Here is a 72,089-nt window from a genome sequence, read left to right as displayed (position 1 = left end):
TGAAGCACCTGTCTGCCTCCAGGAAATAACGACCTCTAAAGATCGACGGTGGCTCCTCCGGCAGGATCGTTAACGGAGGGAGGAGTGGCTCTTGTCTGCTATTTTGATTGCAAAAGAACACCGCGAAAACGAAAAGGCTTAGATATGTCTTTTAACGTAAAAAAAAAAAAAAAAGAATTGCAGCTACACTGAACCGCTAGCAGACACCGTATAAGACATGTTTGCGATTGCTTTTTGTAATTATTTGTTTCTGCAGGCATTACGATCCTAATATTATTGAGAGCTTAAGAAAACGGGGCCAGGAGAGTGCCTCGCACATTAATATAGCTGCGCAGCCAAATGTGGACAGAAACGTCACCTGCTCGCCTTTTCTATGCCATTATGTCTATAGTATAAAACAAGTGAAGGTACAGTGCTAATCACACTTGTCTATAACGCGCGAGCGTGCGGCTTTCTCCGGGGAGCGCTAGACTGGTGGCATTCGCGGAAACTAAGCTAGTCTCGTAGTGCAACATGAAACGGCCTGTTCGAGAGGTGTCCTGCCCATCCTATCAGCTTGATAAGTAATAAAAGTAAAGTGCTTTAGGATATATTTTTGTTTGTTGATGACGACATCGTTGATACGCCTTCATGCTTTAGTTTGTTCAATTTTCGAGCAATGATATTTGTAAAAAGCGCGCGGGCAGCCTTCCGCGTTCGCCGCCAGCTGATAGAGTGGGCAGGACACCCCTCGAGCGGGCCGTTCCATGTTGCACCATGTGACTAGCTCAGTTTACGCGAATGCCACCAGTCTAGCGCTCCCCTAAGAAAGCCGCGCGCTCGCGCGTTATAGACAAGTGTGATTAGCATTGTACTTATAAACTTTCTTATGACGAAGTGTCAAGTGGCTTAGCAAGACTTGTTATTGGGTCGTTGGTTGATGGTACTGAGTAGATTTCTGTGTGCAAACACTCTAGACGAACACATCTTCGTTCTTTGTGTTTGCATATACAATTAAGTGTACTCAGTGACAAGTAGCCGTGCTCCCCGGGAGGATTTATATAGCAGGGGGGCCATAGGCGCCAGACATCGCCTTCGCATGGTTCTCCAGCGATTCCTGGACGGTGATTGTGTTGTCGCTCCAGCGCTCCTTCTAGGTGTGAACAAACCTCGTCAAACAGCTAAAATTCTAAAACTCTAAAACAGCTCAGTTTTAGAGTCGACGAGGCATAATAAATGAATTATTTGCATTTGAAAGCCCACATGTGGCACACAATGACCATTTCGGACGTTTTCGTGTTTTGAGTTGTTCTCCAAAAGCATACTCCGCCCCTGGAGAGAAACGCGAGATTACAAGTGGGGAGATCACTTTATCAGGTTCTTTTTCCATTTGCTTCAGATCTCATCGCTTTGACGCATTCTTTTTCAAACGTGCTGTCGCACTGCCCATATTATTGACTTTTCCATGGTGTTCTACATTTATAGAATGGCATACAAGAAGTGACATTACGATCCCCTAGATCAGAATAGTGCTTTGGCCATAACACGAGGGGTGGCTTTTCGCAAGGCACCAGCTAAGCAGGCTCCCGGTCAACGAGTTGGACTGCAAGATAATAGATTTTCTGCTCACCCTCTGCTATATTTCGCAACAAACTTGTCTACGTTCCTACGGGTAGTTGCTGAAATGTTGACACCCATTCACTGAAAAAGGAAGGTTCCAGTTTGACAGACGTTTCAGTCCGCCGTTCGTTGTCCCTTTAGTGTGAATCCAAAGAAACAATCAAAGACGTAACAGCTTTAGAACACTGTACAAACCTCTTCCTTTAAAAAGATAAGTCACGTTTTTGTATATTCTGTGCATTAATTTCTAATTTTTTAATAAAAAGTATAGAGGTTTGTTTAACCAGAATATATATCATATTGTACTACAAGTTAATACTGTTAAAAATATATTTTGTCACTGGCGGCCTAAAAAACAGAGGATGTGCACAGTAGCGAGGATCTTATTTTCCTCTAACCCCTTTGCAACCAAAAAAATTCCGACGGAAGCTGCTAAATTTGTTGAAGAGTGTATGACGAAGCATAAAGCTTGGACAAGATATGCCGTGCCCTAAATTTTTTTAGCTGCCCCAGGCTATAGTGCACCGTATCAAAGACTTAGTTGAAACAAAGTTATTTGAATTGAGAATGCCTCAGTCGTGTCAAACAAAAGTGCGCCTTTGCAACTTATTTGCAATAAAACGCGTGAAACAAAATTAAATTAGTCGTTAGTTCCCAGGTAGCACGCCAGAGAAACGCCCAACTAGGGCGCAATTGTGGCAAAAGGGCCTAACTTAGGGTAAGTTACGTTTTGCTCCATGGCGCTTGTCAGTGCCAAACCACGTTGGGTAATACTAAGACACGCCAAAATTTGGCTTTTCTCTGGTCCGCCTAAGGAGTGCCGAAGTAAGTGCCATACTTGAGTCATAACTGCCAAAGCAACGCCCAATTCAAGTATTTCGGACATGCCAAAGTTTGGCTTTTGTTTGGTACGCCACAGTTTATTTATTTATTTATTTATTTACCCTCATGGTACAGAGTAAATTTTAGAGGGGAGTGAGCAAACAATAAATAAACGTAATTAATCAACCAAGGGTGCTGTTAATAAGTGATTGCTTAAAGAGTGAAATATCATTAATATCTGCAATAGAAGCGGGAAGGTGGTTCCAGTCAGTCGATGTGCGAGGTATGAACGAGGTGCTGAATTTGAAGGTGTTAAAATTAGGTATGCCTACCTTGTGAATATGGTCGAGACGGGATGAACGGTAAGAGGGCTCGAGCATTAGTTTAAACGGAGAGATGGGATGTGATGATAAATTTTGTGAAACAGGCATAAACGAGCTGTTTTGCGCCGAGACGACAAACTGGGAAGTGACAAAGTTAATTTCATTGATGTTGCACTGGCTGTACGATGATAGTTAGATAAGATGAAACGAACGGCTCGGTTTTGTGTAGCTTCTAATCTGCTGATAAGACCTTGGTGACCAGGGTCCCATATGGATGACGCATATTCTAATTTAGGACGGACTAAGGACTTGTATAAGGTTAGTTTAAGCCGAGGGAAGTGCCAGACTTGTTCCGTAACTGCCGAAATAAATCCTACTTTGGGGATTCGGAGCCTGCCGAAGTATGGCTTTTCTCCGGCTGGCCACTGGAGCGCCAAATAAGTGCCTAAGAAAGCTCAGAGGCCTCCCGAAGTTTGGAATTTCTCCGGTGTGCCACAAAAGTGCTTTGGCCAGAAGAAAATAAATTAAACAAGTGTTGGAAACACCATAGCCAAATATCATCATCTCCGTTCTCAAGCATCACGGCAATGTTTGGCAGTGCGGTGCCAGTACCGTCCGAAAGTCGGTTCTATTAATATCGCAAAAATTTCCAGTTTTGCACCACTGTTTGATATCCGGCACGTATTGCCGTAGAGTCGCTTTATATTGGACCAATGTTCGCGCAATATCGTGCGAATACTCTACGATAAGTCTGCTTTATATTGGTCAGACGGCGCGCTTGTCTGTTGTATATAGTACGTTGCATGTCAATCACGTACACGGACAAACAAAATGTTTTCGATCGCTCCCAGAAGTTTATTAAACCGCTATCACTGCACTCAGCTTACTCTCGGGATATTTACAAAGGTCATACTTTTCTGTAAAACGAAAAGCAAATGATAAAATAAAATTAACACGGTTTTCATGCCAAGAAAAACTCAGAAATAAAAAAAAAAAACGTGGAGATTCAGAGGAAAGCAGGGCTACTATCAGAAGCATGCTTGCAGTGTACTTTCTAATAAAACAGCGACGTCATTTAATTAATTCATGATAGATACCTAATTCGACTCGGGCAGACCAAAATACAAAACCGAGAAAGAAGATTGCGCACATTCAACTGACGTCTCGTCGTAGGCGAACAGTAGGTTTAGTCGATGCGCGTCCAACAAACAGAGCACAAGAATTCCCCAGACTCCGACAAAACAAATGGCCATTAAAAAAAAAAAATTGGTATGGACGTATACTAGCCGTTTTCGACGAAAAACAACGGCCGCGTCTGCAACGCACGAGAGCAACGGAACACCGAAAGGTGTTCCGTTGCTTGAAACTTGAAACTTCCTCTTTTCCTGCCTCAGTCTCAGGCTAACATCAGAATGGTTAATTTCCACCAGCTCGCCTGCGCACTCACTACAATACCGAAAGGCGCATTTCAGACACAGGACCTACGTGGTCCATCTATTTCTATAACTTGGCCATCGGCGAAAACAACAGCCCCAAATATCCCATCAGCGCGACAGATATAATCACGTGACAAATTTTGTCCAAGCGTTTTTGTCCTACGTGCTCTACGGAGAGAGGTCACGCGTTTCGCTCCACCCTTCTGATCTCCTTAAAGCGGCCGTCGCACAAAGATACAAAAGCAGGTGGGGAGGCTTAGCAAAAGGTGAGGTCGAAAGGGCATGAACAATTCATCTAAGCGCCCTCTGCATTTTTGACAAAAACTGAAAACATTCCATGCCTTCTACCCGAGACTTAAAATATCACCTTTGGGTAGGGTGGGGAGGGGGTGGTGGTGAAAGGCTGAGGAAGAGGAGTGTTTGGATTGATGCCATCAAATGCTTCAAATGAACTTTGAAAAAAAAAAAAGTCCCTCCAGCATTTTATTTTAGTTCCCCCGAGTGTGAAGTGGGCACAATACCACAGAGCCATGGTCGCTTCCGCTTCTTGTTAGCAGTAAGATTTGCCAGCGCTCAATCACAGTGCAAGACACGCACAAAGCTACGCTCGCTTTTGCTGTGCGCCGCCTAATAATGGTACCTGTTGAGGAGACGTGCCCACATCAGTCTCGCGCACGCTTGCTCGATGGCAGCAGCGTCTGCAACGTCGATCCAGTCTCACGGCCCTTGCCAATGTCGGTGTCTGTACCTATGCGCGAGTACAACAAATCGACACAATCTGCGTTTGCAATGCGTTGTCCAGTCGCGGCAGAATTTTCGACCCACCTTTGGCCTGGAGAAATCAAGAGACACCAAAAATAAAATCAAAAGTTTTGAGCAGAATAAAATTGATTTCTATTTAATGAAGTTCCTGACCACCCGCGTCATGCAATACCTCATCAGCCGCGAAAGGCAGTAAGCCTAGTTCTGACGCTTGTTTGGTGAATTTGGCTCATAGCTACCAGATGACAGACGAACTATCAGGAAGCGAAGCGGAACTTTGTGACTTGTTTGGCGACTTGGGCCCAAAGATGCCTGATGGCAGCTCAATTACCAGCCAGTAAGCCTCTCTGGTGCTCGTTTGGGAATTTTGACCCAAAAGAGGACAGATAACAGCCGAACACCAAGATAGTGAAGCCTAACTTTGGCACTTATTTGGCAAATTGGGGCCAAAATACCCTAACTCTTGCCAAAGAAAGTCACAATTGGCTCTTTTTGGCTTCTTCAGGTTTTTCATGTCCCTAAACTCCCAAGCATTTGCCAAATTTTGGCCCGGAGCTCTGTGCTACCTGGATCGCCTTTACAGCAGTAGTTTATTCTGCCAGAACATTGCGACAATGTTACCTACCGTAGATTAGCCATTTAGCCACTGCAGCATGACTGGTAACCTCGGGTCTTTAACGTGAACCACACAGTAGTGATACACGACAGCACGCCGGTATGAAGGTCATTTAGATCGAAAGGGGCAGGGCGGGGATTCAGATTCAGAAGGCGTTTTATTGCCACAAAATCGAGAAAAAGGTGGGGGTGTTATGCCGTGTGGCATCTTCGTCTGGGTACGCGGCACTAGGAAAGAAAATAAGGTAGTAAAGATTCTACACATACACGTCCAGCTTCGCTTTTAGCACGAAGTTATTGAAACTAAGCTGGCCCTATTTTTTCTGATGGTTTTTTGGGGCGAAGGAATTCATTTAGCTTAGGGTCAAGGAAGTCATTAGGAGTTCCTCTGTTGCATTCCGGGTATTATGAGTCAACTCTGTAGGGAAAGCTCGGTTGAAAGAACACTTGATCATTGTGTCCGAGCGTGACTGACGTGATCACAAAGCCGTTGAGTGGCGTGGGGTTTTAAGCATTTACCTCTCCCTTCATCCACGAAGTGCAAGGCTGGGAATCGTCCTGGTCTGCTGCCATTGCGAAAGCAAATGTGGTGCTTTGTTTGCACTAACTAAACAGGCCTCGCGTTGGGGCGCCAGATGTGGGGTTCCTCCTTGATGGTAGATGCCACGCAGAAGCACAGTACCACTACGTTTGCCCGAAGGCCAACAAGGTCCTAGATGACGGTGCTGCCTCTGTTGACAGCATTACCACTCGGAGTCCGTGCTGCCTCTACTGGCAGGATCTCGGAAGGGAGAAGGTTATGACAAGAGAGCAGGGCCCCGTCGAGCAGAGCCTTCTCCTCCGAGGGTCGAGCTTGACCGTTGGTTTTCGCTCCCAGAAGAGGCGAACGCGTCCAAGTATGGAAGTGCCAAAGGAGTTCCTGTGGAAAATTACCCGAGGGGCGAGGGAGAGCCGTCCACGGAGGAACACGACCTCGCATCGAATACGGGACGCGCTCCGACATGGCGACGCCCCACGGCCTACCTGAGCTGAGCATAGAAAGGAATGCGGAGATCCACGTGGTTTCTTCACCACCTCTGGAGTATATATATATAATCAATTACAACGACCTGATATCAGGATGTTTCACGCCATCATTTAACCTGCAGCTTTCTTCAGAAATGCAGATAAAAAAGTAAAATTGGGAGAAACGAGAGAGCGAGTGTGTTTTTTTTTATGTGATTGCTCACCATTTCACGCTCACATTTTAGCTATAATATGCATATCAGGGACTTTTATTCAAACTTGTGCACTATTTTGGAGTAAATATTTTTATTTTTTCCAAGAAAATTAAATATTTCGGAACATCTTTTAGATAAAAGACTGCGCAAACGGCAATCTTAGTGGATAGTTGGTTTTCAAATTATTTACCATTGAAACGGTTGAGGTGTTTTTATATGTCTGAATTTCGCACTAAGTGATGAACGATAAATGAGGTTGAAACGTAAGTTGTTTGGAAGAGAGGTGTCATTATTTTTACGTTTTGACAAATATAAATCCTCCAAACCATACTAAATGCTGGTATTCAATGCATTCCAAGATCCCTTGGAACCCCAAAACTAGATATGTCAAAGATGTTTTGCAATGCAAGTTTATAATGATTAAGCTTGATTTTATTTTGTAAAATACATAAAGAAAATGGTGCATACCTCGGTTTCGCAAATTGTAACATTTTGTTTGCATTAAACTGGTGAACTCATTTAAGGTTCCCAGTGTGCTGCATGCGATCGCTGCTTCACCTAAACCCCGGCTGGCCAGACGGACAGGTGAAAAAGCTATAAAAATCAACATTTTAACACAGGAACTGCACTAAAAGGGGGTCTAGTAGTTACTTTTATATCATTGTGCTCTCTTTGATAATGTCTGCTTTCCCCTGTACCACTCCTGTTACGACCTACACACAAACTGTATCGGCTTATGTGGTAATGAATTTCCAAAATATAAAAGAAACGCACTAAATTGTACTGCATTGTATTGTATTTTATTAATCTCAGTTAGTGGCCACAGTGAATTCCACTCATAAATTATTTGCTGATTATATCACCGAAACTGATGACCTTTATTTGGTTAGTTCAATTTCCTGATGGTAGAATATAGCCGCCAAAACGCAAGCTATTGTTTAATTAAACACATTTCCTTCTTACCGAGGGGGGTGATGGAGAAGGAAGAGAGAGGAAAGAAAAGGTATTCTCACAAGAGAGCCGTGAGCCGCACTAAAACACGCGATCTGACTCGCCAACTGTAGTTTGGCCACCATGCTCTATACTGTAACAAACATATCACTTGAATCATGCATCCTAGAAAGAGGGCACGATAGAATATTTAGTTTCTAGTATGTGTAACTGCCCGACATTTGCAAAGAAACATTGTGCGTGCTAGTTAGTTTTAGCTGTTGGTGCCTTGACCTTCCATTCCTTGTGTTTCATTGCATATTTTTCGGTCGTACACGGTCCATTCTGGATATCCACAGGATGACAAGAAGGCAAAGCGGCAGCCGGCGGGAAGCTGTCGGAATATGGCGTCTATAACCCTCCTTTCGAAAGACCCTGCTAAGCGTTTTAACCTGTTTGTTTCTTCTTCTGCTTCCCTATCTGTTGTTGAAATACATTCTGTAGTTGCGCCTCCTTCTGCCGTGTTCTCTCCCTTCAACTCCCGTTTTGTGATGGTTTCTTCTGTTGTTGTGATGCTCTCTTTGGCTGCTAGTTTCTTCACAGCGTCTTCCTCCTCTTCTGGTGCATTTGTTTCAGCCTCTCGTACTGCGGCCTCCAGTATTACTTGTAACTCATTACTTCTCAGCCATAAGTCGCACTCTTTAAAAGAAATGATGAGGTATCAATTAATTACAATGTCTTCATTCATATTTTGGGCGACTTTACACCGTGGGGCTTACAATATACTACTCGAGCCCGTAAAAAAAGAGTGTAAATAAAATAAAAAAAGTATATTAAATTAAGAGCTTGTTTCATCGTGTGTGTGTCAGAAATGGGTCAATAGTGGAGACGAATTAGATAAGAATCCTCAAAAGCGCGCATGTAATGCACTCTTTTGGTACACTCATTTGTACCTAAGCCTTTCGTGCTTTCAACCAGAATTATGAGGTATTCTTTACAAGTAATGAACATCCAATTAACATTTTTGTTGCAATAAAGCCATATTCATTCATTCAATCAACATATTATAACGTATACTATAGAAACTGTGTACATTGAATGACATCACGTGCAATCCCCCCCCCCCCCCCCCCCACTGCGCTCTAGAAAACCAAACAAAATAGCAGTACGCAATGTGAGCAATATGTTAAAGAAAGCATAAGTACTCGAACTGAAAAAGTCTGCGATCAGGTAAACATTCTTGGTGCTTTAATTACATAGTAATAATGAACGCGCTTAACACACAAAAAATCACTACACTCACTGTCACCTAAAGGAAAGCAGGTTTTGAGCCTAGCTCATATGCTGCGCTAAACAGCTCCTACAAAATGCGGCTGTCGGAGGAGAAAAGGCTGTATTTTGCGGTTTTAAACAAGCACGTTTTTCTAAACAAAAAAAAATTATAGCTGGCTTAGAGAAGAATTACTGAATACCCCGGAGGCTAAATAAGCCGCGTCTGGCAGCCTGCTATAACGTCAGTCGGTGTATTGTCGCCAACACAGGATACCCACTTTCTCTGCGTGTATTTGCACAGGTTCTCACAAAAAAGCAAATAACTTGTGTCTCAGCGAAGACTTTAGAAGAACATTAATAATAGGTCGGCTTAGAAAAAAGATATACTTTCAGAGACAAACTCGAGCCATGGCGGTGATCAAAGACTGCAAAAACATGTTTTCAGCTAACTTATGGACTACAATCTGCTAATCAATGTTTTAATTAGTAAAAAAAAACATACGATTACCATAAGAAGCGTGTTGAGCATCATCTAAACCATTAAATCAATTAATTTTAGAAAGCCATAACGATGGCGCATCATTTTCCGGCGTTCCGACAGGATGCTCAATTTTGACGCCTTTCCAGGTTTCAGTCTCCTAGATTAAACGGGAGCCTCCCGTTTCATCTTTAACAAATATCGCCGCATGGATTCTCCTACTAAACTATGTGAGCTTGCCAAACTTCCATCACTTTAATCTAGAACTAAGGTTAATAACATAAAATTTATTTTCGCCATTATTTATAATCACGGTAAAAATCTGACTACCATGAAATCCGCAAAAGAGAATCATAAAGGCAAAGCAATATCATGTTTATTCCAAACCCATCTGTTTTTAATGACTGTTTTAGTTTTAAACCCAGTTTCTTCCCTAGAGCAACCGAAGGTTAGAATGCTTCACCCCGTAAATGCTGTGTTATGTGAATTTCTCAGTGTATTCTTTAAATGCATTGAAAACAATAGTTTGATGGCCACTACATATCACGATCGGGAGATGAAATTTTTGTATTGTTCTTGAAAACGAACATGTGTGATCTTTTTTTAATCCTAGGATATTTTTTTCTTTTTCATGTATATTTTGATTACTCATGGCATGATGTTGGCGTTTGTTACTGGGCGACGGTTTCGTTGTATATTTATTTAGGGTAATGTGTATATTTTGTCGTTTGCATTATGATTTCCACCAGCCCTCACGGGTAAACAGTAACAATAAGTGAATAGATTAAATGAAATGAAATTGCAGTTAGTACTTGGGGCCATGTTTGACGAAATGAGCTTTACGTTCAAGGTGGACACATCTGTACCCTTCAGAAGCCGAGGATATTACTAACCGAGGGATTTAGTGTTACCTAAGTGTATTGAGCAAGACTCCTAGAAGTGAACCTTCAGAAGTAGACTTACTTGGCCTTAACGAAACATTGCAATGCGTACGATGAAAATAAATAAGAGCACCGAACACAAACGCTCCCTAATTCACCACACAGCTTCCTTCATTTGACAGTCCCGTATGTTCGGAATCTTGATTAACCTTAAAATTATTTCGCTATTCCATAAAAAGGTATAGCGTCTTTACAAGTGCAAACAATGCAAGTATGTCAAATCGTGAAATTGATTTTGGTTTATGGTTATTTAGCTTACCTTTGTCTATTCTAAGGACGTTACATTCCGGTTCGTTGTATACTACATAGAAGTCAATATCAGTCCGCACTTGTCCTCCGAACAATACAAGTTGAGGCTCCCAGAGCTCAAGATAATCTTCATCTTCATAGTCTTCACCATTCGCTGCGTGAAAAAATACTTGGCACAATATATTCTGTGGTGGCATTATATGGGCAGGTTGGATAAGCGTAAAAGATTAACTTACCCTCCTGAAAAGGTATGCTTGAAGGATCGCAATCGTCGTCATTATACCTGATATAATTGTTGCTTCCCTGAGGAATTGTATGTGCTTTTGGAGGCTCTATTAGAAGGCAAAAGAAAACAACTCGTAATTTTTTGTACTCTTCAAGGTGTTAGGCAACAGCTAACTAAAACTACAGGACAATATACACAGAATGTTTCAGGGATTTATATACCCTGTTTGAAAAAAAGCCGTGATTATAGGGATAATTGTCACGATATGTCAGTTAACACAAATAGTTTATTGACATTTCTAATGTTGACAATACAAATGTGGCAAAAACTTGCTGAGCCGCATCAAAACAACGAAATAAGTAAATTTTAGAAATATTTGGGGCGCGTGTGAGGCATGGTTGTACACTACAGTTTCAACTCGTGCAACAGGCGCAAGCCGAGTGGTGCCAAAACGTGCTAGCGCGATTTTCCGTTTCCAAAAATTAATGTTTTCTCATCGAAAACATTGCGCCCGTTGCACAAGTCGCAAATTTCGCCCGTCACTGCGCTTCGCATATGCCCCAAGTGTTTCTAAAATGTACTTGCATTGTGGTTTGTATGACACTAAGCTATTTCCTAGCGAACAATATGTTTATGTTTGACTAATTATAAAATAATTTCCGAATTTTAGGGAATTATTCCACGTATCTTTGCAAATATCCCCCTACGTTATGAACACCTATAGAGCCGTGTAATACACCAGCGCAGACAGCATCAACTTAGCTTTCACGGCATTTTTAAAAAAATCTGTCAAGCCGAATGAAAATATATCTGTATTTTCTTCAAATGTGCGAATTGGAAGTTCCCTTTAAACATCAGTACAATATATGCCTCGGAATTACGAGGAGCATAGTGTCTATAATATATACTGTGGCCATCAATTCGCGATGTCAGTTTTGTTTTAGAAGCCTTAATCGAGGCTTATGTGCTCCACAATAATTGAAACGCAATACTTTTTAAGGATATACTGCGTAGACGTGCGCTTTGTTATTTTATTTTTCACTACACACATAATAAAAAGCATCGTTCCCTTAGATATTCCAATATGTTTGGAAAATGTGTTATACAGCTTTCTGTCTTTGTGGTCTGAAATTTATTAAAGACAATGCATTACTTCTAAAACCAATGACTTGAAATCACCAATCGTGCGTTACATACCGTTAAAGCTTCCACGAATAACATTTTCAATGGTATAGTCGTTTTGAACAAAAAATCTCATCCACATCGTTGCATTCCAGCTGAAAGTAAAATAATCTGTCACAAGATTAATCCTTATATTTATTTGGCTACAACAGGCACCAGCGGCCGTGACCCAACACTTAGTATTGCCCGGGACTAAAGTCCGCTAACCCGGTCATTGTTTTGCAATTACGGTTTAATCTCCGAATGTTCAAGGGGTCTTCCTCTTCTCATGACTAAATGGTCGCCTTTCTCTTTTTCCTTTGCCATTCTTCCACTTTTTCTTTTGATTAAATGCACTATAATACAAAATAAATTCAACAGTTAACATTAACCATGTTGAATATACCTGAGACTGGGGTAGAAAAAAATATTACTTTTTGCTAGGCTTCTATCCAATGTTTTTTTTTTAATTATTCATTGGGCGTTTCTTTGGTTGATATGTATTAGATTGAATTATCAAATGAATGGGAACCACCTGTATGAATATATTTGGTATTTGTATTTTGAATAATTCACTGTGTTATTTAGTGTTTTAAAACAAAATAGGCATACAAAAAATAAAAAGTTTATGATTCATTGTATTCTCAGACTTTGTTGTTTTTGAGCCATTGAGCCTAAATCAACAAAAATGCCAGTTACTTTCTAGAGTTCTTTATTTGTTACCTTATGACCATCCGATCAAGAGCAAGATATGTACTGCATAGATAGCAGCTAAAATGGTTTCGAGAGTAAATATCGGGTTATATCGAACTTCTGATAATATACTCGGAGCCAAGAAAGGTGCACAGAATTACATTTGGTGTTCAAAATCACGAGCAACAAAATTCGAACCTTGTGTAGATATTTTATTTCTCGGGTGACAAAATCTTCGTTTCATAAATACTGGTTCAAAGTAACATTTCAAGGGCTTCTGGTAGGTTCAGCAGAGTCACCATTACGTCAAAGTGTTTCAGTGAGCTCTTTATCACCCTCTAGCTCCCATTATTACACGTTTATTTTATCAGTCAGACACTGACCTAGTTTCAGAAAACAATAATTGACGAACCTAAATCGATTTCCGCGGGGGCCAAACGGCTCAGCCTAGACCAAATAGAACTTCATTGAAACCGTCCTCAAAATTCCAAACAAATTGTAAATAAGTCATGCTTTATCTTTTGAAGTACTTACAACGTTTTCGAAGTATCATTGTAATAATTCATTGCGCAAGTAGCGGTTTTGTTCTCTGGGTCTGTTATTTTAGCTCTTAAGGACACACATTTTATATAGTGGTCGTGAAGTTGTTTTGTGCGGAACATCAGGTGGTATGTTTCATCGGAAGACATTCCTAAGCTCTGAAAAATATAAAAAAATAAACTTTTTTTATATTATAAAATATTTCTAATGATGAAGCAAAATTATTTTTGTCAACACACAATGTTCCGCTTAAGCTCACTTTGTATTAATAGTGATATCTCTATGACATTGTGGAGCTACACATCGGCCGCGTCGAGAGTCGTGATGAGGCATTTCAGCTCATCAAACCGCGGTGTAATCGTTTTTTTCTTTTCTAATAAGTATTGATAGTGACGCCTCCTTAGAATTAAAGCGCACATATGTACGCGGCGAATGATTTCAGTATTGGCTGAGTAAAAATTAGTACGGAAAAATTGTTTCAGTAAAAACGCATTCGGTTCCACAGATATATTAAAATAAACGTTTATTAAATGAAAATCAAAAAGTTACACATTGAGTGATTACGGTTTCAACCCAGGATATTAAGTATATATCGGATGCAATCAAGGCAAACGGTCGGTCTACTTAACCAGAAGAAAAAAACTCGCGCGTAAACTCTCCAGGGTAAAAACGTTGTCATATGATAAAATCACTTAATAAAATTGAATATTTATTCTCCTGAAACACTCCATTCATACGTATAGAAGCAAATGAAGATTTGGTTCTTGATGCGAATTCTTTGCCTCGCTCGTACACCTGCTCTGGTCACATGATCCTACAGGTGCACAACAGATTGAAAATTGTGACCCCAAGATGCCTTCCCAAAGGACATTCACCTAAAATTAGTTTTTCTTTATATATAATTGCGCTCACATCACGCTTATGGTCAGCGTGATCGAAACAGCAAAGAACATACAGGCGAGCTGGGAAACTTTTAGCATCATCAAACCCCGAGGCCAAGGAACAAAACATGACGATTCACAAAGAGGCCTAAGTTATTGGCGATGAGCAGGAACGTGAAAATTTAACAAAATAAAACTATAGAATGAAACTTTCTAATACTGATGAACGCTATCACGAGTTTGTGGACACAGTTTAAATAAAAAATTACTAAAAGGCGTATGCCGCCCTCCACTCTCTCTCTCTCTTTTTAACGACATACCTTCCACAGATACTGAAGAGGCCCAAGCGCCGCATCGTTGAGGAACGGGTTGTTTTCCGGGTTCTTTATGATCATTTCTGTGGTCCAACGGAACCGGCCGCAATGAGCCGTGGAAATGCATGCCAACAAAACTGCGTACAGGAGCCCCATAGCAAGTGGTACGACTCTGACTCCCCTCCGTTTGGAAATCCGCGGAGCACACATGTTATAAAGAATATGCGTCTTATTCTTGTTGTTATTTCGAAATCCGCTTCTTTTACATTTATTTTTTTGTATTGGAGAGTGTGGGTGTGATCAGGCTTCTTTAATGCACTGTAAAAAATAACTGTGTAAAAAATAGAAAAAAAAAGGTTGACAGATTTCTTGCCAGAAATTTTCTGTTTTCGTCTGTTTCTCTATGTCCGTAATTGATGTCAAAAACTTAACTTTTCTGTTCTTGTCCTTTCTGTAAAATGGCTGAATTTCTGTTCCCCAGCCTTTTAGAAAAGCAGTTTCGGTTCATCCGAAACTGCTTTTCTACAAAACCACACAACTTCAACGGGTTTTTAAGTTTCGGTTTCAAAGAGGAGCGCTTCTCGGCACCGACGGCACCGCGCCCCATGGAGAAATTGTGCAGCCTGTCCCTGCTGTGTTATGTTACCATTGCTGTGTTGCGGGGGGACAACGAAGCAGAAGTTGGTGGCACTATTTCTCATGGGGCCCGGTGCGCCGGCGCCGAGAAGTAGGGAGGCTCTCGTGAGGGTGAGCGCAACTCAAATCCTGGAGAGCGTTTGCAATTTAATGGTGGCGTCTGAGGAGGAGGATTGGGTAAAGATGTGCGCCTATGTTGCCTGCACGAGAGCAGACGCTTGCTCTGTTGCAATTGTGTTCCCCCGTGCGCCTTTCCTCCACTCGCTTCCCCCTGCAAGCAACGAACGCCTTGGCGTAGCCTTTCTTGTTTCCGTCTCGCTTCGGGAATCGCAAACGTCGAGAGGAGAAAGCAGGGTTGCCAGACAAGCAGCAGCGTCTAAGATGGCGGATCGGAACAAAACGGGGGCCATAGAAAATTAATCATTCACACATTACGTAAATTATTCAAGCATATTAATGGGCTCTTAAGGCCTGAGTTAGGAAATAAAACGACCCTTTGCACCGTAGACTCGCAGAAAATTTAGCAATTAAATGGCGTCCATATCTTGTGATCCCCGATCTAGCAGTTGCGCCCACTCTCCCTAGAACCTCCCTACCGAGAAGCGCTCCGATTGCAATCCGAAACTTAAAAACCCATCGAAGTTGTGTTGTTTTTCATAAAGCTGTAAAATGCATCGCGGGCATTTTATCGCACTCCATTTTTTGTGTGTGTGTTTTTATGACGCTTAGCAAATTTCCAAATGAAACAATGCCCTTAAACTAAATATTCAAAAATTAATTATGCAAAAATAATTAACAACTGAACTATTTTTTGGTGCGATCCGTAGTTTTCGCAATATCAAATTCATCCGCCTTTCTTGAAACACCCCGTATAAGTATAATATATATTGTATTCTTAATGAAGAAACTGAACTTCATTCCTCATGAGTAAATTCAAAAGAATATATATTAAATTCTTAATGACAAAACTCTAACGCATTCCTAATGAGTAAATTCATTCGAACCTATACTGAGCTTCCTATGACCAATTTCAATTCATTACTAATGCGTGTATTCGATAGAATCGATATTGAGTTTTTATGGCAAAACCCAACTGGGCAGTCCTAATGACTTGATGCAATGGGAATGATGTGGGGTTTCTTATGATCAAACTAATTAGACGTTGAGTTTATATTGAGTTTCAATTGTCACTAAAGGAATCCATTAGAAATTCAATTTAAACTGATTGATCATATTTGTAAGGGCCGAGTTCCAGACCCAAACGAGCGCTCGCTATTTGCCATAATAATGGTCTATAGACTCAAGCATTGTTTAGCAAGCTCACGGCATGAGTGGAACATTTCGCAGTGAGCAAAGAAAATGGTTCTGTCCACCTCCCGTTGAAGTTTCCGTAGCCGTCCCGCTGCCAACCTACGGCCAATGACTAGACGTGGCGTCGCGGCGTCTCCCAGAGACCGCTTGACACTCTTGAACAAAGTGCTAATAATTGAAACACCCATCAAGAAAGTTATTAAAAGCTTAGTTAAAGCGAACGTCGGAGAAAGAATAATTACCACAACGAGGTAGGGCAACCATATCGGTGGGCCACCATGAGGAAAACAACCAGCTCTCTATGGACGGCCATCAAAAAAAGAAGTAAACCGGCAGATTTCGGTTGGTATACCAACCGAAATCTGCCGGTTTAATTCTTTGTTTAATTCCTGTTTTGGTTTCGGTAGATTTTGGTTGGTATACCAACCGAAATCTACCGAAACCAAAACAGGGTGTCGGGCATTTGGCGCTAGCTATAGCAGCGCCACCCGCCAAACACCCTGTTTTGGTTTCGGTTTTGAGAGATTAAGATTAAGTGATCGCTTTATCGGATACACATAATACTTAGAAGCACTAAAATTGTCGGAACCTTCAGTTGAAAGATAGATTGGAGAGATTACTGTCTCTCGCCTTGGTACAAAATCTGCCGTCATTTGCTTTGTGTGTGTGAGTTTTTGTAGCAAAATTTGTCGTATTTTTAACATAATTATTTTTAGTCTTGATTAAATGTAAGGATGGGCTACTTTAATTCACAGTATCACTGAAGTTGTTTGTGTGCCTAAATTCTGTCCCCTTACATATCGATACTTGGCTCAGATCTTGAGCGATATCAAAATAAAAGTCCACGGCGAGATTGATGCGTTTTCCACGCATTGGAGGTAACACGCCAAACGGTTGCCTTTCTTAGTACCTTACAAATGACAGCGGCACTCCTCAAACACATGCAGCATGCTCACGATGGTACCTTTTGCAGGCGTTTAGTCGTTCGGTGGTTGGGAAGTAAGCACAAGTGATTGCAAGCCTGCCATAGATACCCTCGCGTGGATGATGCCCGTGTTTAAGCAAAGCCTCCTTTATTCTACAAAACCTGTCAAATCGCGAAAGACTTTGGTTTTAGGCTTGTCGCTGTCGTTTGTTTCTGTTGGTCGCTCTAGTGGGACTCGGGCATGAACATTTCACGGCGATGCGGAACGCGAACAGTTCGAATGCAGTCTGCTTTACCAACACGCCCCGACGAGCTGCCTCCCTCTGCGTATGCGCGTTTTTGTGGCAACCACATTGCCTCTCGATGCACAATATATTGGCTTTCTTGTCGGTACCTTTTCCTTGCCGTGGTTTTGTCACGGATCAGAATAACGATTCGGGACAGTGGTTAGCCGTTCGAAAACAAACAAATGTTCGGGGATAACGAGTGCAGAACAGAATTTATTTTGTCAAAAATCCAGCACCAATGTCGACAAAAAAAAATATCGTGTCTGTCCAAGATAGCTGCTTGGCAGATTATCCGGAATCGTGCAAAGCGACTCTGGTGATTCCGCTGGAATGCTTCGATGAAATCGCTATTCCACGGCGGCCTCTTTCTGACAGATGTTCGGTCTGTTATAATCATAGACATTCAGGCTGACTCAAGAAACTGACACCAAAACGAGCGGATGATGCCTAGTTACGCAATGTACGCGGTTGAAATTGTAGCGCACTTTACAGAATCCTTGCAAACAATGCAGCATTCAGCTCCACTTTCATCGCGTACCGCTACCATCGTTTACCTAGTCAAGGCACCGCAGTTTAAAAATTTTGACCTGCTAATGGTTCAAAATTTTTCCCTGCGTCCGCCGTTCCCGTACATTTGACGGCGCTTGTTGTTACGATCGGGAACGTCTGCCAGTGCATACGACTAGCACATGATAATATACACCACACACATTAGGTCATCCTTGGTTCTAATTACTTCTACCCTTGGTGCGTCATGGAGATTTCACCGCCGAGGTTGTGTGACGATGCTGACCAAGCACTCTGGGTTGCCAGGGGAAACACTTTTTTTTTTTTTTTTTTTAATAAGGTTTCGTTTCCTCCGTTGCGTTCGGTCTGAGCTCAAAAATGAAATTGTGTTATAGGGGTTGCACCGACTAAATCCAATAAAAATATTAATAAAAAATATCATTACGTGAAGTGACGAGGCAAGTTTATCAGATTGATGCCGGCTCACAACCGATGCAAAGCCAGACATTAGGTGCGCAATCGGGCAGCGTAGAGAGCCGTTGGAAATGCGTAGAATAGACACTTGCGTATTCGCTGCACCCGTCGGTGACCAGAATCTTTGGTGTTTTTGTGTGTGAGAATGTGAGGATCAATGCTTTATATGTGTTTTGTGCCGTGCTGTCGAAAAACTTATGCCTGAGAATAGAAGGTTCACATATTCCCCTTCCCAAGCGACGAGCAACGGCGTATTCAATGGACTAAGGCAATTCCAGAGGAAGTAGTGCAAGGTGCGAGCCCTTCGAAGGTATGTTGGTTTGGCAGATTTTTGTTTTAGCCTGGCACTCTTTTACTTCCGAATTGTCAGTGTGCCCAAAATAACAATAGTATAGTAAACACCTCAGCTATTTTTTTTCCCAAGGAGGAATAGTAGTCATTTTTGGAACGTGTTACTACTTCGAAAGTATTTTGAAATATTATGTTGGTTTTAGCATGCGAATCAGCTGGGCAGAGCATTTTGCTTTCTGCCCTAGCTTTTGCATTTGACATCGCGGACTATGATTCAGCACCGCTGTCGTCGAAGACTCCGATTCTGACCTACGTGGCTGGGTACTTCGCCTCTAAGACTGTGAAACGATTCAAGTGCGAATACCGCAGGGAACATATGGCTCTGGAGAAGGCACTTCTTCACGATGCATGCAGTGGTCTATCATCTGACAGATGTTTTAAATTGAGCGCGACTGCCCCTTTGAACACAACATGTCGTCAGTCTGATAATTCATGCTGAAGTTGATGTGAACAAGCTTATGTCGTCACAGCACATCGCTTAGTTCTCAAGGTTGCGTTATTAACGAAATGATGTAATGGGCGTTTGGGTGGCTACGGAGGTAGAGTTCGAAGAGTTGTAACTTGTGTAAGTGAGTCAACAAATAATCTCCTCAACAATGTTTGCAAATAGAAAAATGTTGCCTTAGGCAGGATGCAAGGTCAGCTTAAACCAGGAAGCAACTATCTGTTTTCCCCAAAACTTTAGCGCTTTTCTCAAAATAGACTGTGAGGAACCACGACATCTCCGTAAACCGGCATGCTAAAAGCCAAAACGGAGGCAAAAAGTAAGCTGACGCATGAAACAAACTATGCATTTTGTCACTTTTTTTCCTTACATCACAGCCTTCTAACACGCAGTCAATAAATCACAATTTGTGTACCATGTGCTTGTTTTGCTCTATTAAAACAAACTTTTCTTTTTAATAATACAATTGACTCCTTGATGGCCAAGCAGCCACTTACATTTGTAGATTTCAGATACAAAAGTGGCCGTCCAATCTGTTGTGTAAGGTTGAGAGCGTCCTGCTACTCTTATTTTACCTTTCAGGAAACCCCCTGGAAGGTGCTAGGCCTGATATACTACTTCACATATTTTTTAGTTGTCGGAGAAGCATGGACGACGCTCAGTACACACATAGTACTCCCAAGTTGTAGCACATTTTGTTTTTTTGTGATCGACCTTTTTACGCGTAAAGTTTAAAATGCTGAAAGTGAAATAATAAAATATTATTTTCACTCCCACGCACCTTTTTTTATCACTCTGAGCAATGATAACGATTGCAATCAGCTTTAATTTTACCTAAAATTTTAGGTAAAATTAATTTGTTTGCAGAACAAAACTTTCATCTGAACTGTCCGCATGGCTGCTTATTTTTTTTCAAAATCTCGTTTCACTCGCTTCTCAATACTGCGCCGTTCTCTTTGGTGTTTTTTTTTCGCTTTTCGTGTGCATTTTGGAATTTAGAAAATTCAATTCCCGCGTCCTGTTTTTTTTTTTTTTTCAAAATATATCCAGAGAAACAAAGATATTCTTTTCTGCCGCCATACACTTATATAAAAAAACGTCGAATTCGCGGGAGGAAGAGAAACCCCGATATAACACATTCAAATTAATTTTTATCACGTTTAAATGGTCTCAGCCGTTGAAGCTGCATTTGTGCGGAAACTGAGCATTCGGCAATGCGTGGTTTAATTTATAGCTCGGAAAAACACGATTTGTTTCCCCGAACATATGGTAGATGCATACGTTTCGGATATATGGCAGTCGTTAGATGTCTCCAGAGATTGCTTCATCTTATATTAAACTCACCTTTATTCTGCCATCCACAAATAAAACTAAATATTCCTACATCCTCCCGGGTGTCGGTCATCAAGGTTTTATATTCCAATAAGCTGTGATCACACATTTTATGAGCCAGACCATTGTGTTTACAAGAAGCTCACATAAAAAAAAAGCAAACTATTATCGCTCTTCTCCTTTCACGTTTATTTTTGTACATAATTTATATGCACAATATTTTGGCACATAAGGCATGCAAGTTCGTCTTTTCTTTACAGAGGCGTCCTAGATTCTGCACACTTGCACCGCTGCCACAGTGGCTATGGAACCGAAGACGGCTGAAACCGGCGGCAGGCTTACTACCTGGATGAGGTACCCTTCACCACTCAAGTGGAGTTCCGGACTTTTGTTGGAATCAATGAGATTCTTACAGACTCCCAAATGATGACCGCGCAAACAAACAAGATTACACTGACCTACACTGAAAGCTCCACAGCCATCTGCGCACTACTCAGCCCACCACTCAGTACACGATCAAGAGCGGGTGTCGCATGATCAAAGACAAGAACGACATTGTAGTCCGAATAAAGTGGGTGCGTGGACACTCCGGTCAGGCGGACAACGAGGCCACTCACGACCTGGCGAGCGATGCTTCACTTCTCGTGACTTGCAGGGAGTGCCGATCTCCCGTGCGGCCCTCGACCAACGCCCGGAGGAAGGGAGGAGAAGACCAAAGCAACATTGCGAAAGGAGACTCCACGATCATGTGATTCCCCTCGAGAATCCAATACCCAGATGACTACCTCGAAGGGCCCAAGTGCATGTCACCAAAGCACAAACGAACTTCGCCTTTGATGAAGACGGGGGGGGCGAAGTACGTTGCGGCAGCTGATGTGATTATCAAGACCCCACCATCAAATATCTCGTCTGGGCGTGTGAAGGACTCAGACACCGGACAAAAACACCACACAACGGGTACGTCTTCGTGGGAAGAGTCGTCAATCCGTCAGAGAACCAAAGGAAGACTTTGCTCGTACTGTGGAGCCCGGCATGTGAAGTCTTGATCATGCGATGGAACTAATTCCCAATACCCTTTCGCTCCCTTTCCCAAAAAGGCAAAATCGCCGACCCCTTCGAAATAAATTAATTCATCCTCCTTGTTATTTTAAGCATTTTGCAAACTGATTTATACATTTTAGTTGTTAGCCCTTCATATATTCTTTAATTTGTTAAAATCTTTTGAGTTTTCTTAAACGAACACCATGTTCCTTTTAGGTTTATGATGGCAATATACATTTTTTACCATTTGTTTCACACGCATGTTTATTGATTTGGATTTCGAAGAAATCGCACGAGGCAGCTTTCCGCCGTATTCTCCGGATTCTCCCAAAATTATTCGCAATGTATAAGATGATGGCGGGCTCTAAGTCTTCACCTACACCTAAACGTAGATATGTAGAGTTCTGAACTCGACGAACAAGCTACAGTGCACAACAGTGAGGCTGTAATTATATTGCTTCCATACGTGGTGTTAGTCATCTCCCTCTTTTTATGGCTTACTTCAAGTCTCTATTTCATGACCTTTTCACTCTTAATCTTATCATAGATTTGCGTTTCCGGGTCTCCACAGCTCAATAGAAATGCTACACGGCAGTTTCTGGGAAGTTTCCTAAATAATTTAAGATCCAATTGGTCTTCACCAGGTATGCTGTCCTTAGTGTTTTCGTTTTTGTCACACTCTTCTTGTTGTGGTTCCGCCTGTAGCTCTGTTAAAGTTTTATTCAACAATATTTCACTCAGCCAGAACTCGCAAACTGCAAAGAAATTGAGCAATACTTTCAAAACGAAAGGTATGGTAGGCGCTTTGATAGCATTCAGTCAGAGAAGAATTTCAAAGTTGAAGCAAATATGTGCCCTTATGGGGAGAACATAGTGGCTAACATGAAGGGAGCGAGACGGAACGTAGGCGCCCACGAGTTCATTTCGGGGTTTTCTCAGAGGAAAAATAAAAATACGGCAATGTGCTTGCTTCATCAAATACCGTGTAAATGTTAAATTAATATTTATAGCATGCAAGACTTCTCTCCCCAATATACTATTTTCCGCTAACTTGAATTTAATGGTGATCCAAAGTTGAGTACACTAGGGGTTTGCGCAGCCTTGAACAAGCATTTCCGTCTCAAATATGACAGTTTCTACGGGGCCGAAAGCGTGAAATCAAATCCTAAAATATTATGCGAATAATTCGGCGGGCAATACAAAGTAAATCAAAAGTAAGAATTAAGCGCTTGTCTCTAAACGAAAGCTTTCTGGGCCAATATGCGTTTGTGCCAACAGGCAATTTAGCATCGCTGCAACGCCATTCAAATACGTTTCCTTGAAGAACGCTTCTAACGTTTGGCGAATTCCGTAGTGAGATAAAAATATGTTTATTTTTTCAATTCCTGCCTAATTGTCGTGGTAAGCTCATGCACTACTAGATGCAAAGGAGTAAACATAATATCCTCGAACACACAGTGTCATGAAAGCCTATATTAAATTTTAGCGAAACCTGCTCAACACATCAATAGCGTTCTTCCAAAACCGACGCGCCCCATCGCGGCAATATACCACTCAGTGCAATCTGGGAACTAGTTCGCCACTCAGTTTCGGCTTCGACTCGGCAGCTTCATCTTATGCTATCACGCCGCGAACGAACGCGCTGCTCGCTTTTTCGATGATCTGACCTTTTACGAATGTAGAATACACTCATTCTCGAGCGATACAAAATGAAGACCGGGGCACTCTCCTTGGTTACCGAAACACCGGATATTGTGCGTGCGTATGCAAACGTAGTAAGACGTGACTCAGTCACCTCACCCCACGAGTGCATCTTTGAGCTCAATTTTAATAATCTCGTCTAGTAGCAGTGGGCTACAACTGAAATTTGGTCACCTTGAGCCTTACACGTATTTTCTTTGCCAAACGGTTGCTTCTTGTTACTTCATTGCGCGAAAAGTAAGCCACATCCTCACAGGAGTATCAAAGTTTAGCCCAGCGTTGACACGTGAGCTTTTAAGGAAACGCAATAAATTCAACCTCACCACTGCACAAAAGTTACTATGATGTCTTCCTCGTGTCATCATATATCTCCCACTCAAATTTTATGCGGATAGAAGACTAAGTTTTCGCAAACGCTGAGATCGGGTAGTTACGACAGAGATAACAAGCATCCCCTACTCCTCGGTAAGCCTTTTTGGACGAGCTTTTACTGACACCCAAGACCTGTGCCTGAACGGTGCGTCTGAAATTATCTCGGCGTACTTAGCAAGGAAGAAAGCAAACAAATTACAAATACTATGGCCACTAGCGACCGTCAAATTCGCTTTGAATAATTTTGTTCGTTTGGCGCACCGCACAGGGGTTCATTCCATCCGGCGAACTTCCGGCGAACAGTGCGACATTCTTCACAGAAGTGCTCGAGTTTTGCTTTCTTAAAACGGTTTTATGTGCGAATGTGCCTATATGATTGCAGGACAACTTTATGCGCATACGCAATGTTGAATATTAGTTGAATGCAAGTGGGTGCGGACTTCGCTTCGTGCAGTGCTGCGGGTCAATACAGATGAGAGATAAGATGTGTGTTCAAATGGAGTTTTTGAATGGCGCCTCCGAGTTTTACCTCGCGTACTCAGGCGTATTAAGAAAAACAGTAATTGCAAAAAATTATATTTTGTCTATGGACGCACGAAACAAACAAACTTCCTGATCAACAACACTAATGTAAAGGCGCGAGCTCGATGTAGGCATACTTATTGGTTGCCACAGCTTGTTCATTCGTACACAAGCAAGATCCCCGAGCTTCGCAGCTTCAAAGTTCCCAGCACTGTACTAAGGTTGAAAGCTGGGCTAGTTGGTGATCATTGTACATAATGGAATAAAACAGCGCGAAGATAGAAATAGGAAGAGACACACCAGACAGGACAGAGCGCTGACTCGCAACTACGGCTTCTTTACTCAACGAAAAAGTGAAAGACAAAGAGAAAGAAAAAAGATAAAAATATACAGGAAAAGAAGAAGAAAAGAAAAACATTACTGTACGCAATCACACGCGCACCTTTCACCCATGGTAGCTGACTACGGCACGTGCTGGACACTCATTGTCAACTTCAGGAATTCCAGCTCCTTGCCTGACAACGCCACTGATGCTGCGCTCATACACATTTTTCCTCTACTCTGGATGTGGAAGGCCTCCAGCACCTCGCGTGTCACTTTGTCCGTGTGCCGTCCCAAGATGGTGGTGGAACTAAAAAACGGCTAGCACAGGCAACTCTTTGCAGTGCCTCCACACTCTGGAGGAAAGCTTTAGGCTACAGACGGACAGACTGAGGAAAGCTGGCTATCCGACGACCCTACTTTCAGACGTCGCAAGCAAACTGCTGAAGAAAGTAAAGGGTAGCCAGTCTACACAACGGGATGTGGAACGCAAGCGACCTGTAGTTATCCCGTACTTACACAGGATCTCTCACAATTTAAAAAAATGTTGGAAAACGATATGGAATCGCAGTGGTTTTCTCCGCACCACAAAAAATGAGCCAGATATGCCCCAGAGTTCAAGCGAAGGCAGAGGGAATCGCCAAAAACAAGTGTAGCAAGAAGCACGCCAGGCCGTTCGTCCCATGTGCCACGGGAGTAGTCTACAGTATCCCCCTCTCGTGCGGCTCCACCTACGTGGGACAAACGGGACGGTGCCTGAATGAAAGGCTCCGCGAGCACAGGTACTCCCTCGGAGCGACAGTGGGAGGACACCTATCGGTTCACTGCAAAGAGTGCCTGTGCGAGCCGTTTTTTAGTTCCACCACCATCTTGGGACGACACAGGGACAAAGTGACACGCGAGGTGCTGGAGGCCTTCCACTTCCAGAGTAGACGAAAAAAGTGTATCAGCGCAGCATCAGTGGCGTTGTCAGGCAAGGAGCTGGAATTCCTGAAGTTGACAATGAGGGTCCAGCACGTGCCGTAGTCAGCTACCATGGGTGAAAGGTGCGCGTGTGATTGCGTACAGTAATGTTTTTTTTTCTTCTTCTTTTCCTGTATATTTTTATCTTTTTTATTTCTCTTTGTCTTTCTCTTTTTTGTTGAGTAAAGAAGCCGTAGTTGCGAGTCAGCGCTCTGTCGTGTCGGGTGTGTCTCTTCCTATTTCTATTTTCGCGCTGTTTTATTCCATTATGTTCCCACCACTGGCTCGTCCACATACCTTGAAACGCGAACAAAAAGGCCCAAGTACAAAAATACAACAAGCATGTGTCAACACAAGCTATACGGCTCGGGCTTGTGCAAAAGCTTCGAGGTCTGGCCGTCTAGGCATGGCCAGAAATTTGTGACAAGCTGTTCTAGTTCACTCATTTACCGACACGTGGCGTATTCACCTTTAACTTTTACGTCGTGTGCAAATTCCCGCCAAACCGAAATGCGTTCCGCGTGCAATGAATAAAATTGTGAAAAATAGAAAATAGAGCTACGTTATCAGAGCTTCTCAAACAGTACTACAGAAAGGGGGAAGATCAATTGATGGACAGCACAAAGAACACGCAGAGAGCGTGCTGACGCGGCAGTAAAACCCGCACCAGTGTTGGTGGTTAATTCGACGAGACGGGTTGTTTGTGTGTGTCAGTGTGTGCGTGCGTCCGTGCGTGCGCGTGTGCGTGTGAACGCGCGCGCGTGTGTGTGTGCGTGTGGTGGGGGAGAGTGTAAAAGCAGCCTGTGAGCGCATTTTGAGGCAAACAAACGCAAGACGGGCGCAAAGAGCAGACGAGCACGGTGTATCAGCGCCTCCCGGTTGCAAGAAGTCGATAACACTATTATTCCGCGTTTTCATATCTAGCGATATGGAAGCAAAAAAGTCAGATCTGCGGAAGAATTCCGAACAAGTATTCGAAAAACTACCCGACAATACATATGCGATATTTTTGGAAAGTTGTTTGCAGATTGGCGAGTGTGTCGAGTAAACTACAACAAAAAGGATCCATATTTTGTGTTGCCTAAATTAGGCTTTCATGAACTCCACAACCATCGTATCGCTACACTGCCTCCGCTGAAGTCATCAGGAGCGAAATATTCTCTTTGGTATGACCACTCGCTGTGCTGATGTCTGGCTTCCTTTTTTCTTGGGATTTTTCTTGAAATTGGTAAAACTGAAAAACTCCGAACTGAAATTTTTGAATTAAATGAAACCCCAGGGTAACTGGAAAAATTGCTTTATTTCTGTTGACCCCGAAAACAAACCGCCCTTTTCCGCGAGGCTGCTTCCTTCTGCTGCAATTATTGTTTCTGCATGGGCCACTTAGTGATAACTGGCGCGAATAGCATTGTGTGCTGTAAAAACGCGATAGATGTGCAATAGCTTTTACGACGTAAGCCCTCATAAACCCTGATTTCTGGTCGACACCAGAAATAGATACCGAAAACAGAGAACTTTGAAAAAATGAACACCCAAAGACACCCTTAAATTTAAAAAAAGTATACACAAAAATACGGAACCCTACCTATAAGTTATAACGAAATCTAAAAGCTGCACCAACATATACGAAATCCAGCTTATAATTAGGATTTTGCGTTTTCGGAGTTTATTTTTGCTTAAAATCGCGGAGTGTTGTTTAGTGCTTATTTTTTACCATAAATTCGGAGTTCTTTGGAGCTTTCTTTCATCGTACAGAGTTTTTCGGCTTTTTCGGTGAAGTGAACGAAAGGTTGAAAACAGCAGTTTGTGAATTTAGTAAAAGTATCCTTTTCAATGAGAAACGTGTTCGACGATTCCCCTTTTTTAAAATAGAAGCTAAACGGAAGTTCTTTGTGATCATACAAACGAAAGTTGATACTGCGAGGGCCTGAAAAGGCCTGCAGTTTTTCAAATAAATAAATAAATATTAGATATAGAGAAGTAGAGCAAAACTTGTTCGAAGATCCCTGGAAAATATTAAGACCAGTAGGATTCATAGCAGTTGGCGGTCCTGAAAAATTTGAGTTTTTTGGGTAAATATAAATATTAAAATATTTTACCGGAAGTATTTTTTCGATTTTATCGAATTTGTCCGAAAACACAGAAGCATACTTATACTACTCATGTCCGCCCCAGGAACCGGAATACGCCTAATATATTTAGAAGCCTTTATTAAGTAAATGGAGGAAGGATCTCCACGGTGACGATAAAAATAAAAAGCCGGTTTAATTATGCGAACTGTGTTAAAATAGAAGGAAATAATGAATTATTTATTTTGGAGGTATCGTTGAACTGTACCCGACCGTCATCTCGATCCTTTCAGTGCGAGCGCCCTCTCCTTCCTCTTTCTTAGTTTCTTCCGTGTCTATTTAGTCTCCGGAAGCTTGCACCTTCTTTTTCTTAGTCTACAATACTTAATGATATCACCAAACGTACAGAATTACGCATTCAGAACCCGTCTAAAACTGTACCGCGCTATTCATATAGTCTCATTCTCGATTTATTAGCGTGTCAGTTCTTAGGCAATGTAAGTTCATTCATCCTCTCCGGACTCGTCGACTAATCTCGCTCTTTTGCTTACTTCATCGGTTCCTTCAAAACTTCGGTCAGTCCAGTTCACCTCTTTTGGAACCACTGCCAAGCGGGGCAATGCCAGCTCCAACGGCAAGGCTAAGTCCGTCCTGATATTTTTTATAGCGTTGCTCCCCCCCCCCCCTCTCTCTGTCTGTCTCTCTCTCTCTCTGCCTCTCTTTCTTTCTATTTTATTAAAAACCACCGGATTCTTTTCGTAAAAAGCAGCGAAAGCTTCCAGCGAATATTTCGTTCAGCATCCATCCTTTTAAAACCTCAGCACTTCCTCGTGCCATCCAGAACTCAAACGATCTTTCCGACAATAATTGACACCATATCAGATCGCAAAAAGTTGCGCGGTGCACTGGTTAACAGTTTCTTTCCACCAGGCTGGCACTCAACAAACTGAGTTTTTTCTTCTGTTGTTGAGCTATTGTAACCCTTAAATTGTGTTCTTGCTCCCAAGGGCTTACTTATCAAAGCACGTTTATTCCGATTATCACAAAACGTTCGTCTGCCGTCGAAGGAATATTCTAAACTGTGTCTTTGTTTTTTGTGTGTCACTATTGGGCTTATTCACATGTCATCACTTTTTACATTAGTGCTACATACCTCTTCCGCGGCAGACATTTTCAGCGCTCAAGAATAAATAAAGTTGTGGCTACGCTTTCCGTGAGAAAGTCAGGAAATGCATGAAATACATTTGTTTATTGCTCATTTTTGTTTATTTATTACCTACAGTTCGCCCTTGGGGCATTATTATTTTTGTTTATTTATTACCTACAGTTCGCCTTGGGGTATTAATATTTAAATGGCGGGGAGAAGTTCGCACAAATATGTGGCCGAGGACTCGAGATTGCCTTTTCGAGTAACCAGACACTTCGTTTGTTTTGACGTTCGCTCGCTATGTAATACCTCACCTCAGCTTTCAGGCCCACGTGACAAACTCCCACAATTCTGCTCAAAACGGCGTTATGACCATATCAGGAGTTCTTAGTACTTATCAGAAATTTGCACACTCCACCACGTTTTTGGAGCATGACATAAGAGCAGTAGTGAGGACTGCTGCACCGAGATTGTGAAGATTATTCACATTTCAAGAAACAGGCTGCTGCGCATGTGCGTTGTATATAATCAAAAACACGTACGTGTGGAAAAATACAAATGTTGTTCTGTCAACAACATGACTGATATTGCCTTTTTCACTTCCGCATAATTCCAGCGTAACTTTCTGATACTCCTATCAGAAAGGTAGTTCCAAAAGTGCAACGCAACGCCGTTCTTATTCTAATGCGTGAGTACTACTCCGCTGACACAGCGGCCACCGAGCGAGATTGGTTCCTGCTAGTAAGAAGAGGAAATCGGAGGATTTAGGAACGACTTTATAACTCCACAGTAAATTCAGCTGAAACGAGCGGAACTCCCGAATCTTTGATTTTGTCCAAACGCCAAGGTCTAGTATAAAAACTAATTCGAGTAAATATGCGATATATTCCTGAAGTATGCAATTCTTTGGTCCTATTCCGTTAATTGCTTTAAACAGACACAGTCGTTGAAATTTGATCATATAGCATGACCTCTCTACAATGATTAGAGCCTGTGTTCCTCAAGGCCTTCAAATACTTTAACAAAAACGTCGTGAGCTTATGTTAATGTCTGCCCTCACACATCATAAAGTTAAAAAACCTTTCTCAGTTTTCACGTCGGTTGGTCTGTCGAGGGGATGGTGGTTGCAACCACATAAGATATCGCACCTTCGGTGGTCGCACGGACACGTGATCATGATCATAAGGGATCACCTGTCCATCGTCACTGAGGTCACGTGACCATAGCCCGTGGGGTCCCGTCCACCACGTGACCACATAAGAAATAGCGCACCTTTGATGGCCACACATGGTCGCGTGACTGAGTCGGAAGCAACCTGACAATACTGATAATAGCGCACTTTTGCTGGCCACATGTTCATGCGTAAGCGTCGTTTGTTTGTGGGTGGGGGTCACGTGACCATGGCCCATCGGTTTTCGTCCACCACGTAGCCACACTAGAAATAACGAACCTACTGGTCGCACGGTCAAGTGCCCATGATCCGTGGGGTCACGCGTGACCGTCGACCACTACGTGATCCCCCGCAGTACCCTTCCGGAGCATCTTCAGAATTCCAAAAAAGCACTCACGGAAGAAGCCATATAAAGGGCCTCACGGAAGTCGACAAAGATTCATGGAGGTTTCATAACAGTTCCAGACCCCTTTAACGAAGAAGCGTTTACGCCATAAAAGACGGTGCAAAATGCTGCGAGTTCCATGAGAATCTCCTACACGATTTGGTTTATAATTTCTTATTTATAGCTATATCTAATTTTTCTCTTCAATGAACCGCAGCAAACGTTACGATTCATCCCAGCCAACCCAGCCCGGTGAGCGTGCCACATGACTTTACATTTTTCGCACTGCTGCGCAATACCGTCTGATCACGTGGCGCACTCTCTGTGTTGGTTTGGTTCCGAGGTTCGTGAAGTACCTTTCTGTTCATTTGTGACTGAGACAGAGTAATACCCGTTTCTTTCTCAATGCTCTTTATTCCAGGGCTAACATAATTTTCTACAGCAGTACGCTTCCGGCCACCGTTTTATTGAACAAAGACTGAGGGTCTGGCTACTTTGTTAGGAAAGGGGAGATCAAAGTTAGTGTTAAAGAAAAAACATAGCTTAGCTTATCACTTCGCGTCCGCATACTCGATGCACGCACGCGCGCACGTTGCGCTTTTAGAATTGCTTTGAAGGCTCGTTGGGCGTTGCCGTGTTGTCCATGGGCCAAGCAGTTTGGCGAGTCTGAAAGGTTTCAGTGTTCATCCGCTCAGATGTTGTTTCTGTAATGTACCGGCCGGTGGCCAGGACAGGGCGTGAGCGGACTCCCGCGCTTTCAAGAGCACGGGACCGGTGCACGGGTTTTTCTGGGCCTCGAGACGGGCATTCTAGGCGCCATTAAAGCAACGTCCGGACGCTTGTCTACGCCGAGCTTGAGTCCTTGCCTGGGATACATAACAATTGGCGACGAGGTAGGCCAACAGTCAAGAACTTCAGCGGGCAGGATGGCTTCTCAAGGCAAGCTGGAGGAGTTCGACGGAACAGCTTGGACATCTTGGGCCGAACGCCTAAGCTTTTACTGCGAGGCCAACGCAGTTGAAGAGCCGTCAAAGAAACGAGCACTACTGCTGACACTTTGCGGACCCAAGACCTATGAGGTCGTACGAGCACTCGTGGCACCAAGAACCCCTGCAAACGTCAGTTTTGACGAGCTCATGGCACAACTCCAGAAACAGTTCGACCCGCGGCCGTCAGAGCTGTTCAGCCGAGCGAAGTTTCAAAGAAGAGACCAACAACCCGGGGAATCCATATCCAGCTACGCGGCGTCTTTGAAGAAGTTAGCCGCAGACTGCAACTTCGGGATCCCTGTGACACCGGGGACTGCGACAACTTCCGGTACAACAAGCGTCGGCTTGGCTTCAACTGCTACCGGCGCCACCGGCGAAGGAACACCTGTGATTTCGGGAACCACAGGACACACACCGGCTAATCCGACCATGCTACCCCTTGAGGTAATGCTCAGAGATCGTTTCGTTTGTGGCATAACTGATGAGCATCTCCAGCAACGTTTGTTTGCCGAAACCAATCTAACCTTTCAAAAGGCATATGACATGGCCGTGCGAACAGAAAGTGCCGCACAACATCAACGCGATTTGAAAACACACAAAGAGGAGGTTCATGCGGTTAAGAAAGAACAGCTACCACCTAAGGAGTTGAGTACGAGTGGCAGCAGACAGAGGGATCTACAGACATGCTACCGATGCCAAGAACAACATTCGGCTTACTCCTGCCAGTCCCGAAACGCACGGTGCAGCTTCTGCCACAAGAAGGGACATATCGAAAAGGCCTGTTTCAAAAAGTCAAGAACGCAGCACCTATCGCGGACGACACACAGCCTCGATCGGCCAGATGAGCTACCCGAATTTGACGATGATCATGCGGATACGCCATGGAGCCTGCATGAGCTGAATATGGTTAGAGCATCGAAGACGCTGCCAAAGTTTATGGTGACGCTGAGGATTGAAAATAAAGAGCTCGAATTCGAAGTCGACTCCGGAGCTGCTTGCTCAATCATCAGCGAAGCTACATATCGCCACCTCTGGCCGAAGAAGGCCCCTAAGCTAAACCAGGAGGGCCTGGCCCTCCATACATGGTCAGGAGAGGGCTTACAAGTGCTTGGGACGGCAAGTGTACACGTCCGACATAAATCGAAGGATTACATCTTGCCTTTGGTCGTGACAAAAGGCTCAGGATGCAGCCTTCTAGGACGGAACTGGTTTCGAGACCTAAAGATCCGGGTGAGTGGAATCCATCACCTCGGCAACCATGGCAGCGTCGCCGAAGTCTTGAAGACACATGAGGATGTTTTTGACGCCAAGATCTCGGGACACAAAGGGCCACTAGTAAAACTGGAATTAAAAGAAGGCGCGACTCCCCACTTCCTCAAAGCACGACCCGTGCCGTTTGCACTGCGCACCGCGGTGGAGGCCGAGCTGCGGAGTCTCGAGAATCAAGGAATTTTGGAAGCGACGCAACACTCCGAGTGGGCCACACCGGTGGTTGTAGTACGAAAGAAAGATGGCACCATCCGGCTATGCGGAGATTACCGAAGCACGGTAAACAAGGAAGCAAAGCTCGCAGTGTACCCCATGCCGACGGTTCCAGAAATCCTGGCAAATTTGCAAGGAGGTGTGGTATTTTCGACGCTAGACCTTACCCAAGCGTATCAACAGCTACAACTGACAACTGAGACGGCTGACGTGTTGACCATCAGCACTATAAAAGGCCTCTATCGAGTCAAGAGGATGCCATTTGGCATCGCAGCTGCTCCAGCAATTTTTCAGCGATTCATGGAAACTGTTTTAGCAGGAATCCCGGGTATAGGGATATACCTCGATGATGTGATTATCAGTGGGGCCAACAATGCCGAGCACATGACTAGACTGGACACAGTATTGGCGAGACTTGCTCAAGCTGGTCTACGACTAAAAAGATCTAAGTGCCGCTTCGCAGTGGAACAAGTACAATACCTCGGACACACCATCGATGCTGCCGGGATACACCCGACTGAGGAAAAACTCAAAGCTATCCACGAGATGCCAGAGCCGACCTGTCGAACAACGCTACAGTCGTTTCTCGGACTTCTAGCTTTTTACGACCGATTTTTGGCAAATCGGGCAACAATAGAAAAAGATCTCTACGCACTGCTAGAGAAAGACAGATCTTGGGAATGGAAAGAAAATCATCGACGGGCCTTCCTATACTCTGTTTCATACTTAGCGTGCAACGCTGTCAAAGCTACTGGCGCGAGCGCGTGGCTTCATCTATGGTTTTGTTTGCGCGAGAACGCGTGCAAATGATCAACGAGATCAAGTCCCGCGCTCGCGCTAGTAGCTTTGACAGCGTTGCACGCTAAGTATGAAACAGAGTATACAGCTGAAACAGGCCATCGCAAAACGTACGGTCCTCGCGCACTACGACGAGAACAAAACATTGATCGTGTCATGTGACGCTTCCCCCTACGGCGTCGGCGCAGTATTAGCACAGTTAGATGCAGACGGAAATGAGGCTCCGATCGTGTTCGCATCAAGAACGCTCGGCAAGGCTGAAAAAAACTACTCGCAATTGGACCGTGAAGGGCTGGCTATCATTTTCGCAATGGACCGTTTTCATCGCTATGTCGCGGGACGTCCCGTGAAAATAACGACGGACCATCAACCATTGTTGGGCATCATGGGCCCGAAATCACCAGTACCGAATGTGCTTTCGCCACGCATGACACGCTGGTGTATCAAGCTCGCGGCCTATAACTATGACCTAATCTACAGAGCGGGAAAACGCAATCAAAATGCTGACGCTCTGAGCCGACTACCGGTGCCGGAAACGCAGGACGAACAGGATCCCCCCGGCGATGTCCTGATGTTGGAGGCACTGACGAAGCCTCCCATGACTGCAAAAGAACTGGAAGACGAAACGGCAATTGATCCCACTCTGGCTGAGGTCTTTAGAGCAGTCAAGAATGGCGAGGTAAAGAGACTGGTGGGCGATCGGTTCAACGCGTTCAAGCTCAAGGCAACTGAGTTGTCCATCCATCGTGGTTGTCTCACCTGGGGTGCGCGCGTGGTAATCCCAGCGTCAATGAGACCCGAGGCTATGAGACTTCTACATGCAGGACACCGAGGCATCGTAGCCATGAAGGCCTACGCCCGAAGCTACGTGTGGTGGCCCGGTATAGACAAAGAGATCGAATTATGTGTAGCTCAATGTGAGAAGTGCCAGCTACACCAGAAAGCACCACCAAAAGCCACCAGTCCCACCTGGGACAGACCTACAGTACCTTGGGACACCATCCATTTGGATTTTGCAGGGCCTGTAGATGGACAAGTCTATCTTGTCGTGGTAGATGCATACTCTAAATGGTTAGAGGTTCGTGCAGTTCGAAACATGACGTCATCAACTGTGATTTGTGAATTACGGAACATTTTTGCAACGTTCGGCATACCACGTAAAGTAATGTCGGATAACGGAACCGCTTTTATATCGCAAGAGATAAAAAGCTTTTACCACTCCAATGGAATCACAACGGTAACAAGCGCACCTTATCACCCGGCAACGAACGGCCAAGCCGAAAGAATGGTACAGCAATTAAAGAAGGCTCTGGCGAAGGGAGAAAAGGACACGGTGAAACGTACACTGGCACGGTTTTTATACAAGCAGCATACCACGGTACACACTGCAACGGGCAAGACGCCGGCGTGGATGTTTCTTGGTCGAGAGTTGCCGTCACCGCTACAGAGACTGCTGCAGCGGCCTACTTATGACCCTCCAACCAGGTTGATAACCTCAGATTCGACACACTCGAAGGACTTTTCGGTTGGTCAGGCCGTGTGGATCAGGAACTTCCCAAGCAGAAGGACTTGGACAGCTGGCGTTATTACACGCCGTCTAGGTCCCCGGTCGTGGATGATCGACACCGACGAGGGCCAGGAAAGACGGCACATGGATCATATTCGTCCAAGGAATTGCACCTCGCAGTACAGAAACAGCAGTACACCCGCTCCAGTGTGGGACTTGATCCTGGAGCCCGACGAGCCGTCATCCGCACCTCCAAAGCCAGAGACATCACGTACGCCCCCGAGGCCGGAGCCCGCGCGTAGTGAAACACACCAACGCACCAGCAACCGTGTGCGAAGACCACCGGAAAGATTAGGAGTCGCAACTAAGTGAGGGGGAAGTGTAATGTACCGGCCGGTGGCCAGGACAGGGCGTGAGCGGACTCCCGCGCTTTCAAGAGCACGGGACCGGTGCACGGGTTTTTCTGGGCCTCGAGACGGGCATTCTAGGCGCCATTAAAGCAACGTCCGGACGCTTGTCTACGCCGAGCTTGAGTCCTTGCCTGGGATACATAACAGTTTCTATGATATCTCCTCGAATCTTGGTCTCTCTATACTCAAGTGGTAGACGACGCGAAATATATAATTTTCATCCCTCTACTACATGCTGGTATCATGGCAAATACTCGAAAATAACTCTATTTTGAAAAAAAACCGCTTCAAAGTGGACCTGGGTTTTCAGTACTGACGGTTTCGCCCTACTTTTCAAATTTGAGCACACGCGTTTTCACAGGGAACTTTTGGAGCACGGCTCATGCACCCATTCTGGGCGCAATATATAATTTTCATCCCTCTACTACATGCTAGTGCCATGGCAAATACTTGGAAATAAATCTGTCTTGAGAAAGACCGCTCCGAAGTGGACCTGGTTTTTCCGTTTCGACGGTTTCGTCCCATTTTTAAAGTTTGAGCACCCGCGCCTTCACAGGGAACTTTTGGAGCACGGCTCATGCACCCATTCTGGGCGAAATATATAATTTTCATCCCTCTACTACATGCTAGTGCCATGGCAAATACTTGGAAATAAATCTGTCTTGAGAAAAACCGCTCCGAAGTGGACCTGGTTTTTCCGTTTTGACGGTTTCGTCCCATTTTTAAAGTTTGAGCACCCGCGCCTTCACAGGGAACTTTTGGAGCACGGCTCATGCACCCATTCTGGGCAAAATATATAACTTTCATCCCTCTACTACATGCTAGTGCCATGGCAAATACTTGGAAATAAATCTGTCTTGAGAAAGACCGCTCCGAAGTGGACCTGGTTTTTCCGTTTTGACGGTTTCGTCCCATTTTTAAAGTTTGAGCACCCGCGCCTTCACAGGGAACTTTTGGAGCACGGCTCATGCACCCATTCTGGGCAAAATATATAACTTTCATCCCTCTACTACATGCTAGTGCCATGGCAAATACTTGGAAATAAATCTGTCTTGAGAAAAACCGCTCCGAAGTGGACCTGGTTTTTCCGTTTTGACGGTTTCGTCCCATTTTTAAAGTTTGAGCACCCGCGCCTTCACAGGGAACTTTTGGAGCACGGCTCATGCACCCATTCTGGGCAAAATATATAACTTTCATCCCTCTACTACATGCTAGTGCCATGGCAAATACTTGGAAATAAATCTGTCTTGAGAAAAACCGCTCCGAAGTGGACCTGGTTTTTCCGTTTTGACGGTTTCGTCCCATTTTTAAAGTTTGAGCACCCGCGCCTTCACAGGGAAGTTTTGGAGCACGGCTCATGCACCCATTCTGGGCGAAATATATAATTTTCATCCCTCTACTACATGCTAGTGCCATGGCAAATACTTGGAAATAAATCTGTCTTGAGAAAAACCGCTCCGAAGTGGACCTGGTTTTTCCGTTTCGACGGTTTCGTCCCATTTTTAAAGTGTGAGCACCCGCGCCTTCACAGGGAACTTTTGGAGCACGGCTCATGCACCCATTTTGGGCGAAATATATCATTTTCATCCCTCTATTACATGCTGGTGCCATGGCAAATACTTGGAAATAAATCTGTCTTGAGAAAAACCGCTCCGAAGTGGACCTGGTTTTTCCGTTTTGACGGTTTCGTCCCATTTTTAAAGTTTGAGCACCCGCGCCTTCACAGGGAACTTTTGGAGCACAGCTCATGCACCCATTCTGGGCGAAATATATAATTTTCATCCCTCTACTACATGCTAGTGCCATGGCAAATACTTGGAAATAAATCTGTCTTGAGAAAAACCGCTCCGAAGTGGACCTGGTTTTTCCATTTCCACGGTTTCATCCCATTTTTAAAGTTTGAGCACCCGCGCCTTCACAGGGAACTTTTGGAGCACGGCTCATGCACCCATTCTGGGCGAAATATATAACTTTCATCCCTCTACTACATGCTAGTGCCATGGCAAATACTTGGAAATAAATCTGTCTTGAGAAAAACCGCTCCGAAGTGGACCTGGTTTTTCCGTTTTGACGGTTTCGTCCCATTTTTTAAAGTTTGAGCACCCGCGCCTTCACAGGGAACTTTTGGAGCACGGCTCATGCACGCATTCTGGGCGAAATGTATAATTTTCATCCCTCTACTACATGCTAGTGCCATGGCAAATACTTGGAAATAAATCTGTCTTGAGAAAAACCGCTCCGAAGTGGACCTGGTTTTTCCGTTTTGACGGTTTCGTCCCATTTTTAAAGTTTGAGCACCCGCGCCTTCACAGGGAACTTTTGGAGCACGGCTCATGCACCCATTCTGGGCGAAATATATAATTTTCATCCCTCTACTACATGCTAGTGCCATGGCAAATACTTGGAAATAAATCTGTCTTGAGAAAAACCGCTCCGAAGTGGACCTGGTTTTTCCGTTTCGACGGTTTCGTCCCATTTTTAAAGTGTGAGCACCCGCGCCTTCACAGGGAACTTTTGGAGCACGGCTCATGCACCCATTTTGGGCGAAATATATCATTTTCATCCCTCTATTACATGCTGGTGCCATGGCAAATACTTGGAAATAAATCTGTCTTGAGAAAAACCGCTCCGAAGTGGACCTGGTTTTTCCGTTTTGACGGTTTCGTCCCATTTTTAAAGTTTGAGCACCCGCGCCTTCACAGGGAACTTTTGGAGCACAGCTCATGCACCCATTCTGGGCGAAATATATAATTTTCATCCCTCTACTACATGCTAGTGCCATGGCAAATACTTGGAAATAAATCTGTCTTGAGAAAAACCGCTCCGAAGTGGACCTGGTTTTTCCATTTCCACGGTTTCATCCCATTTTTAAAGTTTGAGCACCCGCGCCTTCACAGGGAACTTTTGGAGCACGGCTCATGCACCCATTCTGGGCGAAATATATAACTTTCATCCCTCTACTACATGCTAGTGCCATGGCAAATACTTGGAAATAAATCTGTCTTGAGAAAAACCGCTCCGAAGTGGACCTGGTTTTTCCGTTTTGACGGTTTCGTCCCATTTTTTAAAGTTTGAGCACCCGCGCCTTCACAGGGAACTTTTGGAGCACGGCTCATGCACGCATTCTGGGCGAAATGTATAATTTTCATCCCTCTACTACATGCTAGTGCCATGGCAAATACTTGGAAATAAATCTGTCTTGAGAAAAACCGCTCCGAAGTGGACCTGGTTTTTCCGTTTTGACGGTTTCGTCCCATTTTTAAAGTTTGAGCACCCGCGCCTTCACAGGGAACTTTTGGAGCACGGCTCATGCACCCATTCTGGGCGAAATATATAATTTTCATCCCTCTACTACATGCTAGTGCCATGGCAAATACTTGGAAATAAATCTGTCTTGAGAAAAACCGCTCCGAAGTGGACCTGGTTTTTCCGTTTCGACGGTTTCGTCCCATTTTTAAAGTGTGAGCACCCGCGCCTTCACAGGGAACTTTTGGAGCACAGCTCATGCACCCATTCTGGGCGAAATATATAATTTTCATCCCTCTACTACATGCTAGTGCCATGGCAAATACTTGGAAATAAATCTGTCTTGAGAAAAACCGCTCCGAAGTGGACCTGGTTTTTCCATTTCCACGGTTTCATCCCATTTTTAAAGTTTGAGCACCCGCGCCTTCACAGGGAACTTTTGGAGCACGGCTCATGCACCCATTCTGGGCGAAATATATAACTTTCATCCCTCTACTACATGCTAGTGCCATGGCAAATACTTGGAAATAAATCTGTCTTGAGAAAAACCGCTCCGAAGTGGACCTGGTTTTTCCGTTTTGACAGTTTCGTCCCATTTTTAAAGTTTGAGCACCCGCGCCTTCACAGGGAACTTTTGGAGCACGGCTCATGCACCCATTCTGGGCGAAATATATAATTTTCATCCCTCTACTACATGCTAGTGCCATGGCAAATTCTTGGAAATAAATCTGTCTTGAGAAAAACCGCTCCGAAGTGGACCTGGTTTTTCCGTTTCGACGGTTTCGTCCCATTTTTAAAGTGTGAGCACCCGCGCCTTCACAGGGAACTTTTGGAGCACGGCTCATGCACCCATTTTGGGCGAAATATATCATTTTCATCCCTCTATTACATGCTGGTGCCATGGCAAATACTTGGAAATAAATCTGTCTTGAGAAAAACCGCTCCGAAGTGGACCTGGTTTTTCCGTTTTGACGGTTTCGTCCCATTTTTAAAGTTTGAGCACCCGCGCCTTCACAGGGAACTTTTGGAGCACAGCTCATGCACCCATTCTGGGCGAAATATATAATTTTCATCCCTCTACTACATGCTAGTGCCATGGCAAATACTTGGAAATAAATCTGTCTTGAGAAAAACCACTCCGAAGTGGACCTGGTTTATCCATTTCCACGGTTTCATCCCATTTTTTAAAGTTTGAGCACCCGCGCCTTCACAGGGAACTTTTGGAGCACGGCTCATGCACGCATTCTGGGCGAAATGTATAACTTTCATCCCTCTACTACATGCTAGTGCCATGGCAAATACTTGGAAATAAATCTGTCTTGAGAAAAACCGCTCCGAAGTGGACCTGGTTTTTCCGTTTTGACGGTTTCGTCCCATTTTTAAAGTTTGAGCACCCGCGCCTTCACAGCGAACTTTTGGAGCACGGCTCATGCACCCATTCTGGGCGAAATGTATAATTTTCATCCCTCTACTACATGCTAGTGCCATGGCAAATACTTGGAAATAAATCTGTCTTGAGAAAAACCGCTCCGAAGTGGACCTGGTTTTTCCGTTTTGACGGTTTCGTCCCATTTTTAAAGTTTGAGCACCCGCGCCTTCACAGCGAACTTTTGGAGCACGGCTCATGCACCCATTCTGGGCGAAATATATAACTTTCTTCCCTCTACTACATGCTAGTGCCATGGCAAATACTTGGAAATAAATCTGTCTTGAGAAAAACCACTCCGAAGTGGACCTGGTTTATCCATTTCCACGGTTTCGTCCCATTTTTAAAGTTTGAGCACCCGCGCCTTCACAGGGAACTTTTGGAGCACGGCTCATGCACCCATTTTGGGCGAAATATATCATTTTCATCCCTCTATTACATGCTGGTGCCATGGCAAATACTTGGAAATAAATCTGTCTTGAGAAAAACCGCTCCGAAGTGGACCTGGTTTTTCCGTTTCGACGGTTTCGTCCCATTTTTAAAGTTTGAGCACCCGCGCCTTCACAGGGAACTTTTGGAGCACGGCTCATGCACCCATTTTGGGCGAAATATATCATTTTCATCCCTCTACTACATGCTGGTGCCATGGCAAATACTTGGAAATAAATCTGTCTTGAGAAAAACCGCTTCAAACTAGACCTGGTTTCTCCGTTTTGACGGCTTCGTCCAACTTTTCAAATTCGGGCCTCCGCTCATCCACAAGGAACTTGTTTAGAACATTCGGGTCTTTAACTGGGAAAAATGATAGAATTTAAGTCCATCAAATCAATCATGGTACAACTGCATATCCTTGAAAATAAACCTCCTCGATGGGAAAGGCGTTCGAGCGAGGACGTTACGTAGTTCTCAATTTCCAATGTTCTCCTCGCTGGATCGACCGACATGTTTTTTACTTGATATTTTGAATTTATGCGCTTGACGTGTCATGAAGAGACCATCAAGTACAGTCAGCTTCCTTGCCAAATAATCACTCAATATTCCCACTTTATTCGCCCTAAATGTAGCTTCGCCAAGGTCAATAATTTCTTAATGATTAATAACAATATTTCTATACCTTTTCTTAGCCATGATAAAATTTCTAAATGAAAAAACAAATAGTTGCTTTCTTTGTTTGGTAGTTTAGTGATCCCAGCAGCAGAATGCAGGGAACGATTCTGAACAGCTGGCTGATCGATTATGCGCCTGGTTCGACAAACTGGTCTCAGGAACCCGAGGAAATAAGTTTGAGAGAAGACGGAGCGTACACTACGCTTCCTGGATGTTTTTGCCTTGTCGCAGTTATATGGCAAATCTCGTATCTTTCTGTATTTTTAAATTAGGGAGGTTTGAAAATCACTTTGTGTGGCACGTTTGGGAGAGGTGCCCCAGAAGGATGTTTTTTCTACGCATTAGAAAATATCATACAAATCACGAAACTTTGTCATATGATTGGGGGAGGGTTGTATTTATAATATAAAATTAAAATTTATTTCACTGACCTAATAATATATTTTAAAAACCGATCAAACCTGATACCACCCATAGTGGCTATGCATCAAATAATTTACTCGAATGAGGAACCTGCAGTTTATGCGCTGTAATCTTGACTTTTTTGCGGAAGGATTGGATCGGGTCAGAGATTGGACGGGTAGCATGGCAAATCTGAAAAAATGTGATGTTGAGCAAATATTGCCGTATTTCTATATTTAATACATTGCTTCTATGGGAGCGTTGCCATAATCCGCCAAGAGATGGCGCTAGCATGCGATGGCACAGATTTCTGGGGATGGTTAGTTGCGAGACCACAAATGACCCTCTCGGGACCAGAAAACATGAGATAACGGCCATTAATAGTTCACGTTCTGTGTATAATCCCTTGTCGACGTGTAGATCTAAACCGAAACCATGCCACTCTCCTTTCTGGCCAACTAGTTCCCAGAGTGCAACGCGCGCCGTGTTGCATGCAGGGATTTATGAAAGTAGTCTATTGAAGGCGTCACGCATTGTCGTGCTCTGCTCACCACGTCTGAGATAATGTGTTATATGCCTCACAAGGAAAAACAATTTCCCTTTCTGTCATTGAGAGTCAAAACCATGAAATATATTGGCATAGTTCTTAACTATTGTGTTTTCTATACTTACCGCGATGTTTCCCAGATTTAATGAAGATACACTAGAATTAGAAACTATTTGTGTTTTATTGTTTACTTTACTTGAAATAGGCCTCGAGTTCAGTTGGACAAAATATTTAAAAAAGATAAAGGACAATGAACATTACAAAAGAACGACTAGGATAATGAAACTCACGTTTTACAATGCTTTTACCGTATTTTCAAGACAGATATTCTGCGAAACAAACTGGAAAAACGTGAAATCACGTGAAGCGTCCACCCTAAGTTTTCACTGCCACTTGGCTTCGCACATGTTCGTAAATGCCTTTGCATACGTAGCAAACGAAGTGCAGTTTTCTGCTACTTGAACTTTATTTTGGCATGCACTGAAGAGACATTAATAACCTAAATGTACTCACCTCCACTGCGCTCTAGTGTCCTCAAAATATAACACGATGGCTCACTAAATACGACGTATGAATCATAATATTCCTCATCATGGGAAAAATAGAAAGGATCTCGGAGTCCCGAGTCACATTGGTAATTGGTGTAATCAACTAAGTTGTAGGATCCATCTGCAGTTCTGCTTCCGTAATCTGGTGCGTCTTTTTATGGAAAAGAAAACGTTTACAAGTAAGGTTAGTTGTGCCCAAGTAATATTAATATAATTCATATTTATTCATATTTTTCTTATCTATAATCTATAAAAAAATTGCAAAGTAAGATATTTCGAAATATTTCCTTTTCATGGAGAAAGAGATGCATTTTTTACTGCAAATATTACCCGGAACAGTCTAAGAAATAAATTATAGCTTGACTACCGCGACTTTCCTGTCAATAATTTTCTTACATATGCCTATTTTATTACCCAGATAGCTAATGGCCACAGTGTTAACGTAAAAATATACTGATTAATTTTCAGACTCCTCTTCGGTTAATTCGCTTTAAGCCCTTAAGTATTAAGCAACATAAAGTTTGGCATTTTCTAGCAAAAAGAATAGTGATTATACGCTTATTTCTATGATAACTTTAAAATAGCCTGATCAAACTGATAAAGACCGGTGGACCAAAAATGTGCAGACCTACCGTGCACATTAAGTTGTGTGCGTTGCGCATATGGTATGTGCTCGATAGTGGCAGGGCTCATGTGTGCGGGGCTAGCGCAGCCATACAAATCGTGTGTGTCATGATTTGATGACAATAATGATTACAAAACAATACGAACGACAAAAAAAGCAAGAGAAAAGCACGAGCAGTTAGAGAGTAACCCTGAGGGGGCTTGTGGAAGCCGGGAGAATTACCGCAACGGACGGTCGAAGTAGCGCCGTACAGCTGCGACGGCCAGCTAAGCTCTAAACCGGGTCCACAAAGCCCTCGAAGGACTCCGGGGACCGAGGCTGCCACGTACAGCGCCTGGAGAGGCAAGCCGCTACAACACCTTGTGTTCTCGAATATCATCAAGGCAAAGACGCTCCCTTTCCTGGGCCTAAGTTGAGGCCGAAGTTGACAAAAGCGCACCAATTGGCCTATCGCGACGATTACTTCGGGCTTTTTCGCCGACGTCCGATCGGCGCGCTCCTCCAACTTGCGGTTCCAACTTTGTGTTCGGCAAGTTTGGGGCCCCGAGGGACCTGCCACGCGATGAACTGACGGACCAAGCGATGATACCAAATGGGACTATAGCTATGACCGTAAACCTGCACGTTTCATAACGCTTACATTGAATTTGTCAAGTTCTTTATTTCCCTCAAAGTGCTTTTAGAGCGCAGCTCTTAGGCGCCTGTTTCCGTATTTCGCGGCGTCGGCGTCGCCGTCGGCGTAGCCGCGCTAAATTTAGCGGGAAAATTGACGTCACGTGACCTAAACACTAATTAAGTTCCCCGATAAATTTAGCGGAGAATTGAATCGGTATGGAGGTCACGTGACGTCAATTTACCTTTTAAATCTAACGGAGAAACTGAATTTGTGCGTACATGACGTGACACCAAGTCATGTGATGTCCTTTTCCTTGCTAAATTTTGCGGGGAAACTGAATTGGTGTTGAGGTCACGTGACGTCAATTTTTCAGCTAAATTTAGCGAGGAAGCTGCGAGGGGGAAGATATGGAGGAGAAGGAGGGGGTATGGAGGAGGATGATGGGAAGGTAAAGAGCAGGAGGAGGCGAGGTTATGGAAGAGGAGGGGCTGGAAGAGGAGGAGGAGAGGGTGCGGAGGAGGAGGAGGGAGCTACCCTTTCCTCCTCCTCCTGTAAAGCTGCGCTCTAATTTCGCTTTAGATAGAGTTTTAAACGTCTTTATTTTTTTTCGAAAGGCTACTTGGCTTATATTGATTTCTCGTTTCTGTAAATATACAACTTATTTCTGATTCCCGAAATCATCATGGCCTCTGTCTTCCTATTTTCCCGATGGGCGTGACTATGTGTATGGTAGCTACACAAAATGTGTGTTCCCCGGTCTTTGTCAGCAGGATCAAGCTAATGTAGATTTTTTAAGTATTATTTCGGGGCAATGCCAGCCGATCTCTTTCACTATTGAATGTCTAGACAAATACGACTAGTAGACAAAAAACAGAAGTTGTAAGTTATACGTTTTATATCCCTTGTCAATAATCGTGTTCAGCTGCAGTAGTATGCATGTATATAGTCGCGATAAGCAACTTAATAACATAACAGAATGCGAGCTGCATGTTTTAATTGACGTATATGTGCCTGCATAAATGATGCGCATATTTTTTATTTGCCTTGCTTTTTATTTCCGCTCCCGCTACCACTGCAACACGCACAACACTTTCCAGTTTTTAAATGAGGTAAATTGAGTTTACAAATTTTACATGCAAAGTTAAGAATACATCTGATTACTTACTGGGGTACCAAAATCGGATGATGTTTTCCATATAATAATTATTTTGTTTTATTGCTGCTACCTGACTGATCCATGATACCCTGGGCGCAAAAGAGAAATTATTATATATATTTTTTTTTTGCAAGCTGCTTTTGCTCGGTACAATCTGCGTCTAAGTATGGAATGATAAGGACAGCTGCGTACGCTTTGTTGTGTATATTTCAAGATAAAATATTTAATGCAGAATTATTCTCGATAATATCAGCAGCAAGCACTTCTTTCCCTATGAATAGTCAGCTTGGCGTCGTCGTTATATCGAAGATTTCATTAGCTCTTTCTACCAATACGCAAGGAGTCAAATTTAGTTTTAGGTCTCCGCATAAACACGCATTACAGCTTTTCCTAGTTCATTCAACGCTAAAACTTTTTTTTTTGTCAACGCGACTCTACCATTATAGTTATTATCAATAAACACAGCAGTATATTGTTAAAATAGGTTCTAAGACGTATTGCCACAATCAAAACCTAAATAGTACCGTGGTCACTGTAAACACAATTTGAAAATATCACAAATTGTCTGTCATCATTATAGGGTCCATATGGCAGACACGTTACGTTTTGTAGACCACGCAAAAATTATCTGTATTTTTTTTTCTTTTCGTCTTGTGAGTTCACTTTCTGCGATCTAGCCGGCTCGCTTTTCAATGCGGCCATACGTTGTTTTTTTTTTTTTTTGCTTTTTTGTTTGTGCGAAGACCCCTTTCATTTCTTCTCACAAAGCTACGTCGTCCAATGCCCATTCATTCGCCCCACAAGAGGTGAACTTTTATAATCTTTCAACGCTTAACGTTATTAGTGCAATTAATGTGTCCGCTGAACGTACATTATACGTTTCTACGTTATATACACAGACACGCTTCTAACGTTTGCCTACACTGAAGCGAATCTCGTATTATTTGATCCTGTGACGGCGACGTCTGTCAAATCTGAATCAACGAGGAGGATATTGTATGCATTTCCATTTCAAGACTAAGTACAGGTTTCAAACTGGTGGATATTTTAATCTAAACTCTTATAGAACTCCTTAATATACAATATCCCATTCATAGACAGACTCAAATACATATGTTTTATACAAGTTGTAAACAGGCAGTAAATGATGAAAAAAAAAAGCCTCTCTCACAATTGGAAAAACGCAAAAGAAGAAAACATGCAGGAACGAAAACGGACGGTACAGTTCTTTCGACTAGCAGCCGACATTCAATTATGCCACCCTCAAGGCGTCAACCTTTTTCTTCCATGACCCTAAAATCCGCCCCGCGAAAAGAAAACAACAAAAAAAAACACTTTGGGAAAAAAAGAACCCCCCGAGAAGAACCAGTTCGTTAAAGAAAATAGACAACTACCACACAAAAAACTGTCAAGGAAAAAGAGAATTAAAAAGAAGGGGAAAAAAATAAAGGGAAATGGGAAAAAAAAGGACTGTTACGGATTCAAATTGAAGAAACTACTTTCGCTTCTGCTTCAGAAACTCTGCCTCAGTCTTGGATAACCTAAGGGAGGGCGAGGCAAAGTTCAACTCATCAGCGGCCATCCTATGCGGAAAGCTAGTCGCCTGCTTCTTGTGCAGGAATTCCAATGACGTCAGAACGATGCCGAGCTCTTACTGGCTGCTTGAAAAAATAGTGGTAGACCTCAAAGCATTTAGCCATGGGATCTACCTGCTATTCTTTCACTCGGCCAATCAGAACTCGGCGTCGTTCTGACGTCACCGGAACTCCCGTGCAAGAAGCAGACGACTTGCTCTCCGCTTAGGACTCAATTATTTCTCTGCCAAGTCCAGCCTTGTGAATGCGAGCCTCGTCAATGCACTTTCTGTGAAAACCACCATGTGTAAGCGGAAGCTGCTTAATGACTATTCTGTGAAGCACTTATTTCCAGCACTAGTCGGCCAAAGCAAAAAAAGTGCGGCTCACATTTCAAACAAATGCGGTTATGCTCCACAACAACATGAAGAGTCTTACTGGACACTCCGGTTACTTCTTCATTAATGTAATAATTTATTATTGGTTGGTGCTTGTTTTTATACATTTTGTGCATCCGTTTGTTATTTATTATTTCGAGTTTTTTTTATTATATTTGCCAACCCTCCCTAAGTTTATTTTCTTTCTCACAAATCGTTGTTTGTTCTAAAAGTAACTTCAGGATGGCACTATCGGAGACTTATAATGTCAACTTACTGCTCTTCAATTATTTTGCTCCAACGACCGTAGATGTTCCAGGTCAAATTGTAAACCGCAGTTTTCGATGTTTGATTCATATCACTTGTCCTTAAATGTATACATCTTTTATTGTTGTAGTTATATTCGTACTCATTAACATACATCATATAGTATGCCTTATTTTTAGTATTCTTAATGACCTGAAAAAATAATAGATATTTTATTATGCCTTATATAATCTCAGTTCTTGCTTCCCAATGTTACTAGCTCTCTAGTTCGAATGACAGTTCTTGCTTGTATTTTCGTGTGAAACCAAGCCTATGCACTAAAATATTGTCACGAATGACAGAGTATGAAGCGACAATAAAACAGGAACTAGGCGTTTATTTTGGCGAACTTGTGCCAAAAACAAAATTACAAAGAGCTAACGTCGCAGGTAGCCGGAGTAGCTCGATCGAGCGCAAGAGCGAGACTTACCCCGCCTCGCTCTTATGTACATACACCCGTGGGCTTCTGGAACAATCAGCGTAGAATGTTTCGCACGTAGAACATTCGGACCTCGAGCAACAAACGCGGTTCTTGAATTTGCCTGAACGCGACATTTGCTGAAATAACAAAGAAGTACATCTGCAACCAAGCACCAAACCTCGCCTCTTTGTGTGGGAGCCAAGCAGGATAACCGTTCGGCCACGTGCACACTTGCTTCAAATCCGCGTGGCAGTATTAGCGAAGAGTAAGGTAACTCGCAGCGAAATTATCATAAGCTTGTTTGTGGCGCATCGAACTCGTAAAATCTCGAAACGCCAAATTCGAAATTTGCCCTTTCACATTTCGCCCCATTCTCTTTTGATCTTTCTCAAAAATTCCATAGCGATTTTTTTTCGCATTTACACTATACGCAATCGGGCCTATTTGCATTTGTTCTCGTTTGCATATTTTTCCGGTTGCACTACGACCGAACTGCATGCACGTGGTTCTCAGCGCTCCATCGGCTACTATCTACTTTAGCTCTCTCGCGCGCAAATAACTTTCTCCCTAAACTTTCTTTAATTAATAAACAAACAAAGAAATAATCAACGAAAACAATAAAAACTTTGCTCCTGGGCAAAGTTGGGCATTCATGCGTAATATTTAGTATGAAATTCTTTGACGCAGTTCCTGCTGGGGACCAGGCAAAGATATGCTGCAGTTGCTGCAGTACAGGACTCATTTTAAAATATATTTAGGGTAGTACACAATGAACAAAATGTAAGGGCGCGAACGAGCTGGTGTACATCGCACATGGTTGAAAAAAACCCGAGACTGCGGGTAAACGACACAACACTAAAAAGTCTCTACACAAGTGTTGTGTCGTTTACCCGTAGTACCCGTAGTTTTAGTGTTGTGTCTTTTACCCGTCGTACACAAGTTGCTTTTACTACGAATTATCTGGAGGAGTACAAATACTTCAAAAAGGTAATTTAATTCCATCCATTGATACTTGGCAAGTAGATCGCAAGCTGGTGATCAGGTGCGTAGACAAGTTGGGTGGGGAGGGGGGGTGTTCAGGTGGCAGAACACCCTTGAAATCTTATTATATGTATACATATATATATATATATATATATATATATATATATATATATATATATATATATATATATATATATTTCTTTTTTTTTATTTCGTGTGTGATTGGACATCACCTTGATCGAGACACACCCCCGAAAATAATTTCTGGCTACGCCACTGCTGGTGTTGTAAGAGTAAAATCTTGTGGTGACTTCGAAGGAACATCATAGTCTGTCGCTTTCTTATGACTTTCATGGCGTGACTTAGCTGCTGGAATCGAAGTTTACTTTGAAATAATTCGCGATGTGCTAGATTTTGGGTAGGAAGGATTTTAGGAACAAAAGGGAACTCACGTATTGTGCGCATGGCAACTGGCCTGCTTTAGTTTAGCGGCAGGCTCGCCTCATGACGCATTTCGCACTAAGTGTGTAATATGGCGTGACGCGGATTGGGGGACTTGATAGATAGTCCGGCATTACGTATTCTTAACAGCCCAACTAGATGTTCATCAGGAAGCCAGACTTGCTGATGAGTGCGCGAGTGAACTCCAAACTTACACGCTCAAGAGAAACATCGGCTAGAGGACAGCAGCCGTGGACGTGGATGATGCTGATTAGATTAATTATCATCGCGGTCCGCCACCGCTAGCTTTACGCCTGCTGCACGAGGGGTAACTTTGGCGCTTCCCCGAGCTTCCCGCGAGCTTCAAGTCGTTCTAAATTTGACTTTTATAGTGGTTTTTTACTATCTCAGTAAGTTTTTAATTGGAACCAAGAGTTTATTTGCACTAATGGAAAAGCTGATTAAGGAATTTTAATTAATTAGTCGACTTATCGCAAAGATTAGCCACCCATATTATGTCCCCCTGGCCGTATAACTCACCTACGCAAACCGCATAAGTGTAACTTTCACGGCTTTTGTTAAACAAATCTGTAAAGCTTAAAAAAAACTATAATTTTAGGTGCACGCATGAAATCTACTATACTGATGAGTGAATACATAAGATGTATGTCTTTTTGTACAAGGCATCGTGTATTATACTGTGTTTTCCTATGTTTCTGTATATGATCAGGTATCACTAATGACGTTTTACCTTTTGCTGTATTGCCTTTGAGAGGTTTGAGCTAAATAAATAAATTGAAGTTTTAAAAATTCTTATAATCATGTGCTCGAATGAAGCAATCGGGTTTGAATTAGTTAAAGCCTCCATCTTTCTGAGCAAGAGGATGTGTCATATATAAACGCAAATGACACACCCTATGTAAAAAGGTAGCGAAGGCTAGAAGCACGAGCCGGCACGTGCTCGTTGCTCTAATACGTGCCTTTTGAGCGGCAGCACTCGTGCCGCAGAAGCAGCTTTGAACGCCGCCATCTTCTGTCCGTAGTTTTCGCCTCCCCACGAATGTAAGAGTGAACGAAATGCTTCCCGTGAAAGTTTGTTCACTGAGTGACATCTAAGGCACCGTTCAACAAATCTTCTAGTAAACTTTACAAATTCATTCACAGGTGTTTGCATAGTTCTCGACACAGTTAGAAGGAAAGTGCGTGCGGCTGTTTGGGATCTTAGACAGCCTAGAAATACTCTACCTAGAGATAACTTGTACAGCGTACTTCACTCGTGTGGGACAAGGTTTGAAATGCGGTAAAATTTCTTCAAGTAACAAATTGACCCCTGTCTCATTCCTGAAAGGATCTGATAGGTCCCGGCTACTCTTCGCAGCAGGTAGGTACCACCTGCCACGAAGAAGAGCGGACGCGAAGCAGGCACACGCCGCAGGGTGTGTCTTCAGTTGCTTCCTCCTGCCTTGCTTCCCCTATTTTATCGAGAAGACTCGCTCTCACTGGACCCTTGCTACTACGCCACGCTACGTTTCTCGCTATTTTGGTAAGATAGCACGCCTCGAGTAGGTTACGTAGCTCCGCGATATTTGCATTACAATCGCGTTTGCTCAGTACTTTTGTCGCTCGAGCGTATAGAGTAGCAAGAGATAAAATATTACCAGAAGTCTCCGTTAAAAATAACAAATATACCGATACAGTAACTTGGAGTTGGAGATAAAACTAATCTTAGCTGACTTTGGAAAGGAAGAAAGATTCTCATCAAACCCACGCTATGTTTGTTATGCTGTTCCCCTTGCAGTGAACGCTTTAAAGAAAAAGCGTCCATAAACGGCAAAGGAACGTTTCACACACACGGGTCTTCAATCGGAAAGACAATAAAGGGACCGCAACCAGCTCTGGCAGCTAAAGCGATCGATAGATATATTGATTGATTTACTAAGTAAACGGTTGATCGAATAATTAATTAATAATTAATTGATTAAGGGTTGATTGATTGATTGATTGATTGATTGTCGAGCTCTACACGATAGAACCTTCTGACAGTGGTGAAATAGTGTTTAAAAACATTGCCGAAACGGGCAGAATTACTCCTAATTAAAATGCAATATTGGCACTGTTCCTAGTTTCAACTCATACTGGCCCCTCGGGCGTGTTTTCTTTACTGATGGATACGATGTCGTTAACATGTTTTCATATATCTTGAAATCGCCACAACCCTACAGATTGAAACTGTCTGTTGTTGTTTTTTTTCTTATGGCTGTGATTTAAGCAAAGTGATTCCTGCTTGTTTTTTCAACCGTAAATACATATGAACTACGCATTACCCACTGCTCAGGGCCACTAAAATATAGTCCTCTTGGTTGTACTAAAAATAAAATCCTTTGAATCTTACTGTGTTTGATTCAAAAATACAAGGCAAGTGGATTTTCAAAGACAAAGGGGTTTCTCTCTCCAGCAGCAGCCACTTTGAATATTGTCACGGATGACAAGTGATGAGGCGACGAAAACTGAAGCAAACTAAACGTTTAATGAGGCAAACTTGAGCCCAAAAACAAAAGGAAAAAGATAACAACATAGCGTCGCGGGCGTCGAGGTCGGCGAGACGGCAGAATCGAACGCTGAGGCGAAATTGACTCGACAAGGTCGCGGGCGGTCTCTCATCTGGAGTGCGTCACTATCTCGAAGATTCGGCAAAGAGGGCTCGAGCGTCGCGCCCTCGCGGCGAGAATGAACACGCACTTTCTAGAACAAGAAACCTGGAACAAAGGATAGAAGTTACGTCCGGAACAAGAATAAACGAGAACTTTCTAGATCTCCGTCACCGAGCGTTGCTTTCCCGGCACTGCACGGCAATATCCAAGTTTCCGGAACCTCCACTGGTGTTCATTTTCTCATTTAATCTGCTCACAAATACAGCTCGAGGCAAACATATATTCCAGCAGAACTGACGGACGGCCAGTAACATTGTAAAGTATATGAATGCTTGCTCTTTCTCTTTGAAACGTGGTAGAGAAACTCCTTGAAACGTGGTATAAAATAGAATCATACCTCCCACGCGTCTTGCATGATGCCGAGGTCTTCTCTGTTCACATCAGGATTGTTGTCCGAAGATCTTTCCTTCAAATCAAACTTTATGGCGAACGCCGCGGCAACGCTAAGACACAAAACGAAATTCCTCAATGCCATGATATGCTCCGTCCGGTTCTTTTGAAGGTAGTCGTAATATTAGCAGCCGTGTCGACTGTATTTCGTGTTAGATATTGCGAAACAAAAAAAAATAACTGAAGTCTTCTCTTTTACGTATCTTTTTTTTATTTTAAAAGAACGCATTTTTTTGTTATTTGCGAAATTTTACCTCTCCCTTCTTTTGCAGACAGAGGTGGGTGCGGTCCCTCAGCCGATAGAAAGCCATCCTTGTGAAACGTTCCTTCGCCGTTCATATGCGCCTCCTATACTAAGCAATCACTACACAAGCAACAGCCTAACAAACTTGGCGTGGACTTAATGAAAATGTTTTTTCCTTTCCAAAATCAACTAGGATTAGTTTAGCTGTAACTCGAAGTTTCTGTATTGGTATATCTGTTATTTTTATTAGAGTGTTTTGGAGTATCGTTTTGGATCTCTCGCTACGCTCTACACTGAAGCGACACCAACACTGACCATACGCGCTGGTAGCGGAAAAATTTAGGAGATGCAAAAGCTAGTAAAGGCGCGCCATTTCTCGAAAATAGCGAGAAGCGTGGCGTGACGTAGTAGCGTGGGTCTCGCGAGAACGAGTCTTCACGAGGTTATTGAAAGAAAGGGTAGAGAACGCAACTCAAGATGTGTGACACGCCGCATGTGCCCCCATCATGACCGCGACCAATCTGATTCTTCCAGGATTGGTACAAGCGACAATTTATTACTGGAAGAAAATTTCCCGCGTAAAAAAGGTGTCCCACACGAGTGAATTACACTGAACCAATGATTTTAGAGTAGCGTCTTTCAAGGCTGTGTAAGATCACAAACAGTGCTCGCACGTTCCTTCTAACTGTGTCGGGAGCTAAACAAACACTTGCAATTGAATGTTCGAAGTGGTAACGAGCACATTGTCGAATGGTGCCTTATAGTAGATGTCTCGCATTGAACAAACTTTCACGGGATGCATTTAGTGCCCCTTAAAGGGGTACTTCAACGAAATTTGAAATTTTCCCGTGGTGTTCAAAAGTAAGTTGAATATGATCAACAATATCCGTAAATGACAATCGCACGTTTGTATTTTGAGCCTGGTGGCTGTATTTTTTGTTATAAGCGGCCTACACTTGCAAGCGCTCGGAGAAGGCCTAGCGGAGACCACGTAACATCCAACGCAATCGTGACGTACGTCGTTTCAGGACGAGCAAAGCTACGGCGAGGCTGACGTCGAGAGGATGGCCTAGTCGTTCCAGCCACCGATGCGGCTGCTTCTGTATGAATTTTGAGTAACGGGATAATCGTCTGTAATCTTGTAGGAGGACAATAGCGACTTCTGCGACACACAAAAGGCATTCTCGGGAAGAGGGGAGTTCCTCCTGGCCCTCTTCTCTCGTCGTGGCCGGAGGCGAGACAACCTCCGTCACTAGCTGTCAAGGTTCCTAGACGGGCATTACGAACGAGGCGTTAGCGACATCCACCAGGTTCTCTTTGCTAATCGTTTAACTCGTTTTAAAATTCCTTTTCGTGACTTTTTTTAACAAAATATTGGTATATTCGATGTGATGATGCTCCTTTGAACACATATAGACCAAAAAATGAGCGCCGAAATTTCGTTGTAGAATCCCTTTAAAATTGCAGGGAGACTAAAACTATTGAAACAACATGGCGGAATTAAAATGTGCTTCTGCGGCACGCGCGCTGCCCCTCAAAACGCACGTATTAAGGCATTGAGCACGTGCCAGCTCGTGCTAGTAGCCTTTGCTGAATATTTAGCCTAAGGTGTGTCAGTGGCGTTTGTACATGACACGCCAACTTTCTCAGAAAGATAATGGCCTTCGATAACTTAAACCCGATTGCTTTCTTCGAGAATATTATTATTATTATTATTTCAAATTCAATTGATTTATTTATCACAGGTGAAGGCATTAAATCAGCAGAGGGTAAAACGTTAGAAGTAAAGCCTGATCATATACAAAAATGTAGGAAATACAAGTAGAGTACACGATGCTGTGTACAAGGAAGACGTATACCCTGTATCTAAACAACTAATCTCATCTGTTTTGTCCAAATTCATGCTTGCATCTAAAATTTTATGATTACATAGCATTTCAGGCCGGTAGAAAATACAATGGCCCATGTTTAGTCGTTACATTGCATGCGTACTACTCTACCCCATACAGCAGACATACCAGAACCATCAAGAGTAATAACATTAATTCTAGGTATTTTCCGCAGCCTCATCTGCTTTTTGATCCAGTTAATATTAGGCTCTCAAACATACTGTATCTGAAGAGGGGAAAAATTAAAAGCATGAGTAACTATGTTTTCTTGGCTTAAAGGGGCACTGACACATCAAAATCGTAATTTATTTTATTATCCGAAACGATTGAAAATGATGCCGGGACATTACCCTCAAAATTCGAGACTTGGGAATTCAGTATTTGTGAATTAAAAAAACAATTTCCAAATGCCGAATTTGAAGTTCCCGCGCGATCCGCGCCAGTGCAGTCTGTCACGTTTTGCGGTCTCCTGCGACTCGACATTCTTTCGGACCTCCGCACCACGCTGTGAAGCTAAGCGCCGTTGCTACCGCGACCCGAAGAGAGGAGGAGGTGAGCAGGCGGGATAGAAGGGAGCCGGCGCCGGGGAAAAACCGGTTTCTTCACCGACTCGGCGATAAGCCTCTGCTCGAGCGCCAAGTTTTCCGAGGGAGAACACAAAACCAGGAAGCGACATCACACCGAAATCAGATTTTTGGTATTTCAAAAAGAAAGGCCGTAATGCGTTCGTCGTTGCGTTAAAAAACATGTTTTACGATTACCGTTATTAAATGTTATAGAAATGTCGCCTACAAAGCTTCTAAATTTCCTGATTTTTGACGTCACCGATCAAAAGAAGCGAGGAGGTTAGCGCGGGAAATATAAACGCCAAAAATAAAAAGGCGCGCGCGCGCGCGGGGAAATTTTTGTTCGCGATGCGGTTTTTTTTGCGTGTCTATGACTACAACTTGCATCGTTTTAGACAATAAAAAAGAATACGACCTTTGGGGTGTCAGTGCCCCTTTAAGTGTTTCATCTCGTAATGTTTAATTTGAAGACTGCAAAACAAAATCTCTCTTATGTATTGATTCCTATATAATTATTTACTGATTATCTCCCGGCTTTTGTATTTTAAAGTTATAGTTCATGCCAACAGGTAAATATTTTCGCAGCCACCGTTATCAAAATTTGTCAAATTAGATTTGATCAGGAAGTGGCAAAAGAGCAGGGCATACAATCCAAAGTGCTTTCATCAACAGCCAATTCCAGATTCTTCGGAATTCATTATAAGAAAAAATTATGATCCCCAGCAGAGTGCTCATTATCACCTGTCAGAGGTCAAGGCTATGAAAGGGATAATGTGCCAAGTAAATAATAAAGAAAACGCAAGCGTGAAACCAATGTGTGAAAACCCTGATGCTAAATGTCTTCAGTAAGTGTTTTAACTAGCTCCAAGGCAAACAAAAAAATACGGAATAGTTTTCTTTGTGCTGTGCTTTCACTAATAAAATTGGCGTTGCCTGGTGGTGTAGAATTGAACCGAAGAATTGCTGGCTTATATCCTAGAAAGTCAGAAAAAAGGTGCAAGTCGCAACAGATGTCAAAACATAGAAATCTTCATTCGATAAAGCGCTTGTTAAATCTCATGACCGTTTAGGAACTATAGACCATTTGATTAAAAAGTGCGCCCAAAAGTACGAAAAATTCAAAATTGTAAGAAGAACATTTCGAGCTTAACATCCGCAATGTCTCATCTTGAACCAAAACTTGTTGATCTTGAGAACAAAACTGGATGCAACAATCTTAATTAGTTACGAAATATCTGAAGTGACTCGCGAGTCCTTTCATAATTTAAAAAAGCACGTGAGAGCAAACATCTTCCTTAAGATTCCAGAAGTAAAGGTCACCTCCATTGAGCGCGTGCATAGGATTGGGACAGAGCAAAGTTGTGTTGTTTTGTCCGGCCCCTGGTGTTTTATCCTTTCTAGCATTTACCACGTCCTGTTATAGTTCGTTTTTTTGTGTTTTTTTTTTACGGCAGTGGAAAGGTCTTTTTTTTTTAAACGCAACAAAGCTAAAAGGTTCTAGTATTTTGATTGACGTAGATTCCTCTCGCCATGCATTTACAGTCCTTGCGCCGAAAATCGTGGGCGAGAACTTGAGCTGAAGGACCGAACAAGGACGAGGTTAAACTGGTCTATGACTGGCTTTTCATCACTGGTGACACTTATCCTTGGAACGCCGATGCTCCTTGCCGCGAAAGGCAGCACAGCGTTCCATCATATGCTTCAGCTTGACAGAACCCTTCAACGCCAAGTAATTTTAGGCTGATTAACGTCAATGCTCAAAGTATTTGAAGCAAAGGTAATTAACTGGAAACTTCATTGGATGAACACCAACCCGACGTTGTCGTCATTACTGAGATGTGGTTGCATCAGCTCTATTCGTGACTCTGAGGATGTTCCCACCAAATTTAAAATTATACGAAAAGCTCGCAGCTCTCGCGGGTGCGGTGTTGCTATCATGTTCTCATGTTCAAGGATAAACTGAACTTTGCTTTCTTACAAAACTTGAAAGTATAAAACAGAGAGGACGAGGACGGGAACAGGACATCATGAAAGATGTCCTGTTCCCGTCCTCGTCCTCTCTGTTTTATACTTTCAAGTTTTGTATCTATTAACGAACACGCTCGTTTTTAATTGTAATTGCTTTCTTGCACGACGTTCAAGGCACCGCATCTTGCTGAACAAAATTAAACCTCTTCTTCCCCCCTCCCCCCACCCCACCCATCGGTGGTGTTGTTAATTGGCCTCGTGATTCAACCGTGTCGTGTCTTGAAAATGTATACCATTACCTTACGTCCATTGTGCAGCACTATAAGCACGTCATTGTGGCAGGAGACTTTAACCTTACAAATTGTGAAACAAGTTGTGAAATTGCTGGGCTTCATTTCTCGTTTGACCAAATAATTTTTTAATTCACTGTGTATTATTCGCTTATTTTGCAGTATAATTCGTTCTCGGCTGGAGTTCTCAAGTGCTGTGTGGAATTCTATCACAGCAACCAATGCATTGCAAATTCAGCAAAGTTTAGAAGGGGTTTATTTGAATCGATTGTGATCGTTATTTTAGACAAAGGTGTTTTTATGACTACGCGTACAGAGTCGAAACTCTCGCTGACAAATGTTATTAAGTCGAAGAGTTGGGCGTGACTTACTACTGTTTCGCATAATAATCGATGGCCAGACAGACAGCAGCTTGCTGTGTTGTCTTCACTTTCACGTGCCTCTACGTTCCTGTTGACACGCCAGATTGTTTTATCTTGGCTATGTCTAATAAACGTGAACTAGAAACATTACCTTTCACCTCATAATCGCATTGTTTTCCTCTACATGTGTTGTTCACGTTGTACGCACGTAACTGCCCCACATCAAGACTTCGGTCGTTCTGAGGCACGAATAATAATAATAATGTATGTATGTATATATGTATGTGTGTATGCACGTACGTATGTACGCATATATGAATGCATGCATGCGTGTATTATGAATTTTCCCATTGAGGGGGTACAGGTAGAAATGCAGTATGTCTGTGGGTTCGTGTAGTGACGTGTTTTATTTGCGTTTCGCTATCCTACTTTGACCGTCGGCCATAAGAAATAAAAGAAAAGAACGGAAAAATGTCGGCGCTGTCTTATGAAACAGATTCACCTGGAGGTTGCCCACGCTGCCCTTCTAGGCAGACTCGTGGGAAGGGAAAAGCTTAAAAAAAAAAAAAAGGCTCCCGGACCAGAGCCTCCCCCAATGAGAGAGCCTCGGCTGCCGTGCGCCGCCGGCTTATCTAGCCTATGGGAAATGGACGCGACCAGTTTAGGTGGTGCGGCGTAGCCCGCAATAGGGTCGCCTCCACAACCATTCACGAAGGTGCGCCAGAGGCACATTCACCTAAAAAAAACCAGGGGGAAGCCGCCCTCTTCGAGGAATGCGGCTCACCTCGTATCCGGGGAGCAGCCACGATGGCTGTTTCCTCCACCTGCATGTGCTAGGCCTAGATAGGGAGAAGGTGAACACGTGGTTTACACACTCCTCCCCCTTAAGGCTAAGGTAGGAGTAACAACAAAATTGGCCTACAAACTCTCAAACAAAAAAAAAATAAGAAAAAAACATTGCGTTCGGGACTGACTCACACATGCTGGGGTTCACAAATAAATACCTTCGGTGATGTTGCCGGCTTTGAAGGCTTTATGCAGGATTGCAGTCGGGCAAGCTTTGCCAACATTGTTATTTTCCAAACATGTTAGCCTTTACCTTAGGCTAAAGAACAAATGTCTGTGGCGAGGTAATCGCGACTGTAGCGAAATCGACACCATTTAGCGGCGAAGCGCGGAAGCTGTGAAAGTAGGTTTCATCGCGTTCATGGTAGCGACATCAACGCTTCTTATTGGTTTGTCAGCGTTTTTCGCAGGCCTTGAAAGATTCAATTATCGTAATCGCGGTGTTCACAGCACCTCGAGCGAAGCAAGAAAAGCTCAGGTCGTCGAACCGGTTTGCTTCTGTCGCGTGGTTCTAATCAGCGAGGTGAAAAGATACGATAACTTCCTTCCACAAGTTCCCTGCCAGCGCAATGCCTCGTCGCAGCGTGTGGATCCATAAATTCCGGATCGGCAAGAGAGTCACTCAGTCTATGGTTGTGTGCTCTAAGCACTTCAAAGACTATGACTTCTTTTTTTTGGGGGGGGTAAGCGCTGTTTGCTTGTTCGTTCGTTGGTTGTTTGGCTGGTTGGTTAGTGGATATTCTGCCGGGCAGCCGGCACAACAACCGATGGGAAAGTATTGCAGGCAGTTGCCCCCTTATTCGGTCTCGTATAAAACGAGTTGTGAAAACGTTCACCTAGAAGGTCTCTGAGTAGCTCATCGGAAAGGTGTCCGCTTTACACGCAGAGAACCAAGGCCTATGGATCCACACAGTGGGCATACCATTTTTTGTCAAACATTTGGCGATGTTTACACGCTTTTTTTTTACACGCACCGCCCGACACTGCCGGCAATTTTTTTTTTCCCTGGTTAGTGTGCCGGCTACCGGCTAAATATCCCCGTCCTTGATGCTTGTTCTTGCGTGAAGCATGCGATCGACGAAATGAGTCGTGCACTGCTCGTGCTCCCCGAGTCATTACGGCTGAGAGTCTTAATTCAGAGGTAGGCAGCCCGCAACCGGCGAAAGTAAGTAGAAGAGAGATGAGGGCAATTATCGCCCAACCCAACCAAGAAGTTGACGAGGCGAAAAAGCGCACACGAGTGCTTTTCCGTTGTCAAGTTAAAAGCAGGCGAGCGGTTTGACAAACCGAATTGAAATTTTCCTCGGGTCGTCTCGAGTGTGCCCTTTTCTGCACTAATAATACTCAGATTTCATGAGAGAGAGAGAGAGAGACCTCGAAACTGAAGACGAGAAAAACCATACCGCATTGTTTCAATGTGCTGAACTGAACAAGGGATACAAACCGTTTCTTTCCTTGCTCAACTTTTCATTTAACAAACAGAAAAATACTTTTTTTATGTTTTATCATGTTGTTTTAAAAACTTTAATACACCAAATTTGAGTTTAATGATTGCGTCATAAATAGTCACATGAAAAGCTTTACTTCGGTCCATCTAAATGCTGATATATGTTATCTATTTCAGGATAATGGGTACACTTTTTATTTGAAATAAATGTCATGCATTTCTCTGGAAGTTAGACTTATACAGAGCATCCTGCTGCAAATGTGGAGTGCAAAACAGATCAGTTCAAGAAGATTGCAAAGCCAAGTGCAAACCTGCCAAATTGTTCGTCTTTTGATGCTAGCAAGGCTGCCCGCCTGGAAAAGCTAAAGCACTCTGGGGCGTCCTGGGTTGCTCAACGCTCTCTTCTTCTAAGCTTGGTGAGCGTTGTAGTGAGTGGTAGACAACACCTCCCATAACTGGTAAAACAATCTCAAAAGGATACATATGTGTGTTTGCCTCTTAAACCACTTATAAACATAGGCTCGTGCTGTTGCAAGCTTGTGTCACGACAAGAAATATAATGGACCAAGTTCAGATCTGTGTTTGTATTTCGTTCCCTAGTGTTGTGTTTTCACTTCTATTTTATGTAGCGCTAATAAATTCTCTTTGTAAATGTATTGGTAACCTTTAGACACGACCTGTTCTAGTCAAACTCTGTCCTTCACGCGAATAAGCTTTGTGACGTGAACCTTTCGTTTTTGATTCTTTAGCGCAGCAACAAACCAGGGTGACGATCCAATTCAAGACGAGCAAGCTGACCCACCTATGTGCCATCACACAGCTGTAAGCAGCAACGTTATACGCTATTCCTTGTGTTTTTCCCATGAAATATCAAATGTATGTGTTTACATTTTTTTTGGTAGTAGGCATCATTGAGACAATGTGTGACTCAGCCTCACAATTGTGTTTCTGCTAACCATATACAGTTCAATTTAAAACATACTGTAGGTGAGTGGATGTCCACTAGGCTTGCTTTGTGTTGAGCTCTTATCAATATTGTTGCCTTCAGAAAGCAATAACTAAATCTGCATTTGGTGCTCTGTATCTGGCAAATTCAGGTTATTTATTGACTTTTTTACCTCCCTTGGAGATTGCATGCTCTCTTGTAGATCACAGCTCGGCAACAGTCGAATTTGGGGGTTTTCCGTGCAAAACACCCGAGGGTATCTAGCACGCCCCAGCGGAGGACTGAGGATTAATATCAACCACCTGAAGATCTTTGGACATGCAGTCAAAATCTGGATGATACGGCGTCTTCTCTGCCATAAGCCACCGCCATATTGCGAGCACCTCGGCCGGGATTCGAACTCGCCACCTGAGTATCTAAAGGCTGGCGCTTTGCCTCAGAGGCACGAAAGTGACTAACGCAGTTTGGCAGAATAAGCTGCTGATGCTATGTGTTCAATGAGAGACACATGTGCGGCAGAGGTATCTGATGTTTTGGACTATGCATAGAAAAGATGGCGGTTTTTTTCTGCCTGCAGGAGGTCCTTTGAGACACGCGCTTCTGACTCTCCGTTGGGCAGCTTGTGGCACGTCGTTCTGTATGGCTCTGGCCACCTCCTCTATCGCATCAAGAAGCCACTTACCTCACCGTACTTCAAGTTTCATAAAGCTACGGGACAACAGTGTTGCCGTTCGTCTGCAGCAAATATCAAGCAAGAGGCTCTTAAACTTTCTGATCTTGAGTAAAGCGGATCTTCCTTGATTGAGCGCCAGGAGTCCCCTACTCCATTTCAGAATTGATGCAATAACCCAGCACTGAATTTAAAAAAAAAAAATATGGCACATAGTCCTGCATTAAGGTATAGCTCAGATCTACTAAACTGGTGCCTAAACTGGCGCAACAGTTTAGGGCTGGTTCACACACTAGCGACCGAGTTCTCTTACAACCTTCCTGACCACGTACAACAAGATGAGCAGCGTGCTGTAGGGAAGGTAGGGAAAAGCGAGGAGCCTCTACCACGTTTCCTCTGACGCGGACTAAGCACGCCGGCGATATCAGCGCCTGTTTATCACGAGCCGGTCAACTGTACTCTGTTTCGCGATAACTTGGAGAACTGTGGAGGCGGCCGCCCCCAACACCCAGTAAGAGGGTCGAAGCAAGGCACGAGACAACACTCCATGGTCGAGGCCACGAGAACTCTTTACCGCCACAGCAACAGTGCCGTCCGCAACAAAAAGTAGTTCTATGCTTCTTTTTTCTTTCAGTATCGCAGTCAGACTCATCCGACCGCCACATTACACGACACGCAAGAAAAACAAACACATGTTACTTTTAACGATAGAACCCTTTCCCGACAACAACATGGCTTTTGAACGAAGTTTCAACGATCGCAGCCGTTGTAACCTGCCGCTTCCGCTAAAATGGGTTGTGACATGGAATAAATGAATCATAAGATAACTGGCTGAAGAACCCACTCTGTCAACATATATTTGGGATATTTGCTTTGTAAACAACACGCAAGTTTCAGAGATATAGTGCCATGTGCCCTGAGGGTAAAATAAATAAATAAATAAATAAATAGTCGTTTTTCTCGCGGATCCTCGGCTCTGCCCATTGAGATGTTCGGAGGTCCGTGTCGTGGCCAGCCTCTACTGCACGTGCGCTCCTGGTAGCGCCGCGCCGCAACCGGCGGAGCTGAGGCTTACGCACTGCATGCACTCACAAACCAGGCTCCCTCAATCCTCCATTCTCGCAACTGTTTTCGAGCTACCGGCTAGGTTTCTTTTCTCCTTGACATTTAACACGTGCGACCGGCGATGAATGCGGCGGCGAAGAGATACACTATTTTTTTTATTTACAAATTCGTGGAATGCACTTTAAAGTCGGAAGTTTCCTTTCTTCGAATGTTACCAGAAAAATACTTTTGTAAGGTAAAAGTGCATGCTTAAAGAATGTACTTCAAGTAAAGCACAAGTTTTCTAACTCTTCTTGAAATAGTACTTTAAGTATCATGTTATTAAAGTACTTTCAAATTCAGCTTGTTTCTTTTCTTCTTTTTTTGTAAAATTGTTGTGGGAACCATTAAGCTTCTCGACCGATCTTCGAATCTCGGATGACCTGCATAACCTAAGTTTATTTTTTATTTTTTTTAGAAATCAATTTAAAGAGGTCACATTTGTGTTGCCCTTTAGCACGCGGTCCTTCAAGTACAACACAAACTACGGGAGCGCCAGATGGGCTTCAGAGCGGGTGCTGCATTTTGATGACTCCATTCAGTGAGGCTGCAGTGGGTACATGCAGACTTGTACAGGTTACTAAAAAATTGTAAGGAATTACATTTACAATTACTCAACGCTAAATTGTAATTTTTTACAATTACAATTACCCTCTCACAAAAGTAAGTGACCGTTACTCCCAAAAGTAATCCGTTACTTTCGTGGCGTTACTTTCAACCATGTTTTCCTCAATTAAGAAACAAAATGAAGAAGGTTATTCAAGTTGTTACGGTTGCCACCTGTCCCATTTATTGACCTTGAGTATTTTGAGCAACAGCTGGCTCTTGAAAGTCGCGTCAGTCATATATTGCGTCATTTCTTACTGAAGATGTCCACTGCTACGCTGAGCGCCATTTGAACTGAGTCACTGAATGGGAGTATCGTATTGTGCCTCATGAATATTTAATTCTCTGGATTGAGATTTTTCAGCGAAGCAATGGAAGTACATATATTTAGCTCGAAGATAGGGCAAAGCTTCATCATTGCAGCCGTTGCCTGATATTCGAGAGTTTTAGTAGAGTTTGTACCAGTAAGGTCATATTAAAATAATATTTGAGGTGGGCTCGATATTCTTCTTCCTTTGATTCTGAATAGGTCGAGCCTCGGTTGAGGCGCGTTGGTGAATAAGAAAACGTTTTTAATATATAAATATAAGTAATAGAAAAAAAATCAGAACGTCGGCTAAAATAAGGGAATGCAAATGCACGTTTGTCGTGTGTACCTTTCTTGATGCCGTTCAAAAACGCACGGAGCACGGACCGATTGCAGTTTACTCCGGTTTTCTCCAGATAGACTCCCGCTGATGCCACGGGCAGCGAAGGGCAGAGAACTGAGCCACACTATGGCCCCCCACTCATGAGTTTCACTCTCTCCTCAAGCCCAGAATCTCAAGTCTACGTCAGCCACCATTATGTTTTATTTGTAAAGATGCGTCGGTGCTGGAATACAAACAGCGAAAAAAAAAAAAGGATGACAATTATTATTTTCGGAGTGATCGCAAAAAGCTGACTCACAAAAAGGGTGGCTGAGATGCAGATCACCTGGCTGAAATTCACAAATAAAATGGGCCAACCCTAGAAATCGGACCGTAAAAAAGTATATAGCCTTCAAAACAGGTTCAAATAATGTGAAAGAAGCAGAAAAAATACATGCTGTTTTCTAAGAGAAGATGATAAGTGTGCAGCAACGAAAGAGGATGCTTGTGGCAATAACACCTTCACATATTATCACATCCCTTTCGGTGGATTTTAGGGCAGCCGGAGCGTTGTCTCGTGTTGTGACATTATGAAAATGATCGTAGTCACTATAATTTCTCGAAAAGCAGACACTAAAAAAAAGCGGATATAACATTGCCCCCCCCCCCCACTTTTTTTTTTTTTTCGTAGAAATGCTTATTTGGATTTTATGACATTGTTGTTAGGGTCTAAAAGGAAAATAGATTCAGGGGCTTGGTGTTGCAAAAAAAAAAAGGCTTTGCCGAACTGAAGAGTGCCAAGCCCCCCTTTGCGCTGGTCAATGCGCGTGACAGTGTCACTGCGCTCAACTTTACCAAAATAAAAAACGACCTTTTCTTTAGGAAGCGGGGGGGGGGGGGGTGGGGGGGGGGGGGGCTGGTCCTGAAAAAAAATGTAACGGATTACAAGGAATCTGTTACGCAAAAAATGTAAGGGAATTACTTTAAAATTACTATAGAAAAGATGTAATTATTCCGTTACTAAATTACCGATAAATGTAAGGGATTACAAGTAATTTCGTTACTTGTAACGGATTACGCACAAGTCTAGGTACATGTCCTGTAGTGGGCGAGGGTTTCTACGTTGAGGAGAAGCGGGGACAAAGCGTTTCTTTAAATACGTCAAGTCTCGAGCTTCGAGGCACAAATAAATGCCAGTCTTCGGGGCTAATCCCGCATCTACTGGGCCTCACTTGCGACGAGTCTGTCCGCTCCCCGCGCCTCGTAGCAGGATTGTTGCAGTGGATGGCTCGTAAAAAATTAGAGGGTTCGGACCCTCCAAATCACTTCCCCACCCCCCTTCCTGAGTTGCAAGCTTTTCCCTCTTTGCAGATATCAACTGATCTTCCAATATCGTATCTATTTTTGTGCAGGAATGTTTGGTGACCGGCAAACCTACCACTAAAGTTCAAAAGTAAATTGTAATTTCAAAAGTTACTCAGAAAAAGACAATTAAAGTGAACTGCTGATCACCGAATAAAAAGGTAATTGAAAGTTACCGCTCTTCTCAGAAAGGTAGTTAAACTACAGTAACTTGGGCAGAATTGTTGAACTACCTACATTAAGTCTGCATTTATGAATGTTGGGCGTGGCCAACGTCATGCTAAAATACGTCAAAAATATCTTACGTGCTATCGAATGAACGCAATATTCCCCAAACAGTTATCGAGATAAACTTTTTTTTCATTTCTTGGGTTACCTGTACCAAGGACTTAGACTGCTTCGCCCATATCAAAAAAGAAAAAGTCATGTTGATTCATATCGCTGCCCTGGAATCTTCCATAGTGTTTGTGCTTGCAAGACCTCATGACATTCTTTGTTTCTTCACTTTCCCTTTACTAACGATCATTAAGGCGTCATACGTGACTCCACCACAGTCCTGCTGACTTGTACTTTTGTCTTATATTCTTGCACGTTGTTCACACGGTGTTCATTTCATGCTTGCTCATATGTATTTTATAATCAAAAACGGCCATTACCGCAGCATTCCTGACAGTGTTGCCAGGCCTACTGATTTCGTGCCGGGTCTACTGATTAACTGAAATGAAATATCTGAATTTTTTTTATTAAACATATTAAAATTTATTATATAGCCCCTTCAGTTCCCAGGGTCGCCCATCAAGGGAAATTCATATTCTCCCAAAATTAAAAAACGGAGCACTGGCTAGATGGCCGAGAAGCCCGTCCTATTCGAGTGACGTAGACGTATATATTCATCTATCTATTCACCCAGAGCAGGTTTGCATCCGGGCCAGAGCCACATGTGGGGAGACGAAAAGGCAAACAGCGCACAGTAAACGGGGACTAAAGGAACTGCCAACAGGACAAGCAATGGGGAGAGTTTGGCCAGTCTATGATCTCGCCGCCGTAACGTCCCTCTCCCGAGTGAGCAAATCAGCCTGCGTCGCAGAGCTGCTCCCAGTTGAGCGGAGGGGGCCGCCATTTCCATTCATTTGCCTGGCGGAATGCATGGGATCGACATCCAAATTTCGGTTCTTTACTTTCATTTGGCAGACTAGGGCAAGAAAATTATATAATGTTATTCCTCGGTGGCTTAAAAAGCTAACGAAATAAGTTTCTCCAAGTTTGAACACAAACGTTGAGTCTGGCGAAAAAGAAATAAGCGCGTAGCAGACGAGGCGTAGCCTCAACAGTGCTCCGCGCTGACAGCGTTACGTCAAAAACCTTCCACAGCCCACAAGGAATGATTGCAGCTTGCAGAGAACTTCCATTAGACATCTATGCGTGCACTTGCCGGAATGTCTTGTTTTGGTTTCGTTTCAAAAATAGCGACAGGTGGATGTCGCACTGTCGCCCTCATCTGTTGATACCAAAAGTGGCCCAGTCTTGATTCCAAGGAATAATCCTCAAACTCGCAACATTAATCAATGCTAAAAAAGAATTAAGGTATTATTGTATTTTGTCCTCCATAAAGAATTACTCAAAAACTAACCTTGTTTTTTTTTGTGTGTGTTTTTATTACCATGTAGGCGCAATAGACCCTTTCCGGAATTCAGTGCCATCTGGTGACTCAAATGGCAGTTTATCTTTTACTATACTAATGGCGGCAATGAACCTGTGGTCTGCAGTATTTAATGAAGCACCGTCACTTAAAGGTCAACGGTAAACGAGGATGTGCACTTCACTAAAATTATTTTTCAATCTCTTATAGTGTCGATGGCGAAACAAACGCAGCCAGTCGGAACGAAGCGCCAACCCACATAGGCGCCTTGATAGAGTCCTATACATCAAGGGGCTTTGAAGCCGAGTGAGTGCTACTAATAGATTGACTGGGATTGAGTTAGAAATTAACGCTTACGCAGCTCTTGAGTCCAATTCCTGCTTCACGTCGCGCTAAAATCTAGAATGTAGAGGGCCTCGAATCATCTGCTTAGGAGCATCTTCAACTTCTTCCTTCATCAGTAACTAGCTCAACTCATTCCTGTAGTAAGCAAACAGAAGGCCGCCATTAGTATAGCGCATATGGCGTTTTCACATGATGATGATAGTGATCAAAGTGGCCAGACTGAATTCCGGAAAGGGTCTATTTCGGGGTGAAATGTTATTTTGACAGAAAAATAAATTCTGTGTTTCGACCATTCTTTTAAGAGAAAACGCAAATGGGCAATTATGGAGGATATTTTGTTTTCAGGTATTAATCATTGAAACGGCCCAGTCGAAAACATGTTTCTAGCTCTTACCTCTCGCTATTTTTTGCACTTCTCAAACTACTTACTGCATTACGGCTCGTTACGACATTCTGAAAATAAGTTTTATTATGTCCTAATTAGAAACATTTCCTTCTGATTAGAAACTTTCTGAGCATCATCGAAAATCACGTAATCAGTCGATATCAGAAAAACGGAGCACGTGAGAATCTAGGTCAGAGGCCAAAGTTACCGCTCCTTCAGCAGGAACAAGGTTCTTGGTCCGATAACTCGGCCCCATTGTTTTTCCGTATCTTATCATTGACGTTTTCTGACCCAAGTCTTGTGCCTGTTGCATGAGTGGTACATTTGGAAAACTACTGCGCTTTTCTTGCGCTCGAAGTCTTTCTAAAATATACTGATTTAGTAGGTTTTGAAGACGATCAGCAGGTTTCTATTTGGAACTATATACCTGTTTTCACAGATCAAAAATAATTATTAAAAAATAATAGCCAATTATGTGACTTATCATGGTAGTTGTGCTTCCAGAATCTGCCCCCCTGGCCGCAAAACTCACTTGCGCAAACCGATTCAATGAAGCTTACAGGGCTTTTTCTAAACAATATGTTAAGCCTAAGAAAGAACGCCCAGTGTAAGCAACCGAAACATATTAACTGAAACTTTGCTCTCTTCCTCTGATAGTGAATAATCCAGACGTCTCTATATGCCTGAACCCCGTACAAAGTAAAGGACAAAGAGGAAGCTTGGAATTTTAATTGGCCAGAGACGTGCCATTAGCTTTAAGCTTGGGCATTATAACCTACAAACCATCTTGAATGCAAGAATGTAAAGCATATCCAGATCCCTCACGATCACTATAGTGAATACTTAAGAATAAATATTCCACTGCAATAATAAAATGGTTGGGTCTCCATTTTATTTTCTAAACTGCATAAATAACAAAAAGCCTACCTTACTTTTACTCTTTTTTTTTAATTCTCACAGAACTGGTGAACGCACTTAAGGTTGCTTGTGCGCTTTTATTGCAAAAAAATTACCGAACTCAGAACGTATTAGTACTACCTGTATAAAGTATACAAAACTACAAGGGATTATTGATTCCTCTAAACCAGCAGTGGCCAGACGGACATATTCAGAGAGCCAAAAAGATTGACATTTTAACTGAAGAGCCGCAAGAATTTTCTTTTTTTAATATTCAACTCCTAGAGTGGTTGATTAATATATTACAGACTCTGATGTCCTTTATTCGGTCAGGTTAATGTCATTAAGGTAACACAAGATCGTCAAAACAAAAGCTATATTTATTAAATAACTTGCCTCCTGAGATATTGGGGGTGAAAGGGGGATAAGGTAGGCTTTCAAGAGAGTCACAAGCCTCACCTCGAAACGAGAAGAGCCGCAGGCGGCTTGCGAGTTGCAGTTTGGCTACCCTGCTCTTAGTTGCAGTTTACATCCCTCGCAATTTGCAAGAGAGGGGGCAAAATGACGCGTTTAGTTCGTGGAATCTGTACATAGGGCAGCGCTGGAACTTTCTAACATCATCAGGGAGTATTACGTCCTTTTTTATATTTCTAAATGTCGGTTCCTTGACTTTCCTCCGTTTGCGTTCTATTATAAGTTCTTCTGTCGTACAAAGTATATGCTGGATATCGACATGATTTCAAGAAAGCGAAGTGGCAGCCGTCGGGAAGGCGTCGAAATATGGCGTCTGTAACCCTTCCTGCGAACAATCCAGCGAATCGTTTCAACTCTCTCTTTTTTTCCTCTGCTTCTCCATTCGTTGTCGAGTAACATTCTGCAGTTACGTTTCCCTCTGCTCTGTTCCCTTTCTTTGTGCTCCTTTCTGTTGTTGTTGCCATTTCTTCTTTGGCTAATTCCTTCACAGTATCAATCTCATCTTTTGGTGTGTTTTTTTTTCAGCCTCTGGTATTGCGGCCTTCACTGTCTTTTATAACTTTTTTTTTTCACCCATAACTCAAAGTATTTAAAAACAGCAATAAGATACCAATTATTTAAATATTTTAATTGACAGTTTTACGCGACTTTACCCTGTGTTCTTTACAATCTAGTTGTCAAAGGTGAAAAAAAAATGGCTAAGGATGAAACACAAAATATATTTCACAAAGAGTAATAATTTGTCTTTATGTAACAAATGCGTCAAAGATAGGAACAAACCAACCACTAGTAGAGCCTCAAAAGAGCGCATTATATCCGATAATTTTAACATTGTGGTACACCGATTTGTTACTAGGCCTTTTGGGCTTCTGGCCTGAATTGCGGGCCTACTCTACAAATGTAGCACACACCCAACTTTCATTATTTTTATATATATCAAAGCCATTTTCATTTGTTCAGTCAACCCAATATGTCATGTAATACATCTCTGTATTTTAACTAAGTTATATGAAATATTTTTTACGCTGTCGAAGACCGAAGGAACGAGCACAACGCAACGCGAGTAATATTTTATGACAAGAGGAAATATTTGCACTAAAAAAAATTATCAATTATGTGTTCTGTCTATTATATTATTGAGTGTTAATGAACGCTTAAGCACCCGAGTTTACTATACTCGCTGTCACCTCAAGAAAAAAAAGTGTTGAGCCGATACATCGTTTCACCATTAGTCCAGACGCAGCCGACGCTACAAGCTGATGGGACACATCAGACAGCGTCAAAAGTGCACAATCATGACGTTCCTTTGTTTAATGTGGTAGCTCTATGAGCTTCTGTCGTAGAAAAGCCGATGTCAGTTGCATGCGGGAAAATCCAGATCGGTTGATAGGGTGAAATAACCCACAACGCTCGCGTAAAACATCACTTCATGCATAGAATGAAAGTGTTTCAGCTCGGGCTTTTAACCTTTTAAAGGATATGAACCAACTACACACAACCAAAGTTTTGTTGTAGGAATTTTAGGTGCGACTCGAATCCACGACCCTTCGGTTGCGACTCAGACACGCTACTGACTGGGCCAGGTGAGGCACGCTTGCACGGCGAATAAGAAGGCGATGGCGAACGGCGCCCGATATCGCTACCGCGTCCCACTCTTAAAGGCGAAGCACAGGCCTGGTTCACACTTGCGAGTCGGCGGGCGAATCTGCAAGAATTCGGCCGCCGGGCTTAGCGTCCACTGTGCGTTGCCGCGGCCAATTCCACTTCGGCGGCAGCGGATTAGCTGTAAGTGTGAACCAGGCCTTAGGCGTCTTCCAACTTTTCCTGCACGTGTTATATGATCGCTGAGCCAATCATAAACAAGAAGGGTATATTGACTTGATTGTACTTTTAATGGTGCTTGATTGGTCCCACTACCTAGTAGCGTCTGATACATCTGGGCTTAAGGTTAAACGAAATATTGTTCCTACGCTACGTGAAACATCTCTTACAAGATTTAGGTGTAGGGGGAAAGGGCTCATCTTGGCTTTTCTCAAACGAGTACCTTTCTATATAAAAGACATCGCTGGTTTTAAATGCACATACTTACGAGTGTATCGTAACTCGCAAGATGAAATATTAAATTTGAAATGCTTCACGGGGAGGCCGCATTTCCGTTATTATAGATTTTGTAGGGTGCCCTACGATTGACTGTTATTTCCTATTTATTGAAAGCTCTAAAGAACCCTTTTAGAATAAAACAGTTTATATAGCTCTGCATCATCTTGTACAAACTTTACGCTTTGCTTCTCTGAAAAAAATTCCGGCCTCTCAAAAATAAGCATTCAAAACATAATAAAGGAACTACATCCGGCCAATAAAAAACACTGCAGGCTGCAGTGCAGGGCGAAACAAGAGTACTAGTCCTATTTGTATTTTTTTACGTAAGATTCTCCTAAATTTACGCTTTTGTTTCACTGGAGACAAAATATCTCGCCTCAGCGAATACCAGATTCTCTGAATTAAGGTGGTGATACAGGCGAGTTGCTACATGACTTAAGAAATTGGGAACAGCGCTCAAAAAAGACGAGGGCAACGAGAGTAGAACACAGGATAAGCACTGACTATCAACTGAAGTTTTATTAAAATTTGACTCAAACAAGAAAACACCACAAAGCCAACCAACGCCGAAACAACCAATGGCCGTGTCGCTCACCATGCCTCTATAAAATCAACCTCTTTTTTGGGAAGATAAACCGAAGGCTGGTTGACGCGGTGCCCCGAGCCAGCTTTTTCGATGGCATGCGCCTCTACCACCTCCCTTTTTACTTTTGTGCGAACACAGGCACTTCTCGTTGCCCTAAGCCTATTACTAATGCGATTAATATAAGTAAATCTTCTTGCTCACTGAAAGGATGGTGCAAGTCTTTGTTCGTCTGCCCTAAAGTATTTTGCT

General features: G+C 43.1%; 2 protein-coding genes across 2 annotated transcripts; both read right to left on the bottom strand.

Moving 5' to 3' along the window:
- Positions 1-7,981: 7,981 nt before the first annotated feature.
- LOC8042055 lies at positions 7,982-14,618 on the bottom strand. Its single transcript, XM_029978776.2, has 6 exons — positions 14,469-14,618; positions 13,262-13,425; positions 12,071-12,150; positions 10,884-10,979; positions 10,658-10,801; positions 7,982-8,406 (listed from the first exon to the last, which is right to left on the bottom strand). The coding sequence occupies exons 1-6, from the start codon at positions 14,616-14,618 to the stop codon at positions 7,982-7,984; spliced, it is 1,059 nt and encodes a 352-aa protein (XP_029834636.2).
- Positions 14,619-22,281: 7,663 nt separating this feature from the next.
- On the bottom strand, positions 22,282-52,570 carry LOC115318994. The gene is made up of 5 exons (XM_040214304.1): positions 52,433-52,570; positions 47,510-47,691; positions 45,291-45,370; positions 42,850-43,035; positions 22,282-22,526 (listed from the first exon to the last, which is right to left on the bottom strand). The coding sequence occupies exons 1-5, from the start codon at positions 52,568-52,570 to the stop codon at positions 22,282-22,284; spliced, it is 831 nt and encodes a 276-aa protein (XP_040070238.1).
- Positions 52,571-72,089: the final 19,519 nt, after the last annotated feature.

This window comes from Ixodes scapularis, unplaced genomic scaffold, assembly GCF_016920785.2.
Source record: "Ixodes scapularis isolate PalLabHiFi unplaced genomic scaffold, ASM1692078v2 PGA_scaffold5__190_contigs__length_132052651, whole genome shotgun sequence".
In the NCBI taxonomy this organism is placed as follows: Eukaryota; Metazoa; Arthropoda; class Arachnida; order Ixodida; family Ixodidae; genus Ixodes; species Ixodes scapularis.
The sequence above is the reverse complement of the archived record's forward strand: the minus strand, read 5'-3'. Positions and strand labels throughout refer to the sequence as shown.

Coding starts and splice junctions, on each gene's coding strand:
- LOC8042055 (XM_029978776.2), bottom strand. CDS start 14,618: ATGGGGCTCCTGTACGCAGTTTTGTTGGCATGCATTTCCACGGCTCAT. Junction 13,426..14,468: donor CTCTTCAGTATCTGTGGAAG/GTATGTCGTTAA, acceptor TATATTTTTCAG/AGCTTAGGAATGTCTTCCGA. Junction 8,407..10,657: donor CGTCCTTAGAATAGACAAAG/GTAAGCTAAATA, acceptor TTTCTTTTAAAG/AGTGCGACTTATGGCTGAGA.
- LOC115318994 (XM_040214304.1), bottom strand. CDS start 52,570: ATGGCATTGAGGAATTTCGTTTTGTGTCTTAGCGTTGCCGCGGCGTTC. Junction 45,371..47,509: donor AGCAAAATAATTGAAGAGCA/GTAAGTTGACAT, acceptor TTTTGCGCCCAG/GGTATCATGGATCAGTCAGG. Junction 22,527..42,849: donor GACACTAGAGCGCAGTGGAG/GTGAGTACATTT, acceptor ATTTCTTTGCAG/TTTGCGAGTTCTGGCTGAGT.